Source organism: Ictidomys tridecemlineatus, chromosome 8, assembly GCF_052094955.1.
Source record: "Ictidomys tridecemlineatus isolate mIctTri1 chromosome 8, mIctTri1.hap1, whole genome shotgun sequence".
NCBI lineage: Eukaryota > Metazoa > Chordata > Mammalia > Rodentia > Sciuridae > Ictidomys > Ictidomys tridecemlineatus.
Window position 1 is genome coordinate 118432682 of NC_135484.1, and position 63223 is coordinate 118495904.

The 63223-nt window shown below is 37.3% G+C and overlaps 1 pseudogene across 1 annotated transcript; it reads right to left on the reverse strand.

Annotated features, from left to right (window-relative positions):
* Nucleotides 1-42719: 42719 nt before the first annotated feature.
* LOC144365783 (butyrophilin-like protein 1) lies at nucleotides 42720-52056 on the reverse strand (annotated as a pseudogene). The gene is made up of 6 exons (XR_013424547.1): nucleotides 52038-52056; nucleotides 50713-51059; nucleotides 49720-50001; nucleotides 49380-49613; nucleotides 42901-42927; nucleotides 42720-42817 (listed from the first exon to the last, which is right to left on the reverse strand). The product of XR_013424547.1 is annotated as a butyrophilin-like protein 1 (transcript).
* Nucleotides 52057-63223: the final 11167 nt, after the last annotated feature.

Consider the following 63223-nt stretch of genomic DNA (forward strand, 5'->3'; position numbering starts at 1 on the left):
CTGCAAGAAGAGGAATTGAAAAATAGTGCCCAAAACCAACAGTGGGAGGTATCTCAGTAAAGGGGGAGGAAAATAACCAAAAAGTAAAAACTAGCCAAACTAAAATAAATAAATAAATAAACATGACTGGAAGTACAAATCATATTTCAATTGTAACCTTAAATGTTAATGGCCTAAACTCACCAATCAAGAGACATAGGCTAGTAAACTGGATCAAAAAAACAAATCCAACAATATGCTGCCTTCAGGAGACTCATATGATAGGAAAAGACATACACAGGCTGAAGATAAAAGGTTGGGGAAAATCATACCACTCACATGGCCCTTGGAAGCAAGCAGGAGTGACCATACTCATATCAAATAAAATCAACTTCAAAACTAAGTTAATCAAAAGGGATAAAGAAGGACACTATATAGTGTTAAAAGGAACCATCCACCAACAAGACATAACAATTATCAATTTGTATGCACCAAACAATGGTGCTGCAATGTTCATAAAACAAACTCTCCTCAAGTTCAAGAGTCAAATAGACTACAACACAATAATTATGGGTGACTTCAACACACCGCTCTCACCATTAGATAGATCCTCTAGACAAAAGCTGAATAAAGAAAATATAGAACTCAATAGCATAATCAATAACATAGACTTAACTGACATATATAGAATATATCAACCATCATCAAGTAGATAAACGTTCTTCTCAGCAGCACATGGATCCTACTCAAAGATAGACCATATATTATGCCATTGGGCAACTCTTAGTAAATATAAAGGCCTGGAGATAATACCATGCACCATATCTGATCATAATGGAATGAAATTGGAAATCAATGATAAAAGAAGGAAAATGAACAATATGTTACTGAATGATCAATGGGTTACAGAAGACATAAAGGAGGAGATAAAAAAAATTCTTAGAGACAAATGACAATCCAGACACAACATACCGGAATCTATGGGTCACAACGAAAGCTGTTTTAAGAGGGAAATTCATTACTTGGAGTTCTTTCCTCAAAAAAAGAAAAAAAAAAAACAACAAATAAGTGAACTCACACTACACCTCCAAAACCTAGAAAAGGAAGAGCAAAACTACAGCAAATGTAGTAGAAGACAAGAAGTAATTAAAATTAGAGCAGAAATCAATGAAATTGAAAAAAAACATTGAAAAAATTTAAAAAACTAAAAGTTGGTTCTTTGAAAAAATATATAAGATCAACAGGCCCTTTGCCATGCTAATGAAGAGAAGAAGAGAGAGAACTGAAATTATTAACATATGAGATGAAAAAGGCAATATCACAACAGACACTACAGAAATACAGAAGATAATTAGAAAGTATTTTGAAACCCTATATTCCAATAAAATAGAAGATAGTGAAGATATCGATAAATTTCGTAAGTCATAAAATCTGCCCAGATTGAGTCAGGAAGACACACACAATTTAAACAGATGAATAACAAAGGAAGAAATAGAAGAAGCCATCAAAAAACTACCAACCAAAAAAAGCCCTGGACCGGATGGGTATACAGTGGAGTTCTACAAAACCTTCAAAGAAGAATTAATACCAATACTTTTCAAACTATTTCAAGAAATAGAAAAAGAAGGAGTTCTTCCAAATTCATTCTATGAGGCCAACATCACCCTGATCCCCAAACCAGACAAAGACACTTCAAACAAAGAAAACTACAGAGCAATATCTCTAATGAACTTGGATGCAAAAATTCACAATAAAATCCTGGCAAATCGAATACAAAAGCATATCAAAAAAATTGTGCATCATGATCAAGTAGGATTCATCCCTGGGATGCATGGCTGGTTCAATATACAGAAATCAATAAATGTAATCCACCACATCAATAGACTTAAAGACAAGAAACATATGATCATCTTGATAGATGCAGGAAAAGCATTTGACAAAGTACAGCATCGCTTTACATTCAAAACACTAGAAAAACTAGGGATAACAGGAACTTACCTCAACATGGTAAAAGCGATATATGCTAAACCTTAGGCTAGCATCATCCTAAATGGAGAAAAACTGAAGGAATTCCCTCTAAAATCTGGAACAATACAGAGATGCCCTCTCTCACCACTTCTATTCAATTTAGTTCTTGGAATACTAGCCAGAGCAATTAGACAGACAAAAGAAATTAAAGGCATAAAAATAGGAAAAGAAGAACCTAAATTATTACTATTTGCAGGTGACATAATTCTATACATAGAAGACCCAAAAGGGTCTACAAAGAAGCTGCTAGAGTTAATAAATGAATTTAGCAAAGTGGCAGGATATAAAATCAACACGCATAAATCAAAGGCATTCCTGTATAACAGCAACGAAACTTCTGAAATGGAAATGAGGAAAAACCACTCCATTCACAATATCTTCAAAGAAAATAAGATACTTGGGAATCAACCTAACAAAAGAGGTGAGAGATTTATACAATGAAAACTACAGAACCTTAAAGAGAGAGATAGAAGAAGACCTTAGAAGATGGAAAAATATACCCTGTTCATGGATAGGCAGAACTAACATCATCAAAATGGCGATATTACCCAACGTTCTCTACAGGTTTAATGGGATGCCAATCAAAATCCCAATGGCATTTCTTGTAGAAATAGATAAAGCAATCATGAAATTTATATGGAAAAACAAAAGACCAAGAATAGCAAAAGCAATTCTAAGCAGGAAGTGTGAATCTGGAGGTATAGCGATACCAGTGTTCAAACTGTACTACAAAGCAATAGTAACAAAAACAGTGTGGTACTGGTACCAAAACAGGTAGGTGGACCAATGGTACAGAATAGAGGACGCAGAAACCAATCCACAAAATTACAACTTTCTTATATTTGATAAAGGGGCTAAAAGCATGCAGTGGAGGAAGGATAGCATCTTCAACAAATGGTGCTGGGAAAATTGGAAATCCATATGCAACAAAATGAAACTGAACCCCTTTCTCTCGCCATGCACAAAAGTTAACTCAAAATGGATCAAGGAGCTAGATATCAAAACAGAGACACTGCATTTGATAGAAGAAAATGTTGGATACGATCTACATACTGTGGTGTCAGGCTCCAAATTCCTTAATAGGACGCCCATAGCACAAGAGTTAATAACAAGAATCAACAAATGGGACTTACTTAAACTAAAAAGTTTTTTCTCAGCAAGAGAAACAATAAGAGAAGTAAATAGGGAGCCTACATCCTGGGAACAAATTTTTACCCCTAACATTTCAGATAGAGCCCTAATATCCAGAAAATACAAATAACTCAAAAAATTAAACAAAAAGATAACAAATAACCCAATCAACAAATGGGCCAAGGACCTGAACAGACACTTCACAGAGGAGGACATACAATCAATCAATAAGTACATGAAAGAATTCTCACCATCTCTAGCAGTCAGAGAAATGCAAATCAAAACCACCCTAAGATACCATCTCACTCCAGTAAGATTGGCAGCCATTATTAAGTCAAACAACAATAAGTGTTGGCGAGGATATGGGGAAAAGTGTACACTTGTACACTGCTGGTGGGACTGCAAATTGTTGCGGCCAATTTGGAAAGCAATATGGAGATTGCTGGGAAATCTGGGAATGGATCCACCATTTGACCCAGCTATCGCCCTTCTCGGACTATTCCCTGAGGATCTTAAAAGAGCATACTATAGAAATACCGCCACATCAATGATAATAGCAGCACAATTTACAATAGCTAGACTGTGAAACCAACCTAGATGCCCTTCAATAGATGGATGGATAAAAAAAATGTGGCATCTATACACAATAGAGTATTACACAGCACTAAAAAATGACAAAATCATAGAATTTGCAGGGAAATGGATAGCATTAGAACAGATTATGCTAAGCGAAGCTAGCCAATCCTTAAAATACAAATGCCAAATGTCTTCTTTGATATAAAGAGAGCAACTAAAAACAGAACAGGGAGGAAGAGCATGAGGAAAAGATTAACATTAAACAAAGACGAGTGGGGGGAGAGAAAGGGAGAGAGAAGCGAAAGCATATGGAAATGGTAGAAGACCCTCAATGTTACACAAAATTACATATAAGAGGTTGTGATGGGAAAGGGGTGGGGAAACAGGGAGAGAATTGAACAACAGCAGATGAGATAGAGAGGGAAGATGGGAGGGGAGGGGTAGGGGGATAATAGGGGATAGGAAAGGTAGCAGAATACAACAGTCACTAATATGCCATTATGTAAAAACGTGAGTGTGTAACCGATGTGATTCTGCAACTTGTATTTGTGGTAAAAATGGGAGTTCATAACCCAATTGAGTCAAATGTATGAAAGATGATATATCATGAGCTTTGTAATGTTTTGAACAACCAATAAAAAAAGAACAAAATCTCATCTACTACCTTCTAGATAACTTTACCTCTGAGGGAAAATAGGTCTTGAGCAACTGCTTTATACTAGGCAATTATCATAGTCCTGCCTGGTAATAATTAAACCCACTTTACAGATAAGAAATCTAAAGCTCAGGTATTTGCATACAAGGTTTAAGAGTTGGAAAACAGCAGAGTCAGAATTCAAATCCAAGACTTTCTATCTCTGAAGTATACAATCTTTCTATACCAACATACTATCTCCAATACAGTGTCACAAATGCCTTTTGTGTGATTATTAATAAAACCTTATCTATGAATCAAGTATTTAGTAGTACAAATATACATCTACTAAAGAAGTTGGAAATTAAATGTACATAAAAAAATTCTTTTAAAAATAGAAGAGTTCCCATTTAAATCAATGTTTTACTTTTGATTTTCTAAATTCAGATTTCTCTACACTGGAATAATTTAAGGCATGACTTAGCTCTTCAAGGAAACCATATAAAACACAATAGAATAATAATTTTCCAAACACTACAAATATATAATCATAAGATGCAATCTAACAAGACACATTTCAAGCATTTCAAACATTCCAAATACAAAGTGAAAATATGTCTTTATAATTATATTTAAACCTTATTCTTTCTACAAAGAGAGTGCATCAGGGGGAAAGAGGACAGGAAAGGAAGGGGAAAGGGCTCTGCGTTCAGAGCCATCACTGTGTGCCTACATTTCTCAAATGCCTTCTCCACATACAGGAGGTCACAGGGCCTTGTGATAGGATCTTGTGTTTTTCTCTTATAAAAATAGTTTCATCTGTGTTGGTTGATTTTATGTGTTAACTTTACTCAGAAGACCCCTGAGTGACAAAGGGATCTGAGAAGGGATCATAGACCAAGCCTCTTCCTGAGGTGAATAGTTTTTAGTGAATAAATTTTTTAAAGTTGCCAGAAAAAAAATCAATTTGATCTTTTAAAATGTTTGCTTATAACGTATATTCTTATTGATATAATCTTTCAAACACAATTGATATTTTTGAAAAGGGAGGTTAAGATTTAATTCAATATACAAAGGAATATTTACAACAAACCAAACCATCAAATAAGTACCAACATTCTCTCAGTCTCTTACATCTCACCTCCACAATTACCTAATAACTATATTATCTTTTCTAATGCAATCAACTGACAGAGAACTAAGGATTCACCCCTCTGATGCTTAACAGATCTTTCAGAGTCTAGATATGATTGTGCTCATCCTACCAATCGATTAAGAACCTAAATTTAGTTTCCTAATAAAGCCCATATTCTTATTCTTGGTCAGTTAACTGGTATAGTCACAAAGGTCCTACTCTACAAGCCTTTATTACACCCTCCCTCACCCTGTAAATTATTACCAAAACTGTGAAAGATGTATATTTGTGCAGTCATCCCTAGGTATCCACTGGGTAATGGTTATAGGCACTTCCACAGATATCAAAACTTGCAGATGCTCAAGTCCCATTAAATGGAAATGTAATTAGCGAGACAAAAAAACCTATACACACCCTTCTGTACACTTTAAATAATACTTAATAAAACATAACTTTATGTAATAGTTGTTATACTGTATTGTTCAAAGAACAATGAAAAAGAAAAATGTCCAAAAACAGCCAATATTCTATTTTACATAATAAATACAAAAAAATAGGTTAATGTGATAACTATTTCATATTTTTCATTTCTAACAAAAATAAATCCAATTTAAAATTTTTAATCTTAGTACATCACAATAATCCCCAAAGTCTTTAAATCTTTTTATTGTATTATAATGTTGTTGTATGTGCAATGAATGAACTTTCAGCTAAAGTTTGCAAATCTTTATTATGAAGCTTTTCATTTTAACTAAAAGAGTATCATGAAGTGAAAGAAAATATTTCTGTACTATTTTAAAATATGGGATTAGGGAGACTCGGAATATGGTAGAATAATGATCTGTGGCTTACTTCTGCAATGCAAAGATGAAATTTAAAAGGACATCACTTATGGTATAACTAGATCCCAAAAAATAAATCCTAGGAAACTATTTTTTGTTAATCAAGCTCAAGATAGAAAAGGAACAGCAAAGATATTAAAATAATCAATGGTTTAAAGATATTTTTAAGAGTGATAAGGTGTTTTTCAGTGTGGTGAGAAAAATACTGACATTTTTTAAAATTCTATGAAATTGGGAAGGGCAAAAGTAGAATAAACAATGACTACTTCATTAAATCCTAGAAGACTTAATTTGGTTAACAAAATTATACAATTTAAAAGATCGATTTAGGTTTCAAAATGGGTCATACAGTATTCTAAACAATAGAAAGCAATTATCCCCAAGAGATAGTAAGACTAAAAATGTTGAAACATTAAAAAGAACCAGCTTAGGGGATAGGAAAGGTAGCAGAATACAACAGTCACTAATAAGCCATTATGTAAAAATGTGAGTATGTAACAGAAGTGAGTCTGTATTATGTATTTGGGGAGTACAAAACCCAATTGAGTCAAATGTATGAAAGATGATATGTCTTGAGCTCTGTAATGTTTTGAACAATCAATAAAAAAAAAAAAAAAAAAAAAAAAAAAAAAGAACCAGCTTGCTTGAGAGATATATTACATAGAATTCTTAAGGTTACAAGCATCAATGAAAAGGTTCACTCTTCTCCCTATCATTCCGACTCCCACTACACCCCAAACAAAATGAAACAGTCCACTGGCAGCACTGTCAAATATTAAAATATACTGGAATATTCCTCTAAATTCATCAAGTCTTGGGATACACTACTACTGATCTTCATTAGAAAATTGGAAATGAGTTTATCTATGATAAAATGTCAATACTCATATCTTAATGAAGAGAAACAAGAGAGAAAATTCATAAAATAGTTCAGATATTACTGCACATTTTTAATGTTATTCTTATCTGAGTGTCAAAAACTTAAATACATAGAAAACATTAAACTATAATACTACTTTTGATTTATAATTAGCTTCTTACCTAATATGGATGAGCTTTATTTTATAAATGATAAAATTCTAAAGTTATGGGCTGGAGTTATGACTCAGTGGTAGAGCACTTACCTAGCATGTGTCAGGTACTGGGTTTTGATCCTCAGCACTGGATATAAGTAAAGATATAAGATTCCAAAACCTCAATTTTAAAACCTCTGAAAAATCAAAAGAAACACAAAAAAAGGGATATACGAATGGATTCTGATGAATCCTTAACACCAATGCAGAAAAAGAGTTATGCAGGAGGGGCAGAAGCAAACCCAGACCCTGCAAATATTTATTGACTACATAATAAGTTCCATGTACTGCACCAAATGTTTTACTTAAATAACATTATTTAATCCTCATAACACCTCCACAAGATAGAAACTACTATCGCCCCAATTTACAGACAAGAACATGAAGTTTGCCCAACTACTTAGGTTTGAAGCCAGGATTTGACATTTGTGTCTCCAAGGCTATGCTCTTTTGTCTACTTAAGTAATTCTGAAAAGTGAGCACAGCAGACTATAAGGAAAGTGAGATTGGGGTTATTAATTGGTTTACCCAAATTAACCCAGCTAGCAGAGTTAGTAAACCCAGGTTTTCTGATTCAGCTTTTATGTTCAGTACTTTTTCTATTATATTACACCATAGGTTTCCTCAAACAAGACGTGCTTCTGCTGCATAGTAAGAATCCACACAATTCTCTTTGGTAGCCTAGATTTTTTTTTTTACTTAATTTCAGGGAACCAAATTACTAAAATAGAAGAAAAAACAAGAAAACAGAAATACTTAGCAGAAGCTAATGAATTCAAGAATATTAGATCACAGAAATTTATAGAGTTGATTTACCTGTACATGATAGGAAGGACTGGAAATTTTGGCAAAGAGAACTAGCAGATATTACAAGAAGCAGTTTTAAGATGATGATTAAAATTTTAGAGTCTGACTAGATGGGTTCAATTCTCAGCTCTACCACCTACCAATTGTATGATTTATCTTCCTTTAGTGATTCTGTGCCTGAATTTCTTCATCTGTAAAGCTGGAATAATGATACTATCTTTATGGTTGTTGTGAAGATTAAATGATTCAATATGTAAAGTGTTCAGAAAAGTGAGTGGTATATAGTAATCCCAATAATTATAGCTCCTACTATTATTGGTTTGCATAATGAAACATACTTTTATTCAATATGTAAATCACATTTGAATTTTCTTTTTTCTAGTTTAAGAAATAATTATTGTTTCTTGTCATGATTTTTCCTTTAAATCCCATTCCTTTCAGGATACATATTCCATTAGCTCTTACACATTATTTATTGGTCATAACCTGTTGAACAAATGTCAGTTCATTTTTATCACATTTTACCTTTTCTCTCATTAGTCTTCCATTTTATTGAAAAGCCTTTATTTTTATCAATACTTCTATGCTAATAGGTGAATCCACCATTTTATAATTTCAGGAAAATCTCAAGCTAACCCCAGTTTTTTTCAGTTTTAAGACAAAAAAATATCAGGAGAGAGGGTAAAAGAAATAAAGTGAAAACACTTGATATCTGATTCATGCATTTTTGTTGTGTGCTCAGTCATGTTTTCAGGTTATGAGGATGAAGAATCTGAAAAACCACCAGTTTCCAAAACCTCGATTTTAAAACCTCCAAAAAACTAAAAAGAAGCACAGAAAAGGGATATACGTATGGATTCTGATGAATCTTTGACACCAATGCAGAAAAAGAGTGACTCGGAAGGGGCAGGAGCAAAGCCAGCCCCTGCAAAGAAGGACAGCAGTGACAGAGGCAAAACCAGTCCCTGCAAAGAGGGACTCCAGAGTAGCAGAATCAAAGCTAGCTCCTGTAAACGGTGACTCCAGAGTGGCAGAAGCAAAGCCAGCCCCTGCAAAGAGCGACACAGGAGTGGCAGAGGCAAAACCAGCCACAGCAAAGAGAGAAAACGGAGTGGCAAAACCACAGGAATCCCTGAGGGAAACACAAGCAGAAAAAAAGAACCTAAAACCTCGAAAAGAAAAAAATCCCAGGAGAAAAAAATGATAAGAAGGAAGCACCAAAAGCCGAAGAAAAGAAATAGAGTCCTGATGATGAGAAAAAGAAGGGAGATGCAGAGACAAAACCAAGATTTTTTAAAAAGACAAGATGCTTGTAAGAAAAATGATAAAGAAAATGGCAAAATTAAAAAAATAAATCAGAAACCAAGGACAAAGGCAAGTATAAAAGGAAGTACAACAAAAAGGTGGAAGAAAATTAGTAAGCAAAAGGAAGACCCATAAGACAATTGATCATACTTCAGATACAAGCCATGGCCCAGTCATTGCCTGAATGGATTATAATATTTATCTGCAGTTTCTGCTCTTCAGAAGTTTCACCATTTTCTTGCCTCAGCTACAAACTTTGGCTCTTAGACTTTCAAATGTTCTCTCTCTATATAGAGAGAGTCAAGAAAGACTGTGTACTTTCTGAAATAAAATATTTTTATTGGAGAAACAGAAAATAATTCTTTTGATAAGTGTTCTCTCTTTAGCTTACCCAACTAATCAACCAATAACTATTCATGGTGGGCCTAATAATCACAAGATGCCCTACTAGCAATAAGTGTATACCAAAAAACACAAGTCAGAATCCCTGAAATCAGGGGGCTGGGGATGTGGCTCAACCAGTAGCGCGCTTGCCTGGCATGCGTGTGACCCGGGTTCGATCCTCAGCACCACATACCAACAAAGATGTTGTGTCTGCTGAGAACTAAAAAATAAATATTAAAAATTCTCTCTCTCTCTCTCTCTCTCTCTCTCTCTCTCTCTCTCTCTCTCTCTCCCCCCTCTCTCACTCTCTCTTAAAAAAAAAAAAAAGAATCCCTGAAATCAAGTTGCCTGTTAACATAGTGACATATGTATGTACAATAGTTTCTAAAATGTCTATTTTAAAGGGTGTCCAAAAGTACTTTAAATGGACAATAAAATAAAAATTCAAAATTATTTTGCAATGAGAAAGTAAAAGGGATAGTAGCTTCATGGGAAAGAACAGTAACATTTATCATTGGAGAGATATCTACAGTTAGTCAAGCAGAGATAACAATGAAAGTCATATAACTAAATGAAATAACCTCTCCAAAAGTGAATGTATACAGGGCCAGTAAGTAAAGACAAAAATTCAAGAACCAAATTAGTAATATGAAACAGGCTAAAGAAGAAAGATAAGAGAAAAATGAGAAGATATAAGGAAAACTTATATAATGATATGTTCCAATAATTAAGAAAGATGAGAATTTCAAGAATGATTACAGAATAGCCAAGACTTCAAGGGAATTAAGGACTGAAGGTGATCACTGTAGTTGGAAGTAACTGATCAATTTGTAAAGAGCACTTTCCAAAGAAAGGAAAATAGGAAAAGAAAGTTAAGCAGACAGTATACAGAAATACAAGCAGGTGCTATGGAATGTGTCTTCAAAAAATTAATTTTAGTCCTTTTTAAAAATACAGTTTTAGGACTTTTATTTTTTGTACTTGGCACTGAACCCAGGGATGGGAGTACATTACCACTGAGCTAATCCCTAGCCCTTTTTATTTTTTAATTTGAGACAGGGTCTCACTCAGTTTCTTAGGACCTCATTAAGTTGCTGAGTCAGGACTCTAACTTGCACTGCTCCTGCCTCAGCTCCCAAGTCACTGGAATTATAGGCATGCTCCACCATGCCAAGCTACAGATTTTACTTTTAATTCTGCACTTGTTAACCTAATATATCCTGAATGTTATATTTAGTTCTGTCATGAGATGTGCATAAACTAAAATGCCTTTTGGAGAAGAAAAACTCTAGTAATACTAAACAGGAAGTTGCACAATTCACCTGGGGAAAAAGCGTGAGAATTGTTTTCAAATACATGAGCATCCATCATAGATTAGAATGTTTGGTACAGCTGCAAGAAAATAAAACCAGTTAGTAGAAAGTACAAGGTAACAAATTCTATTGCTATTGTAAGTATTATAAGTGGGGCTCTTAAAAGAGTCTAGGCCTTCATGATCATTTAGTGAGAATGCTATAGAATGTATCTTAGGAAACAACTGAGTATTTGGAATAAATAAATTTTATGTTCCTTCCAAATGTGAGAGTCTATAATTCAAAGTATAAATTTATTTGAACTAACTAAATGTTTCTCAAGAAAACTTTCATATTGTTATGCCATGATTTCTTGAAGTTTGTTTGTGGGAAGCCAATCTAAATGACCACACCTTCCAGTCCTGAAGCATGAGGCTCTGACCAGTCACTATATTTCCTGGTGACTTGGGCTTTGTCCCCAGCTCAGGTAGCAAGGCGTGGCTCCAGGTGTGGGCATCATCCAAGGGGGGGGGGGGCGTGTTGAGCTACACTCACCCATTCCTTTGTAATCCTAATCTTGCTTCATTTGAATGGCTTCTTCCCAATCAAAGGGTTCAGCACATGCTTCTCTCTCTTTCTCCATGGACCCCTAAGGTTAGAGGAGACATCACAGGACCCAAAGAAAAAGGTATTTCTCTGTCTGTGTGTGATTATTTCCTGCAACTCAGTTCACCTGGAGTGACCTTGAGTGTTTGGTAGTGAAACACAGCAGTCAGTGGCCAGTATAGAGACTCCATGGTGAATTTTAGAAATTTAGTGTGTCCAGAATTTCTCTACAGAAGCTAAAGGTGCTTAGGATTTCAGAGTATTGTGGGCTGAATTGTAGAAAATAAGTGAATTAGAAGAAAAATCTGTGACTTTAAGCTTTTTTAATATCTGGAAATATTTCATCTTCAGAAAGATAAAAAATTTTATTTTTGCAATTCTAAAAACCCTAAAAAATATAAAGAATTATTAAGATGATTAATGAGATATGTTGTTAAGTTCAGCAGTCCTCTCCCATGGAAAAAGTGCTTTTATTGACTTTTTTGGATTGTTTTTATGAATATATTTTAAAATATCAAGTAAAGATGGGGGCAGTATATGCTAGAAATCTGTACTTGGAGAATTAAAAAAGAAAAAGGAAAAAATTTTTGTGATGAGAGTTAATACAGGAGATTTCCTAGGGCTAGAGAGGCATATTTTTCTGCTGTTTTTTAAAGGTGCTCAAACAATTTATATTCAACCTTTTCACTGCATTCTTGTCCTGCTGGATCAGAATGACTGTAACTTGGCTGCTGTGGACAAAAGACTTTAGCCTCTGTTCCCTATGGGGTCTGTAACTAGACCCACCGCCAGCAAACAACCCGGCCTGGTTGCCAAAGGCCAACTGCTTTAAGATTTGATATTAACACTGGCATCTGCCATTAAAACTCACTTTTAAATCACCCATGTGCTGCAAGGGAAAGCACAGAAGACAGGAGAACAAGCGCTGCAAGTACTGTTCTTAGAGACAAGGCAAACTACTGCCTGCTGTAATGGAAAGTCTCAGGCTCCAGGGAGCCCTTGTTCCCTACAATATGCAGTGGGCTCCTTGTTCTTTCCATCACCATGGTAACCACCATGGACTGGCCAGCTTCCTGGTCCTGCCTCCTGCAATTTTGCAGGCTTCCCATTGATCCTCCCACTGTCATTCATACAGGACTTCTGATCTGGCCTTCTAGCCACTAAACTGTACTTCCTGTTTCACACAGACCTGCTACTAAAACCACACAGAGCCTGCGTTTTTAAGAATGCCCACCTGTAAAGACTAATGAAAGATATCTTTTTCAGGCAATTGATTCCACAGGTTTCTATATTGCAGCCCTAACCTCACTTGTTCTCAAAGTTAAATAACTTGATTTTTTTTTTATCCCTCAACAGCTTCCTTTAAAATCTTTCCTTTTCCTTTTTATGGTAATATCAGTAAATAAAGTTTTATCAATGAAAGGTATCAAACACATGCTTCTTTGTAATTTGCTTTTAACTTTGGAGAATACAAGGATACATTTTGCTTGCCACAGGAACAAAGGTGGTTGAACAAAAAATCCTTATCCTCATTTCTGATTATATAATTACAAGAAATAAATAAATGTATACACACGGATCTTATTATGTGATGTCAAGAATATAAAAAAGTTCATTACTAATCCAAGGAAAATTAAAGTGGATTCAAATATCTTAAGAACCACATGGTTACATAAAGTTAATACAATTATGAGTTATGCCTAATTCTTAATACATAATTTTCTAGGTATTTGAATAACCTGTTATTGTCAATTCATAAAATAATTAACATATATGTCTAATTGTTTAATTAACATATATTTATATAATCATTTTTCTTCGACAGAAAACCTATAATTTATGTATACATTTATCTGATGCTCTGCTTTTTGTAATTAGAAATATTTAAGATAATGTATTTTTCTATAAATTTACTTTCAATAGATAATAAAGTAATCTTTAATTCTCAAATTATTGTACAAACTTTATAAGATGATAAACAAGTAAAATTCTGTCTACAGGAATATCCAAGTGCTTTAACTATATTTTCATCAAGATATTTCTTCTTAGCAAGGTACAATAATTTGTATAGATTCTAAGATTTATAGAAATTATTCCCTAGTATAACCAAAAGAAAAAATTCTAGAGGAAAAGAAGGAATTTCCACTGAGAGAAAGCACACATTGGTGGTCCTAAGCAGAAGAAAATCATCTTTGGGTAAAACAAGATCTTTATGTTCCAGATTTTAATAATAAAAGTATTTTCCTAAATAGGAAAATCTTTATGTAATTATCTAGACAGATGCTTTAGAAAGTCAAAACAATTGAAAAAGAGATTTATATGTAACTGGACTGATCATAAAAAATTGAACTGATTAATTCAAGGACATTTCAGGCTATTTCCTTGATTTTACTATGCTGATGTGAACTAAGATTTTGTCCATATTTTGATACGATGAAGACCTATTAAATGTTACATTTATTTCATTTAAGAAGGTCTTTATTTACCTATTTTATTCTTAATGTTTAAGCAAGGATTAATTTTAGTGAATAAATTAACAACCTTAATTAAACAATAAATATTTTAAACAACTGACTAAATTCCAATTTTGACATTTCTCCTTGGAGACAAAATTTGATTATTGCATATTACTTCTGTTTGTTGGATAGTTATGAGATTTGGGAGAACATTTTATTAGGATTGATCATCTCCAAATTAAAGTCATATGTTTGTTTTGATCAATAAAAATTAGAAACTTTATTGGAAATTCATTGGTACTATATAAGTTCTCTGACTGTACCTATTATCCATAAAAAATGGTAAGATTTATATACTACTCCCTACACTGGGAAGTAACCTGAATTTTATTTTCTAAAAGACAGTTAAGAAACACCTAATTAAAGGATAATATTCTGATATATAGAAATACTTTGAGACCTTTTCTCAAAAAGAAATTGAGGGTTCTTTTTAAATTATTAGGATGGATCAACTAGTCTATATACTGGAAAATTACAATAATCAATAAAAATTATCTCATCTTTATATCTGCCTCATTTACTATTAACAAAGAAGGCCTTAGAAAATTGACTAGTACAAACTAAAATCAAAGGGGACCTCTCAAACTTAATATAGACCAAAACAAATAGAGGGAGATTTTCAAGGAATCTAAATTCACATATATTTCAAAATTTCTGCTAGATGTCTAATCTTATCTAGACAGGCATTATGATATTACTTAGCTAAACTTTAAAATAGAGGGCTATCTTAAAATCGGTTTTAAAGGAAATTTATTTTGGCCACTTCCCAATGACACAAATGGGAACAGGCCTGATGGTTTGTCTGGGACATAGACAATTCCCTAGAGACACATAGAATCCTACAGGCAAACAGAATGCCTAAAAAATAATTTTAGTAAGACTTTTAAAAATACTTCTATTTTCAAAGAGAATTAAAGACAATACAGCAGCCTAAATTTATAGGGGACCACCCATTTTCAAAAGATGAGTTTATCATCCAGTTAACCCTAAACATTCCAATCAATCTGCACAGGTTAACAATTCTAGACAAGTTTAGATGTTACACCATAATTAAATGGACCCCCTCCCACCTCCCAAAAAACAAACACAAACATACAGAGAAATATTAAAATGCTAATCTTACCCCAAGAAAAGTAAGCTTCCTAGGTAAAAATTTTACTCCAATGCATGTTTTTGGCACCTTTGTCTAATATAAGATAATTTTAATTTTGAGAGTTAGTCTCTGTGTCCTCTATCATGTACCCTTGAACTACCAGTATGTTTTGCTGTCAATACCATGCTGTTTTTGTTACTAATGCTCCGTAGTATAGTTCAAGTCTGGTATAGGGATGCCACTTGCTTCACTCTTCCTGGTAAGGATTGCTTTAGCTATTCTGGGTCTCTTATTTTTCCAGATGAATTTCATGATTGCTTTTTCTATTTCTATGAGGAATGTCATGGGAATTTTGATTGGAATTGCATTAAATCTGTATAGGGCTTTTGGAAGTATGGTGATTTCTATAATATTAATTCTGCCTATCCAAGAGCAAGGTAGATCTTTCCAGCTTCTAAGGTCTTCTTTGGTTTCTTTCTTTAGGGTTCTGGAGTTTTCATTGTATAGATCTTTCACCTCTTTCTTTAAGTTGATTCTCAATATTTTTGAGGCTATTGAAAATGGGGTAGTTTTCCTCATTTCCTTCTCAGTGGATTTGCCACAGATATACAGAAATACCTTTGATTTATGGGTGTTGATTTTATATCCTGCTACCTTGCTGAAGTCATTTACTAGTCCTAGAAATTTGCTGGTGGAATATTTTGGGTTCATAAGGTATAGAATCATATTGTCAGCAAATAATGCTAATTTAAGTTCTTATTTTCCTATATGTATTCCTTTAATTTCTTTCATCTGTCTATTTTCTCTAGACACTGTTTCAAGAACTATGTTGAATAGAAGTGGTGAAAGAGGGCATCCCTGTCTTGTTCCAGTTTTTAGAAGGAATGCCTTTAATTTTTCTCCATTTAGAATGAGGGTTAGTGTAGATAGCTTTATGATATTGAGATATGCTTCTGTTATCTCTAGTTTTTTCTAGTTTTTGAACATGTAAAGTTGCTGTACTTTGTCAAATGCTTTTTCTGAATCTATTGAGTTGATCATATGATTCTTATCTTTGAGTCTCTTGATGTGATGAATTACATTTATTGATTTCCATATGTTGAATCAACCTGGCATACCTGAGTAGTATGAATCCCACTTGATCATGGTGCATGATCTTTTGGATATGTTTTTGTATTAGATTTGCCAGATTTTATTGAGAATTTTTGCAGCTATATTCATTAGAGATATTGGTCTAATGTTTTCCTTCTTTGATGTGTCTTTGCCTAGTTTTGCAATCAGGGTGATATTGGCTTCCTAGAAACTGAGTTTGGAAGTGATGCTTCTTTTTCTATTTCCCGAAATAAATTGAAGAGTTTTGGTATTATTTCTTCTTTAAAGGTCTTATAGAACTCAGCTCTGTGTCCATCCGGTCCTGGGCTTTTCTTGATTGGTAGGCTTCTGATGGTGTCTTCTATTTCATCACTTGATAATAGTCTGTCTAAATTATGTATATCTTTCTGATTCAATGTGGGTAAATTGTATGATTTAAGAAGTTTGTCAATGCCTTCAATGTCTTCTGTTTTATTGGCGTATAAATTTTCAAAATAATGTCTAATTAACCTCTGTATTTCTATAGTGTCTGTTGTGATATTACCTTTTTCATCATGTATGCTGGTAATTTGAGTTTTTTCTCTCCTTCTCTTTGTTAGTGTAGCTAAATATCTGTCAATTTTATTTATTTTTTTCAAAGAACCAACTTTTTGTTTTGTCAACCTTTTCAATTGTTTCTTTTGTTTCAATTTCATTGATTTTAGCTCTAATTTTAATTATTTCTTGCATTCTACTGCCTTTGCTGCTGATGTGTTTTTCTTTTTCTAGGGCTTTGAGTTGTAATGTGAGGTCAATATTTGTTGAGGTTTTCTTCTTCTAAGGAATGAAGTCCATGCAATGAATTTTCCTCTTATTACTGTTTTCATAGTCTCCCAGAGATTTTGATACATTGTGTCTATTTAATTATTTACCTCTAAGATTTTCTAAATCTCCTCCTTGTTGTCTTCTGCAACCCATTGTTTATTCAGTAGCATATTGTTTAGTCTTTAGGTGATGGAGTATTTTTTTTCTTTATTTTGTCATTGATTTCCAATTTCATTCCATTATGATCTGATAAAATGCATAGTACTATTTCTACTTTTTATATTTGTGAAGAGTTGCTTTGTGGCATATTATATGGTCTATTTTAGAGAAGGATCCATGTGCTGCTGAGAAAAAAGAGTATCTGCTTGATGTAGGTTGAAATATTCTATATATGTCAGTTAAGACTAAGTTATTAATTGTATTATTGAGTTCTATAGTTTCTTTTTTCAACTTTTGTTTGGAAGATCTATCCAGTGGTGAGAGAGGTGTTTTAAAGTCACCCATGATTATTGTGTTGTGGTCAATTTGACTCTTGAACTTGAGAAGACTTTGTTTGATGAACATAACTGCAACATTGTTTGGAGCATATATATTTATGCTTGCTATGTCTTCTTGGTTTATGGTTCCCTTGAGCAGTATATAATGTCCATCTTTATCATTTTTTATTAACTTTAGCTTGAAGTTTACTGTATTTGATATGAGGATGGAAACCCCTGCTTGCTTCCACAGTCCATGTGAGTGGTATGATTGTTCCAAACCTTTTACCTTCAGTCCGTGTATGTTTTTTTTTTTCTATCAGATGAGTCTCCTAGAGGCAGCATATTGTTGGGTCTTTTTTTAATTTAATCTGATAGCCTATATGTTTTTATTGGTGGATTTAAGCCATTAACATTCAGGGTTATTATTGAGACATGGTTTGTATTCCAAGACATATTTGTTTATTTTGTTATTTAACTTGACTTGATTTTCTTCTTTGATTAATTTTTCCTTTAGAGTACTACCTCCCTCTGCTGATTTTCATTGTTGTTTTTGTTTCCTCTTCATGGAATATTTTGCCAAGGATGTTTTGCAGTGCTGGTTTTCTAGCTATAAATTCTTTTATCTTTTGTTTATTATGGAAAGTTTTTATTAAAATGTTTTATGAACTCAAGGATGATATAACAGAGCAAATACAACCAGTGAAAGATCATTTTGAGAAGGAGCTAGATAAACAAATTCAAAATATAATAAAATATAAGCAGTTTTGTAAAAAGGTTTATATTTTCTGATGGTGGACAACGAACTGGGGGTGGGACATAGTACGATATGCTGAGGAGGAAAGATGTGAGGCTATAGAGTTAAAATATCTTATAAAATGTGAAAAAGACATCTAATGAAGAGGGTTAGTAGTAAGAGAATAGACAGGATGTAATTTAGGGTAGACAAGTATACGGGAAGACAGTAGAGTACATAAAACAAACACACATATGTATTTAGGAAAATACAGGATGTTAAAATAGTAAAATTTGGAGGAGGAAAGAAAAATGAAATCAAACAAAAGAGAAAAGGAAAAGGGCTTATTCAACATGTCTATATTAATTATATTATTCAGATGACTCAGTCCTCAAAATCCTATTTCATGCAAAGTTCACGGTTTCACATACGTTGGGGATGTGAGGGTCAGAGGATAGAGGGGTAGAAGAAAGAGACAAAAAAATTCTAAGGAAGATTTCAGGGTTTTTGCTAGTTTTAGAGAGATCCGTATATTTCCTGCTTCTCTTCTCACCCAATAGATGAAGTTGCATGTTTTAATCTGGTGTCTCAGCCTCAGGATGGTGGAGTTAACCAGGGTTGGAAGACTGGTCCTGGTGCAGGGCACCGGGAAGCAGGGAGTGGCATCTGCTAGTCCCTGCAGGGTGATTGCACCTCATGGATCTCTTTTTGGGACCACTAGTATGACTTGAGTGCCCGGTACTGTCTCCCTATGTTGCCTGGAGATTTCCTAGATTCTAGTCTCTTCGTTAGGCTCCAAATTTTAGCCCTGTCTCCCTTTCCCTGAGCAATTCCCAATTGAAGAAACTGTTACTCCAGGGCTCCCATGAACAGCTCCCTGGTTGCTCTGCACACCTGTGTTAGGCAGCTACTGTCTTGAGTTACCACTGCTAGGGAGAGCGGGAGGTTGAAAATCTGTCACCTGGCCACTGGAGATCCAATCTGGGAGCTGCCCCCACCTAATATGGCACAAATTTTGAGCCAAGATGGAGGTAGTCTGCTTTCATCATTGGGTTGTCTGGTGAGGTGGGAGGAGACGGGTGATGACATTGTGCTGTGGGTAGGTAGCAACTGAGTCCACTTGCATGGGAGCAGAGCGAAGTCTTGGAGATCTGCATATTTGTTGATAGCTAATTCTGCTAAGGCACTTGAGAGTCCTACATTGATAGAACTTTGAACTTTGGGTGTTGGGATTCAGGCATCCTACTTGAATGCCAGGCATCCAGCTCAAAACCTGAGTCCTGGAGTCCTGTGCAGGGTCATGGCACTGGTGATTTCTGCAAAGTTCAGCTGTATTGGGATTTTCTAACACTCTGAGAAATGCAGAATTTCTAGTAGATGAGATCTGAATCACAGAACAACACAGAATGCTGCCTCCCTCTGCCCTGCCATCTTCCTTCCTCTCTTAACAAAAGAATGTAGAACTGCTGTTTTAATTCTGTGAGAAATGCCATTGGTATTTTGATGGGGATTTCATTGTATCTCTATAATGCTTTTGGTATTATGGTCATTTTATGATATTAATTCTGCCTCTTCAAGAACGTGTGAGGTCTTTTCATCTTCTAAGTTCTTAAATTGCTTCCTTCAGTGTTGTATATATTTTTTTATTATAGAGATCCTTCACCTCCTTCATTAGATTAATACCCAAGTTTTTTAAGAATATATTGTTGAAGGTAGTTTTTCTAATTTCTTTTTCAGCCGATTTATTATTAATTTATGTATGTTGGTCTTGTGTCCTGCTACTTTACTAAATTTGTTTATGAGCTCTACAAGTCTTCTGGTGGAGCTTTTCTGGATTCTAAATATAAGATCTTGTCATCAACAGAGATAATTTGATGTTTTCTTAATCTATTTGTATTCCTTTAATTTTCTTCTCTTGCATGATATCTCTGGCTAGAGTTCCAAGGACTACATTGAATAGGAGTGGTGAGAGTGGCCGTCTGTGTCTTGTTCACATTTGTAGAGAAAATTGTGGGAAGCCATTCTAATACGTGATTGGGTGACTCCCGTTAAGGGCCTGAGGCGCTTTGGCTATGTCGAAGCTTTCCCGACCCTTTCCTGATGAGAGAGCCCATCCGTGTGGGGGTGTGCCTGACCACTGACCCCGGGGACCCAATCACTGACCCTGACCTTGGAGTGCAGCCCCCCCCAAACTTCATTGGATGGAATTCTCCCCTGAATCTCTTGTTCCCCAATAAAAGGCTACTCCCAGGCGTGTTCACTCTCTGTCTCTCCTGCTAGCCCTGAGTAATCCTTGCTGCCCTGCTGGGTGGCTAGAGGAGGGAACCAGAGAGGGGAGCTGTCTTGGACCTAGCAATAGAAAAAAGGTAACTGAGTCTGTGTGTTTTATTTCGATCTCTTCTAACTAACTTTATGCCTAGAACCTCATTAATGAAATCATTGCACAGGCCGCGTGGTAGAGAAAATGCTTTTGACCCCTATCTCTCACCCTGCACAAAAGTCAACTCAAAGTGGATCAAAGTCCTAGGGATTAGACAAGAAACTCTGCAACTCTTAGCAGAAAATGTAGGTTCAATATTCCAACATATTGGCACAGGCATTAACTTCCTTAACACGATTCCTAAGCACAAGACATAAAATCAAAAGTCAATGAATGGGAGGGCATCAAATTAAAAATCTTCTGCACAGCAAAGGAAAAAAAATGTAAAGAGAGAGCGTACAGGATGCAAGATAATTTTTTATCACCTTCTCAGGACAGAAATATCCAGAATATAAAAAGAACTCAAAAAACTTAACACCAATAAAACAAATAACCCAATTAATAAATGGGAAAAAGATTTATACAGATACTTCTCAAAAGAAGAAATACATCCCAGAGGCTCAGGAGACTGAGACAGAAGAATGGGAAGTTCAAAGCCAGCTTCAGCAAAAAGCGAGGCGCTAAGCAACTCAACCCTGTCTCTAAATAAAATACAAAATAGGGCTGGGGATGTGGCTCACTGGTCAAGTGCCCCTTAGTTTGATTCTCAATGAAAAAGAAGAAGAAGGAGGAGGAGGAGGAGGAGGAGGAAGTGGAGGAGGAAGAGGAGGAGGAGGAGGAGGAGAAATACCAATGGCCAAAAACATGAAAAAAATGTTCAACATCTCTAGCAACTAAAGAAGTGCACATCAAAACTACATTGAAATTTTATCTCATTCCAGTCAGAATGCCATTTATCAAGAATAGAAATAATAATTTTGGCAAGGATGTTGATGGGACTATAATTTAGAGCAAACACTTTAGTAAGCAATATGGAGATTCCTCAAAAAATTAGGAATGGAACCACTATATGATCCAGCATATGACCCAGTATGTTATATACCCCACTCCTCTGTATATACTCCAAAGATCTAAAATCAACATACTATAGGAATGCAGCCACATCAATGTTTACGCCAACACAATTTATAATAGCCAAGCTATTTATTCAACTTAGGTGCTCTTCAACAGACTGATAAAGAAAATGTGGTATAGATACATAATGGAATATTACTCAGCTATATAGAAAATGACTTTATGACATTTTATGGTAAATGGATGGAACTAAAGACCATAATACTAAATGAAACAAGTGAGACTCAGAAAGTCAAAGTCAAATATTTTACCTGATAAGAAGCAGATAGTCCAAAATAAGGAGAAAAAGAGAGAGGGGTATACAGGATCCTACCAAAACAGAAGAAAGATCAGTGAAGGAAGACTGAAGGGAAGGGAAGTAGGACAGGATAAGGAAATAATAAAAGTGGAATTAATTTGACCTAACATATATGACTATACCAGAGCAAATCTCATCATTTTGTATGTCTACAAGGCACTAATTTTAAAAATAAATAAGTAATAGCAAAAAAGATCAGTACAGAGAAGGAAACATGGGATGGAAGGATGAAAGGGAAAGTACTTGGGACTGAATTAGAGCAAATTATTTCCATGCTTTTATAATTATGTCAAAATCAATCCGAATTTTTTGTACAGCTAAAAAGAAAAAAGATTTCTACAGATGTTTGTACATAAAAAATGCAATTTTCCTTACTTTCAAATATCTTTCACCTTGGTTATAAGTGACATACCTAGAAAGTGAAATCAGAGAGCTGGTAAATGAGATAAGGTGCAGAAGAAAAAAACAGGATTCAAAGAGATAAAAAGATAAACCAAAAAATTCATCAGAATATTCAGTTTTATATTTGATGAAATTCTATCACTCTCTGCTTTAGAACATTACAAACAGTAAAACCAAAGAGTGTTTATATACTATACCTGACAAGTTTCAATTATGATTTTGAATAAAATAAAAGCCAATTTTCCTAGTGTTTAAGAATAAAGCTGATGTCCATCATCATTCAGAAGCCTGACACTTGCCAAGACTGACACCACACTACAGATTTCACATATTATAACCCAGATCTCAAACTTTTCTCTAAATCTGCATTAAATCTTAGGAAAATCACAATGTTAACTTCCTATGAATCTCTCCATATGTTAATCCATGTTCACATAAAGTATATGCAAATACACATACAGATTTTTTTCTAAATGGGTTCATACTATTTCTGCAACTTGACATCTTCACCTAACAATACATCATAAGCATCCCTTCAGGCCAATAATCATCAATATAACACATTTTAATAGCATAGCATCCAGAATAATTACTGCTTATTCAACCATTTCCTTAAAAACAGACATTTAGCTTGTTTCCAACTTGTTTTTCACTGGTTAAGTACTGATGCCATTGCCAAATGATGCTGCAATAAAAACCTATGTTTAGATTTCTAGAACTTGAACTGTAAGATAAAAGGAAATATGTATTTTAATGGTAATAGATAGTACTTAATTACTTTCTCCCCATTTTTCAGTGCTGAGAATAGATTCCAGGGCCTCATACAACCTAGGCAAGCATTCTACCACTGAATGATACCCCCAGCCCTTCCCCCAAATTTGTGATAATTCACATTCCTACAGGAATACATGAGCATTCTTCATAGTCAATGGTAGTTTAAACCATAGCTATTCATGAGAGAATTGGTGGTGTCTACTATTCATTCAATTGTATTTTCTGACTACTAGTGGGACCAAGTATCATTTCATAAGTTTATTGATATTTTGCATATTGTTGCCTGTAAATTAATCTTTTATTCAAATTGGTTGTTTTCTTTTATTTAGTGTGCCAGTATTTTTGTATATTAATTTTATATGTATTATGTTTTTAATTTTTATTGACACATAGTAATAGAACTCAGTGTGATATTTCCATACATGTAAATAGCATGCACAGATAAAATCCAACCTCCTTTTTTCTACCACCCACCCCGGCATATAAAAGAGAACATGTGTTACTTCTCTTTGTGTTTGGCTAATTTCACTTAAAATGATGTCCTCTAGTTCTATTCATTTTGTTGCAAATGACAGGGTTTTTTTTTCCTTAATGACTGCATACTATTCCATTGTGTATATTTACCACATTTTTCTTTATCCACTCATCTATTAATTAACACCTATACTGGTTCCTTATTTTAGCTATTTTGAGTAGTGCTGCAATTAATATGGTTGTGCAGGTATCTTTTTGCCATACTGATTTCATTTTCTTTGAACACATATTTGGAAGTTGGATGGAAATATCACTTGGTATATCTGTTTTTAGATTTTTGAGAAAATCCCATACTGTTCTCTATAATAACTACACTAATTCACATTCCCACCAATAGTCTATAAGAGCTCCTTTTTCACCCCATCCTCAACAACATCTGTTGTTGCTTTTTCTTTTAAAGCAATAGTCATAGTAATTGGGATGACATAGTATTTCTTTGCAATTTTGATTTACATTTCTCTGAAACTAATGATATTGAGCATTTTTTCATAGATTTCTTGGCCATTTAAAATTTTTCTTTTGAGAAAGATCTACACAGATCATTTGCCCATTTTTAAATCGAATTTCTTTTTGTTAAGTTTTTTGAATCCCTTATGTTCTTAATGTGAACTATCTATGAGATAAATATTTGGCAAGTATTTTCTCCCATTCTGTAAGTTGTCTCTGTACCCTGTTGATTATTTCCTTTGCTGTGCAGAATGTTATTTTTTGATGTAATTTCATTTGTCAATTTATGCTTTTGCTTCCTGTGCTCTGGGGGTTCTATCCAGAAAATCATTGCCTGCATTAATGCCTTGAAAATTTTTCCCCATGTTTTCTTTTAGTAATTTCATATATAGTTAAATATAGATCTTCAATCTATCTTGAGTTTATTTTTGTACAGGGTAAGAGACAGATCCAGTTTCAGTTTTCTGTGTGTGGGCATCGAGTCTTCCGGCACCACTGACTAAAGAAGCTGCCCTCTCTGGATGTATATTTTGCTGCCTTTGTCAAGAACACTGTGGATAGATGTGTTTATTCATGAAATCTCTATTGTGTTCCTTTGTCTATATGCCTGTTTTTATACCAGTACTATGCTGTTTTGGTCACTGTGGCTCTGAAGTATGTCTTAAAAGCATGTATTGTGATGTCTCCAGCTTTGTTGTTTTTCCTTGACTGTTTTGTCTATTCGGGATCTTTTGTGTTCCATATGAATTTTATGACTGATGTTTCTAGTTTTGTGAGAAATGTCATTGGTATTTTGATGGGGACTAAAATGAATCTGCAGATTGTTTTGAATACTATGAATATTTTCACAGTATTAATTCTTCCAATTCATGAACATGGGAGGTCTTTCTACCTTTTTGTGTCATTTTTATTTTCTCTCATCAGTATTTTGTACTTTTAATTGTAGAGAAATTTCATTTCCTTGGTTAATTTTATTCCTATTCCTATTTATTTGGTTGATTTGGGGTTTTTGCTATTGTGAATGGGATTGCTTTTATTATTTATTTTCAGCAACTTCGTTATATGTATAAAAATGCTATTAATTTTTGTTACTTGATTTTGTGCTACTCAGTAAATTTATTAACCAATTCTACTTTACTTTTGGTGAAGTCTTTGAATTTTTTAAAATAATTTTTATTGATTTTATTTTATTAAATACATGATAGCAGAATGCATTACAATTCTTATTACACATATAGAGTACAATTTTTATATCTTTGTATATAGAGTATGTTCACATCAATTCATGAATTTACATGTACTTTTTTGCATTACAATTCTTATTACACATATATATCATAAGTTTTCATATCTCTGTTTATATATAAAGTATGTTGACACCCAATTTGAGTCTTCATACATGTACTTTGGATAATGATGTCCATTACATTCCACTGCCCTTCTAATCCCCTGTCCCATTCCTTTCCCTCCCACCCCTCTTCCCTATATAGAATTCATCTAATCATCCCATGCTCCCCCTCCCTACCCCACTATGAGTTATCCTCCTTATATCAGAGAAAACAGTTGGCATTTGTTTTTTGGGGGGATCGGCTAACTTCACTTGGCATTATCTTCTCCAGAGCCATCCATTTACCTGCAAATGCCATGATTTTGTTATTTTTTTAAAGAGAGAGAGAGAGAGAGAGAGAGAGAGAGAGAGAGAGAGAGAGAGAGAATTTTTAATATTTATTTTTTAGTTTTCAGTGGACACAACATCTTAATTTTATTTTTATGTGGTGCTGAGGAACGAATCCAGCGACCCACACATGCCAAGTGAGCACGCTACTGCTTCAGCCACAACTCCTGCCCTTGTTCTTTTTTAATGCTGAGTACAATTCAATTGTGTTTATATGCCATATCTTTTTATCAATTCATCAACTGAAGGGCATCTAGATTTTTACCACAGTTTAGCTATTGTGAATTGTGTTGCTATAAATATTTATGTGGCTGTGACCCTGTAGTATGCTCTTTTTAAGTCCTTTGTGTATAGTCCGAGGAGAGGTAGCTGGATCAAATGGTGGTTCCATTCCCAGATTTCCAAGGAATCTCCATACTGTTTTCCATATTAGATGTACCAATTTGCAGCCCCACCAGCAATGTATGAGTGTACGTTTTACCCCACATTCTCACCAACACTTACTGTTGTTTGTCTTCATGATAGCTGCCATTGTGACTAGAGTGAAATGATATCTTAGAGTAGTTTTGATTTGCATTTCTCTGATTGCTTGGGATGATGAACATTTTTTCATGTATTTGTTGATTGATTGAATATCCTCTTCAGAGAACTGTCTGTTCAGGTACTTGTTGATTGGGTTATTTGTTTTTCTGGTGCTTAGCTTTTTGAGTTCTTTGTATACCCTAGAGATTTGTTCTCTATCTGATGGTGAGGGGTAAAAGTTTGTTCTCAGCATGTAGCTCTCTTTTCAACTCATAGATTGTTTCTGTTGCTGAGAAGAAACTTTTTGCTTTGAAAAAATAAATAAAATTGACAGACTGTTAGCCATGCTAATGAAGAGAAGGAGAGAGAGAACTCAAATTACCAGCATACATGATGAAAAAGTTAATATCACAACAGTCACTACATAAATACAGAGGATAATTAGAAATCATTTTGAAACCTTATACTCCAATAAAATAGAAGACATTAAAGGCATCAACAAATTTCTTAATTCCTATGATTTTTCCAGATTGAGTCAGGATGATATACACAATTTAAACAGACCAATATCAAGTGATGAAATAGAAGACACCATAAGAAGCCTACCAACCAAGAAAATGCCAGGACTGAATGGATAACACAGTTGAGTTCTACAAGACCTTTGAAGAAGAACTAATACCAATACTGTTCAATTTATTTCAGGAAATAGAAAAAGAGGCACTCATTCCAAACTCATTCTATGAGGCCAATATCACCTTGATCCCCAAACCAGGCAAAGACACATCAAAAAGTATTTCTATATTCAGAATTCTCATCTGCAGACAGGAATAAGTTGAATTCCTCCCTTTGTACTCATATATCTTATCTTTTCTTTCTTTCTTTCTTTCTTTCTTTCTTTCTTTCTTTCTTTCTTTCTTTCTTTCTTTCTTTCCCTAATTGCCCTGGCAAAAAATAAAATTAGTCATAATTGAATAAGACTAGTAATCTTCTACACACTTGGCTTGTTCCTGATCTTCAAGGAAATGCTTTCAGCTTTTCTCCATGCATCAATGTTAGCTGTGAATTTGTCATATATACTCATTAAGTTTATCATGTATACTTATTAAGATTGTACCTTAATTGTTAAGGTACAATCCTTTTATATCAAATTTCTTCTTGGATTTTTCATAAAGATATATTAAATCTTACTAAAATGCTTCTGCTGTATGTATTGAGATGATCATGTGGTTTTTTATCCTTAATTTTGTTAATGTGCTATGTTACTTATTGATTTGTATATGTTGAATCATCCTTGTATCCCCAGGATAAAACCAACTAATTCATGGCGAATAATATTTTTGATGCCCTGTTGAACTGCTGAATTAAATTTGCTAGCATTTTATAGAGAATTTTTGCCTCTATGTTCATTAAGAATATTGGTCTATAGTTTCCTTTGTTGTTGTTTTGTCTTTCTCTTGCTTTAGTAATAGAGTAGCACTGGCCTCATAGAATGAGTTTGGAAGAGTTGCTTCTATTTAATTTCTTTGAAATAATTTCAGAAAAGCTGACATGAGTTCTTTAAAATTTGGGTAAATTTTGGCAATGAAGCCATCCAGTCTTAGGCTTTTCTTGGTTGGGAGATTATTTTATTGCTGATTCTATCTCATTACTTGTTATTCATCTATTCAAGTTTGTTATGTCCTTGTGGTTCAGTTTTAGTAAGTCCTATGTGTATAGAAACCTGTACACTTCCTCTAGGTTTTCCAATTTGTTTTTATATAGTTTCTCATAATAATTTGTAATGACCCTTTGTATTTCTGTGAAGTAAGTTATAATGTCTTTTTTTTCATCTTTGATTAACTTGGATCTTTACTTTGTTAGTCTACCTAAAGGTTTGTCAACTTAGTTTATGTTTTCAAACACCAAGTGTTTGTTTCAATGATCATCTCTATTGGACTTTTTTTCTATATTTCATTTATTTCTGCTCTAATCTTTGAGGATCTTATTTCCTTCTACTAATTTGGAGTTTGGTTTTTCTTGTTTTTCTAAATCACTAAGATGAATCATTATGTTGTTTATTTGAAATCTATTTTTATATAGTCACGTATTGCTATATACTTCCTTTTTAGTACTGCATTTGCTCTATTCCATAAGTTTTGGTGTGTTCTGTTCTTTCAAAAAAAACTTAATCGTTTTTTTCCTCAATGATCTTTTGTTCATTCAAAAGTGTGTTATGCAGTCTCCATGCAGTTGTATAAATATATTTGTGTGTGTGTGTGTGTGTGTGTGTGTGTGTGTGTGTGTGTACCCAAGGACACTTAACCACTGAACTACATCCCAGTTCATTCTTTATTTTTATTTTCAGACAGGGTCTTGATAAGTTGCCTATGGCCTCACTAAGTTGCTGAAACTAGATTTGAACTTGTTATCCTCCTGGTTTAGCCTCCTAAGCTGCAGGGATTGCAGGCATGCACCACCCAGTTCAAAATTTTCTTTTTTGTTTACTTCTAGTTTTATTCCATTATAATCAGAAAACATACATGATGTGATTCCCTTTTTTTAATGTTAAGGTTTGTATTGTGGCCTAATATATAATCTATTCTAGATCAAGTTCCATGTGCCAATGAAAAGAATGTATATTCTGTAGCTGTTGAATGGGATGATTTATAAATGTCTGTTATGTACATTTGGTGTACAATGTAGTTCAACCTGATATTTATTGTTGTTATTGTTGTTTTGTTTTTAATATTTTTTATTTATACATGGACACAATATCTTTATTTTGTTTTATTTTTATGTGGTGCTGAGGATCAAACCCAGTGCCTCACATGTGTGAGGCTTGTGCTCTGCCACTGAGCCACAACCCCAATCCTGTTGTTTTGTTTTGTTTTACTTTTTTTGTTTGTTCTTAGTCTGGATGTTCTATTGATAAAAGTGAGTGTTGAAGTCCTCTGTGATTACTAGGTTGGAGTCCATATCCCTTTTTAGGTCTAATAGCATATATTTGGTAATACTAGGTGCTCCAATATTAGGTGAATATAGATTTATAATTATTATAACATCTGTTGAATTATTATATTATCTGATAAAATAGACTTTAGGATAAAAAATATAAGAGACAAAGAAGGTCACTATATAATGATGAAGGGTCATCTTTCTTTTCTAGGGCTCTGAGATGTAAAATTGGCAGTGAGCTAAACAGACTTTTCTATAAAGAAGACATGCAAATGACTAACAAATATATGAAAAAATATAAAAAGATTAAGATACTTAGGCTAGTTTCATAACTTAGCTACTGTGAATTGTGCTACCATAAACAATGATGAAGGGTCATTATATAGTGATCTTATTTGTATCTTCTTATACTTTTTGTCCTAAAATCTATTTTATCAGATATAGTTATTGCTACTACTCCTTGTTTTAGGTTTCCGTTTGCTTAGAATATCTTTCTTTTTCAATTTGTGTGTCTTTACTGATGAAGTGAGTTTCTTATGGGGGGCATATTGTTGAGTTCCATCTTTATATTCATTCTGCTAACCTATATCTTTTCACTGGAGAGATTAGTCCATTTATACTCAAGGTTATTATTGATAGGTAAGGATTTCCTCCTGCATTCTGTTAATTTTCTTCCAGTTGTTTTGAATATTTTCCCCTTTTTGTTCATCTTTAAAACTTGACAGTTTTACTGTATTGATAACATTTGATTCTATTTTATTAGAAATTTAAAATGAGGTTCAATGAAACCTTTTTCTGTTTTATTGGTACTTTATAAATTTCATATATATATACCGAATAGTGGATTTTATTGTGACATATTCATATATGCACATGACATAATTTGTTCCATATTATTCTTCAGTATTTCCCCTTCCCTTTTCCTTCCTCCTTCCCTTGGTCCTCTCCCTCTTTTCTACTGATATCCTCTTTATTTATTTACATATGCTTTTAATTAGTACATGTTATAATCTGGTGTGAGGTGTCCAATAGCTCACATGTGAGATAAGAAGAGAGGGTTCAGAGGATTATTGGGTTGTAAGAGATTTAACCCAATCAGTGAATTAATCCTCTGATAGTATTAACAGTGATAACTGGAGCAGGAGGATTGTGGCTAAAGGAGGGGGGGTCATTGGGTTCATGGCTTTGGGTGTATATTTGTATTTGGCAAATAGAGCTCTCCCTCTCTCTTTGCATTCTGATCATAATGTGAGCTGTTTTCCTCCACCACACATTTCTGCTACCATATCCTGCCATATCCTGCCTCACCTTGAACATCAATGTGAGGACCAGCTATCTATGAACTGAGACCTCTGAAACCATGAGCCCCCAAATAAACTTTTTCTCTTCTAAAATTGTTCTGGTCAAGTCTTTTAGTCACAGCAGCAAAAAAGCTGTCAAAAACACTGCATTATAATTATACATAAAAGTAGCATTCATTATGATAAGGTCATACATACAGATACCATAATTTGGTCAATTTCATTCCCCAGTTCTTTTTATTCCCTTTACTCCTCCCTCCCCTCTACATTACTGACATTCCTTCTATTTTTTATGAGAGTCTCACTGTTTTCTTTCCTTTTTCTCTCTAGACTCTGCATATGAGAAAAAAACATTTCATTCTTGAATTTCTGAATCTGGTTTATTTCATTTCATGTTCACATTTACCAGCAAATGACAGAATTTCATTCTTCTTTATGGCTAAGTAGAACTCCATTGTGTATTATATGTCAAATTTTCTTTATCCATTCATCTGTGATGGATACCTAGGCTAGTTTCATAACTTAGCTACTGTGAATTGTGCTACCATAAACAATGAAATGAATGTATCACTATAGTATACTGATTGGATAAAGGCCAAGGAATGGATTAGCTAAGTCATGTGGTGGTTCCATTTCCAGTCTCTTGAGAAATCTCCATACTGATATCCATAGTGGTTTTATTAATTTGTAGTCCCATAATAATGTAAAATTGTCCCTTTCCTCCCATATTCTTACCAGAATTTATTATTATTTACATTCTTAGTGTTTGCCATTCTAACTGGGATGAGATGAAATTTCAGAGTAGCTTTGATTTGCATCTTCATATGGTAATAATGCTCAACATTTTCTTCATATATTTTTTAGTCATTTGCATGACTTCTTTATAGAAAAGTCTGTTTATCTCATTGCCCATTTTACAGCTCAGAGCCCTAGAAAAGAAAGAAAAAACTAATCTCAAAACCAGTAGGAACAGTAAAAATCAGAGTCAAAATTAATAAACTGAGCTGGGCACAGTGGTGTACTTCTGTAATCCCAGTGACTCAGGAAGCTGAGGCAGGAGGATCATGAGTTCAAAGCCAGCCTCAGCCAAAGCAAGGTGCTAAGCAACTCAGTGAGACCCTGTCTCTAAATAAAAAAAAATATGAAATAGGGCTGAGGATATGGCTCAGTGGTCAAGTGCCCCTGAGTTCAATCCCAAGTACTCAAAAAATAATAATCATAATAATGAAATAGAAAAATAAAAAATACAATGTAACAAAGAGTTGTTCTTTGAAAAGGTAAACAAAATTAATTAGCCCTTAGTTAAATTAACCAAAAGAGAAGACCCAAATCAACAAAATCAAAGATAAGAAGGAAGATATCACCACAGATATTTCTGAAATTCAGAGGATCATTAGGATTGATTACAAAAATTTTTATTCCAATAAATTGAAAAACGTATAAGATACTGACAAATTTATAGAGCCATAAGACCTACCTAAATTGAACCACTGGGAAATAGAAAATCTAAACAGACAAAAAACTATAAAAAAGCCATCCAACAAAGAAAACCTTAGGACCAGATGGATTGTCAGCTGAATTCTACCAGACCTGTAAATGTCAAGCCTTCTCAAATTTTTCTGTTAATTAAAAATGGGAGGAACATTCCCAAATTCATCCAATTAAACCATTATCACCTTGATACCAAAACCAAAAAGGAAAGAAAACTACAGACCAATATTCCTGATATCAGTCAAGTGCTGCTGATATTGGTTTTATTACTTGTCAGTGCCCTTGGCAATGGCTGTACCAGTAATAGTGAGTGACCTGAAGCACTTGCCCTCTGACTAATCAGTGCTGCAAACTCAGGGGCTTCATAGGAAAAGGCAATAGCACAAAATATGCCATCCCCTTTGTGTAGCTCACTCAGTCATGACAGAAGTGGTCAGACAAGGTGCTGGGGAGACAACAGTCAGAAACCAATAGGTGTGGTGGCAGCAGGAACTGTTGTATTTCTCTCTGCTGCTATGAGGAAGTGCTACCCCAGGAGTGGTACCTTGGGACCCCCAGCTGTGCACACCTAGGAATAAGACAGTGGCTGAGGCTTTTACCCACCAATAAGTTCCTTCAGCTTTTGTGTCCACCACGGAGCAAGCGGGAGTAAGATATGGCCAGAGCCAGGCAAAATTCCTCTCAGGGCCTCCCTTACCTATGTGAATCCAGGGGCAGGGTGGTGGTCAGCACCTTTCTCCCCAACTCCCAACTCCTTCAGCTGAAGTGCTTGCAGCAGTGACTGAGAGTGGGACATGGTCAGCACAGAGTAAAGTTTATTTCTTGACCTCCCTGGGCTAAGCAACCCAGAGGCAAGACAGCAGCTAAAGCAGGTGTTGTTCCAAATTACCCCAGCAGGCCCCTGTGAGCAGGACAACAGTGGAAACCACTGAGTTCCTTCCCCATAAACAGAAAAAGAACTGTGGGTAGTGCTGGGAGGGGCTGGTAGTAGGTTACTGCCTTCAGACCTGACACCGGTGTGAATCTGCACATAACCAAACAAGTCCCTGGTCTTAGAATGCAAGCTCCCTGATCTCCTGGTTCTTGAGGGCATCGTCCTTCATTTCTCTCCATCTTGCAACATCCATCTCCTACAGGGAAGCTAGAGGGCTTGAGTCAGTCACTCTCCTGGACCAAGTTTGGTTCATGAGACAGTTACCCACTGAGCCACTGCAGTGAAATGTCTGTGAAGTCCCAGAGATAGGAATGTGCAGAGGGGTGTCTGACCCCTACAGTAGTCCAAATACAGACTGTAGTTGTTTTGTTTTGTTTTTTCTCAAGATGGCTCCTGGATGCAACACCTGGGGGTTCGTTGGGCGATAATGTGAAATCCTTTTCCCAAAAAAAAAGGGTATTATGCAGATTTCCATTTATTTATTTAATTAGTCTATAAGCCCATGTTAATTGTAGAACTTCCAATAGCCACATCTGCACTAACAGCAAGGTATCTGGATTGCATCAGATATGCACTGGCAACAGCAAAGCATTTTATCTGATGCTATAATTCTTTGAGGTAAGTACTCTTATAATTTATAAACTTCTGAAAGAAAACTGAAGCACACATATATAGGCTTAAATTGTTTACTGTACTTTCTTATAACAAGAGTATTTTAAGCAATCAAATTCCCAGTAAAAGGACACTAAGCAAGTACTTTACAACAATAAATAAGAGATTAAATTACAGCAGGTCCACTAATATAGAATTTTATATTAGTAAAAAAATCATGGTTTTGAGGGCTGGTATTGTAGCTCAGCAGTAGAGCACTCACCTAGCACATGTGAGGCTCTGGGTTTGATCCTCAGCACAACATAAATAAATAAAGAGGGGGGATTCAACATGGCGGCCTATGGGGAGGTGGTACTCCCATGACCTGCTCCAATGCACTGGCAGAGAGCGAGTTCAGAATGGCTGGATGCTGTCTTGTCACAAATGTTCCATGAAGTTGGGCTATGGTGAAACCTAGGGGAGGAGTTTGAACATCTCAGAGGCTGCAGCATGCTCAGAGGTGAGTGAATCAGAGAGAAACAGCCCAGACCCACCCTTCCCATCGGACACCCCAGGAAGGAAACGGGCATCCACCATAGCAGAGAACTAAAGTCATCAGAGTTTGGCAGATGGGATTGCTTCATAGTGAATTCAGCCACAACAGGTGTGTGACCCTAAGCCCACCATATCTATACAGCTGGGAAAACTCAAAAATCTGTCCCCAGCTCTCCATGCGCATGATTATTGGAGCCAAAGGAAACAGGAAAGGCACCTGACCTCCAACTCCCCCTCCCACCAGGGATGAAAAACGAAACCTTTCTTGCCAGCTCTTGGGGGCGTGGCTATCAGAGGGAATCAGGCAGAATAAGCTGCCCATCTCCAACTCCCATGCTCCACAACCTTGTGGTTTGGGTGAATGGCAAACAGAGAGACTGTCCAGTCATTCAAGACAGCAGGGCATCCAGGAGGCTGTAGGCCCAGAGAGAGAGAATTTTAATATTTATTTTTTAGTTTTCGGCAGACACAACGTCTTTGTTTTTATGTGGCGCTGAGGATCGAACCCGGGCCTCACACATGCCAGGCAAGCATGCTACCACTTAAGCCACATCCCCACCCCTGTTTCCTGCATCTTGAGGGCAGAAACTTGGGGCAGAAAGCACAGCTCCACCTACTGGAAGAAAAAATAATAGAACTCTAAGAGTGCATTTTTCTCGTTTTTTTTTTTTTAATTTTTATTTTTTCCTTTTCTTTTTTTCTACTTCTTTTTCTCTCTCTCTTTCTCTTTATGGATTTCTTCCTTGCCCTTCCCCTACTTTCCTCCCAAGCATTATGACTTCTATTACGTGTAATTTACTAAATGCAAATAGGTGAAGGTTCTGAGGCTGTCTCTAGTGCTCCCAAGTCCGTAGCTGCCCCAAATACTCCTGTCTATTCTGTTAATATTCTCCTTCAGTAGAGCAAATTTCCAAGGTATCTAAGATATACTAACCCCCATACCATCACATCACCTGACCTAAACATAAAGTCCTAAGACCAAACTGCAGTTCTCTATATGCCACCAGAATCCGTATGCCTTTTATGAAACAAATGAATTTACTTTAAATTACAATAAAACCCAACATCTCTAGACATTGTCTCCCATCACAAAGGAGAGATGCCAGAGCTATACAAAACCAAAACAAATTTATAGGAGAAAATAGTAACACAGCAGTCAAACAGAGCTGGAAAGTAACGTGAGCATCATGAAAAAACAAGGAAAAAAGGAACACAAACAATGAAGGACAGCTTAAATTTACAGCAGAACCTAGAGGCATCAAAGAAATGGTCAGATAAAGTACTCAAGGCATATCTGATTTAGATGGAATGGAATCTTAAAAAGGTCATTAGACAGAAATTGGAAACAATGAAAGATCACTTCAACAATGAATTACATAAACAAATTCAAGAAGCAAAAGAACAACGCAACTGGGATATAGAGGTTATAAAAAAAATCAAACAGAAATCTTAGAAATGAAGGAAATTATAAACCAAATAAAAACTCAAATGAGAGTATTTCCAGTAGAGTAGATCAAATAAAAGTCAGAACATCAGACAATGAAGACAAAATATATCATCTTGAAAATAGTCTAGTCAACTCAGAAAGGCTGGTAGGAAACCCTGAGCAAAACATCCAAGAGTTATGGGATATCATAAAAAAACCAACTTAAGAGTCATTGGGATAGAGGAAGGTATAGAGTTCAAAACAAAAGGAATGAGGAATCTGTTAAATGAAATAATTTTAGAAAATTTTTCCAGACATCAAAAATAAATGGATGTCCAAATCCTAGAAGCCTACAGGATGCTGAACTTACAAAACCACAAGAGACCAACTCCAAGACACATTTTTATGAAGATATCCAACATAGAAAACAAGGCGAGAATATTAAAAGCTACAAGAGAAAGGAAACAGATTAGATTCAGGGGTAAGCCAATTAGATTAATGGCTGATTTTTCATCACAGATGCTGAAAGTGAGAAGATCCTGGAACAACGTATTTCACACACTCTAAGATAATGAGTGCCAACCAAGAATATTGTATCCAGCAAAGTTAAGCTTCAGGTTGGACAATGAAATAAAAATCTTTCTCAATAAACAAAAATTAAAAGAATTCACAGACAGAAAACCAGCACTACAAAGCACTATGGGCAAAACACTACACAAAGAGGAAATGAAAAGCAACAACCAAAACCAATAATGGGAAGTACCTCAGTAAAGGGGGTTGGGAACTAATGAAAGAGGAAAAAACAAACCAAATTAAAAACAAACAAACAAACATGACTGGAAGTATAAACCATATATCAATAGTAACCCTATGTGTTAAAGGCTTATACTCACAAATTAAGCAACATAGGATGGTAACCTGGATTAAAAAGAAAAAGTTCGTTCATTATGCTGCCTTTAGGAGACTCATTTGATAGTAAAAGACGTGCATAGGCTGAAGGTAAAAGGTTGGAAAAAATCATACCACTCACAGGGACCTTGGAAGCAAGCAGGGGTGGGCATACTCATATTCAATAAAATAGACTTCAAGCCTACGTTAATCAAAAGGGATAAATAAGGACACTATATATTGTTAAAGGGAACCACTCATCCACAAGACATAACAATTTTCAATATATATGCCCAAAACAATGGTGCTGCTACATTCATAAAACAAAATCTCCTTAAGTTCAAGAGACAAATAGACCACAAAACACAATTATGGGTGACTTCAATACATCTCTCTCACCATTGCACAGATCTTCCAAACAACAGTTGAATAAAAAACTATAGAACTCAATAACACAATTAATAGCCTAGACTTAACCAACATATATAGAATATATCAACCATCATCAAGTGGATATACTTTCTTCTCAGCAGCACATGGATCCTTCTCAACAATAGACCATATATTATGCCATAGGGCAACTCTTAGAAATTATAAAAGAGTAGAGATAATACCCTGCATCTGATCTGGTCATAATGGAATGAAACTGGAAAACAACGATAAAAGAAGGAAGGAAGAATCCTACATCACTTGGAGAATGAACAATATGTTACTGAATGATCAATGGGTTACAGAAGACATAAAGGAGGAAATTAAAAAATTCTTAGAGATAAATGAAAACACAGACACAACATATTCGAATCTATAGGTCACAATGAAAGGAGTTCTAAGAGGAAAATTGAAAATTCATTGCTTGGAGTTCTGTCCTCAAAAAAATAAATAAATAAATAAATAAGTGATCTCACACTTCATCTCAATAAAATTCTGGCAAATCAAATACAAAAACATATCCAAAAGATCATGCACCATGATCAAGTAGGATTCATCCCTGGGTTGCAAGGCTGGTTCAATATACAGAAATCAATAAAAGTTATGTACCACATCAAAAAACTTAAATATAAGAACCATGTGACCATCTCGATAGATGCAGAAAAGGCTTTCAACAAAGTACAACATCCCTTTATGTTCAAAACACTAGAAAAACTCGGGATAATAAGCATTTACCTCGACATTATAAAAGCTATCTATGCTAAGCCTCAGGCTAGTATCATTCTAAATGGAAAAAAATTGAAAGCATTCCCTCTAAAATCTGGAACAAGACAGGGATGCCCTCTCTCACCACATCTTTTCAACATAGTTCTCGTAACACTGGCCAGAGAAATTAGACAGACAATAGAAATCAAAGGCATAAAGATAGGAAAAGAAGAACTTAAATTAGCACTATTTGTGACTGACATGATCCTATACCTAGAAGACCCAAAATGTTCTACCAAGAAATTTCTAGAGCTGATAAATGAATTCAGCAAAGTGGCAGGATATAAAATAAACACATAAAAATCAAAGGCATTCCTGTATGTTAGTGACAAATCCTCTGAAATGGAAATGAGGACAACCACCCCATTCACAATATCCTCAAAAAAAAAAATAATAAAATACTTGGGAATCAACCTAACAAAAGAGGTGAAAGACCTATACAACGAAAACCACAGAACCTTAAAGAGAAAAATAGAAGAACTTAGAAGATGGAAAGATATACCTTGTTCATGGATGGCCAGAACTAATATCATTAAAATGGCCATATTATCAAAAGTACTCTATAGGTTTAATGCAATGCCAATCAAAATCCCAATGGCATTCCTCACAGAAATAGAAAAAGCAATCATGAAATCCATCTGGAAAAATAAAATACCCAGAATAGCATAAGCAATTCTAAGCAGGAAGAGTGAAACAGTTGGTATAGCAATACCAGATTTTAAACTATACTACAGAGCAATAGTAACAAAAACAGCATGGTACTGGTACCAAAACAGGCGGGAAGACCAATGGTACAGAGGAGAGGACACAGAGACCAATCCACAAAATTACAACTACTTTATATTAGACAAAGGTGCTAAAAGCACACAATGGAGAAAGGATAGCATCTTCAACAAGTGGTGCTGGGAGAATTGGAAATCCATATGCAACAAAATGAAATTGAATCCCTTTCTCTCACCATGCACACAAGTTAACTCAAAATGGATCAAGGAGCTAGGAATCAAACCAGAAACTCTGCATCTAATAGAAGAAAAAATTGGTCGTAATCTCCATCTAGTGGGGTCAGGCTCCAAATTCCTTAATAGGACATCTATAGCACAAGAGTTAATAACAAGAATCAACAAATGGGACGTATTCAAACTAAAAAGTTTTTTCTCTGCAAGAGAAATAATAAGTGAGGTAAATAGGGAACCTTCAGCTTAGGAACAAATTTTTACCCACCACACTTCAGATTGAGCACTAATTTCCAGAGTATACAAAGAACTAAAAAAGTTAAACAACAAGAAAACAAATAACCCAATCAACAAATGGGCCAAGGATCTGAACAGATATTTCTCAGAGGAGGATATACAATCAATCAACAATTACACGAAAAAATGCTCATCATGTCTAGCAATCAGAGAAATGCAAATTGAAACCACTCTAAGATACCATCTCACTCCAGTAAGAATGGCAGCCATTATGAAGTCAAACAAAAACAAGTGTTTGTGAGGATGTGGGGAAAAGGGTACACTTGTACATTGCTGGTTGGACTGCAAATTGGTGCAGCCAATTTGGAAAGCAGTATGGAGATTCCTTGGAAAGCTTGGAATGGAACCACCATTTGACCCAGCTATTCCCCTTCTAGGACTATACCTAAAAGACCTAAAAAGAGCATACTACAGGGATACAGCTACATCACTGTTCATAGCAGCACAATTCACAATATGTAGACTGTGGAACCAACCTAGATGCCCTTCAATAGATGAATGGATAAAAAAATGTAGCATTTATACATAATGGAATATTACTCAGCAGTAAAAAATAAAAAATCATGACATTTGCAGGGAAATGGATGGCATTAGAGCAGATTATGCTAAGTGAAGTTAGCCAATCCCTAAAAAAAATGCTGAATGTCTTCTTTGATATAAGGGGGGTGACTCAAAATAGAGCAGGGATGAAGAGCATGAGAAGAAGATTACCATTAAACAGGGACAAGAGGTGGGAGGGAAAAGGAGAGAGAAGGGGAATTACACAGAAGATGGAAGGAGACCATCATTATTTTACAAAATTACATATAAGATGGTGTGAGGGGGAAGAAAAAAAAGAGAGAGAGAAATATGTTACAGTAGATGGGGTAGAGAGAGGTGATGGGAGGGAAGGAGATGGGAGGGGGAGATAGGAAGCACAGCAGAACACAACAGACACTAGTATGGCAGTATGTATAAACGTGGCTGTATAACCAGTGTGATCCTGTAATATGTACACTGGAAATTTAAGAATTTATACCCCATTTGAATCTAAATAAATAAATAAATAAATAAATAAATAAATAAATAAATAAATAAATAAATAAATGTATTTTATCCACCTACAACTAAAAAGTACATATTTTTTTAAAAAATCATGGTTTTGAATCATTTTTCATTACAGGGGAAAATGTGCACAGGACAATATGAACTTTACCAACTTGCTAAATCATTCTAAGCTTTAAATGATCTGCAAAATCTATAAAATAAAATTTTTTTATTTTTTTTCATAAGGATGTGCATTGAGATAAAATAATGTTTTTAAAACTAAATAGAAGCTACATAATAATGGCTAGCATGATTTTTTTAAGAGAGAGAGAGAGAGAGAATTTTAATATCTATTTTGTTAGTTTTAGGCGGACACAACATCTTTATTTGTATGTGGTGCTAAGGATCGAACCCAGGCCACACACACATGCCAGGCGTGTGCGCTACCGCTTGAGCCACATCCCCAGCCCAAATACCATGATTTTCATACACCAAGAATAACTGAATTTTTTGAATATTTAATATATTCTAGTCACTGTATTGGGTTTGAGGGAGAAAAATGAGATGGAGAGACCTCCTCTTGTGTAGACACCTATATAGCAAAAGAAATACCCCCTGGAACACATGATTTCACATAAGATGTATATTTCCGTTACTACAGTACCAAGGCTAAATCAGTTTATTTCAGGAGTGGAAAAGATAGACCTAGATAAGAATTGTTAAAAAAGAACACCCAGAAGTGAATGAGACTGACAAGAGGACTTTATATGGATAAAAATAAGGCAAAAACTGTTCTAAGCAGAGAATTCTTTCCACATAAAGGCAGCATGTTGTATGCTAGTTTTTGAGGAATAGCAAGCAATCCCAAGTGTCTAACCTAAAAAGAAGATAAGGTTATTTGGACAGTTAATTATGTACTTTCTGTGTCTTGCAAGACCTCTCTCTCCCTCCCTCTCTCTCTCTCTCTCACCTTCTGGTCTGCCATGAGGTAAACCACTCACTCCGCCACCTGCTCCCTGTCATGACATGACTGACATTCTGCCTCAGAAACAATGAAGCCAGGTGACTATAGACTGAAACCTCTAAGAATGTGAAGAAAATAAATCTCTCCTCCTTATAGGTTGATTTTCTCACAGAGAACAAAAGGTGACTATCAGACTATTGATTTCCTTGGAAATTTCTGGATAATAAACTTCTATCATCTGAGAGTACAAATCTGAAAAAATAGAACAGGGGACCATTCTCAACCTCAAGGTTCCTCTACAAACATTCAATTCCAGTATTGGGGTATCCTTTTGTTGTTGTTGTTTGTTTGTTTGTTTTTTGTTTTGTTTTGTGTGTTGTTGTTTTTTGAGATAGGTTAGCACTATGTGTCCAACCTTGTCTCAAACATATGTTCTAAAGTGATACTCTTGCCTTAGCCTCCCCAGTAGATGGGACTACATGAACGTGCTGCCACACCTGTCTGAAATATATATATATATATATATATATATATATATATCCTCATAGTTAAATTCCATATTCCCTAAACCAGTTACAAAACAGTCAACATTTATTTTCTGGTAGCTGAATGTAAGACATGAACAGAACTCTCACACATCTGAAGTCTGAACAAAAAGCAGGAGGAAAAGCCCACTGAGCCTCCTAAGCATCATCTCAGGGGACTTTGCCACAAGGAGTCTGTAGCCAAAGGAACAGCCACAGTAAAGGATCATAGACAGCAGGGACACCATGAAGATAAAATCTTGGAATGTCAGGGAAGTAATGGAGATTCAGCCGCTGGGGGAACACCATCAACACCACAGCCCAAGCTGATCCTCTCTGTTGGGGTGCTCAGGACCTCCTCTAAAAGACGTGAATTGTGAAGGGGTAGAGGGAACCCCTCAGACTCACTTGGCATAGAGCAGATGGTCATGGACACATGTCCATACATAAACATGAAGTATGGAAAGAGAGTTCCAGAGAAGGAAGCTGGAGGGAAAGAGAAAATGTGAGAACCATCAATCATATTATAGTAGGAGACACCCCTTTCACTGTAGTCCAGGAAGACCCCCCACTCTGCAAAGATTCTGCCTAGGAGATTACAAAAACATAGGACCAGTTCAGGCAAAATATCTATTGTTAAACTTCTCCATGACCCAAACCCCCTATCTGGTACTTCCTTGTGCCAGCCTGTTCTGCTCACATCTTTCCTGCAGACTCCCAGAGTCCACTTGCTTAAGAATTCATTCTCTATCTCCACTTCCTAGTACCATCTTCCTGGTGTGATGCCCTCAAGACCCAACACACTGCATTTTTCATCACAGTACACACAGGGGTCCTTCCAGGTCAGGCACGTCTTTTCATGACAAACAGAAAGCCTGTGGTGAGCAGAGTCTGAATCCAGTGTGACAGAAACTGTTGAGAGAGTTATGAATCATGCAAGGTCCTCACATGCCCAAAGACAAAGCACACAGCCACCCACCACCTCAGAGCCACATCAATGCCTGAGCTGAGGAGGGGATAAGCCTCCTGAGATACAAGTCTTATAACTCAAGCCCACATCCTCTACCAGGAAAAGGAGCCAGAGGCTTATTTGGGGCTTAGACTTGTGACAGGTCCCTTGAGAACCAGTACCAGTGTTGTGACCGTCACTTCTGCCACAGCAACACCATTGGTGATGCCAGCACCTGAATCACCACAGAGAATTTAAGGAGAAGCCAGAAACCATGAGGACAACAGGAGGAACACCTAGAAGCACACAATCACTCACAGGCTTGGAACCGTTCCTTCTGCCAATCTACAAGAGAACACACATCTCATATCAGGGATTTGCAGAGTCTCTACACATCAGGGTCAGCACCCAGTCTTCTGAAACAGCAATGTGGGAGGAAGAAGGCAAAATCTGTGTGAAAACATTCAGCTGCTGTATTTATTTCTTACACACAAACATATACAAACCCACCCACACACACACACACACACACACATACATGTGCACACACACACACACACACACACACACACAACTCACACATCCTGCTGTAGCCTTCCATGAATACTAAGCCAAAAAGCTTAACACCCCAGGAATAAAATGCTGGATGTCAATCTGAAAGGTCACTGTTCACGTTTTTAATATGTTCTCAAGACACAGACACACAACCATCCTAACAACTAGGTTATCTTGTGATACAATTGAGGTTATCAAAATTTCTAAGACCTCCATTTACTTATAAAGAACTGATTATGCTGAACTTGTAAGGTTAGTTCTAAGCCATGAGTAGAGAATTACATCTAGCTTAGCTGAATTTGGAGGATGACAATAAATCATGAGTGTAGGGAACTCAGAGAAATCTTACCCATTTAGGTGACAGTGGAGAGGGGTTTAAGATGGAAGAAAAAGAAGTTCAAAACAAGAAACAAACATATCCAGTGAGAGGTCAGCACTAGTGACTATTCTTCCACTTCTCACAGACCAATAGGAGAAAAACATCCTTACAGATATGGGGGAACCCAAAAATATTGGACCTAATCATTTGCCTACCATAAGAATTGCCTGAAGAGTTTTAAAGCTTCCAGCTATGATAGAACCCATACTCCTACACTCCAGAGTGTGTGAATACGTTAAATACATGACTAGGTAACTGTATCAATGTGATTAAGATTCAGGTTCTTGAGTAAGGGGAGATTATTCTGGAATCTCTGGATCAATCCAAAGGAATCACATGAACCCTTGTAAAACAGACCTTTCTTGTCTGTGTCGGAGAAGGATAGAATCACAGAAACAAGGTCAAAAACATGCTGTGCTGCTGGCTTTGAAGATGGAAGAACAGGCCCCCAAATGAGGGAATACAGATGGCCTCTAGAAACCGCCTCCAGAAAGAAACACAGCCTTGTCCACACCTTCTTGGACTTCTGACCTACACACATGTAAGATAATATATTTGTGTTGGTTTAAGTCACTAATTTTGTACTAATTTGACAGCAAATAGAAAACTAATATGCCTACATAAGTGACACACCCAACATGGAACAAAGTACTGGCAGAGAAATATACTTTCAGAAAACATGAAACTCCCTGTTTCCTGCACACAGGAAGCTGAGGACCCAGAAAATATAACATGCTCTGCTAGATAATGAAGAGACATATAGGTGTCCAGTGAGTCAGTGAACCAGAAAACGACTGAAGGTCATAGGAAAAAGCCTAATGGCAACCAGGAATAAGTTTCACAGACCTTGGATTTTACCTCAGGGTCAGGAGAAAGGAGACCAAGCAATGAGGTGAGACCTGCCTTTTCTCAGGAGACACCAAACCAATGGTCTTATGAACCAGTTCACACTAGCCTCCTTATGATGAGGACCTGAAATAACTAAGAGAAAACACATGGTCCCTCTTCCACCACTGTCCCAAGGCCAAATAAGTCTCCTCCAATTTCCATACTCCCTTTTGAGAAGAAGATAGGAAGGTCATTGACCAAAGCAAATTCTACATATGGCATACACTTCAAAATGTCTTCATTTGAAAAGCTTTTGCCTCTAACAGGGCAGAGATCCCAAAGCCTCAGGAACAAGATTAGGATGATGAAAATAATAAATGAATAAGATCTTTTCTTTCTTAAAGATTTGTGTTTAAATTTGTGCCCTCCATGTCCACTAACCCAGGTTCAATCACATACATTGCTATTTCCATCTTTGTTGAGTTGCTTGATAAACTAGATAATACTAAATGGCTGAGCAGACCCAAATGATTTTTGGATAAAAGTAAATTTTGCTCATTTTTCACCAACACATTAGTTGGAATCCAATTATAATTTTATATATAATAACTGACTGAGATTATCAAAGGAGAAGCAAAGGGAGTTCAAGGAAGCAGACGGGAGAAAAAAAGAAGGACTGAAAGAAAAAAAACTTTGAGACTTTCCAATGTATCAAGTACTATGCTGTGTGCCTTATAATGCACTCTTCACATAATTCCCACAGAAAATTTTAATTTATAACTCATTGGTACAATTTCATGAACAAGATGAGATCAGACATTTGTCCACCTCACACTATGGACCTGTTAATATGAAAGTGTAAATTCTAGAATAGCAATGGTGTTTATCCTTACAAAATAAAAGAGTATGCAAGGTATACATGAAAACATATAGACATTAATTCAACAGGTAATGGGGAGATGGTTAAAAAAAGACTATTTGATCCTTTTTTTAATGAACATGTCCCCAGAAAAAATCATTAAGATTCTCAGAGTGTTCCTCATACATCTGATCCGAAAGCCTCCTTGATGCCATGGCTCACCCTTCTCTGTCTCTCACAGTCTATATCCCTTATGTAAAAAAGATACAACCAAAGAAGAAAGGGCATATTAGACAAATTCAGATGGCACAGGTCCTAAATTCACCTCCAGAGTTGAAGAGTCTTCTGGACAATCTTTCATTGCATTGGAAACTGCCTTAGCATATGCCTGTCCTGACTGCTCTGGAAGATTGAAGTGGTCTCATTATCGCAGGAAAACTCAATGAGATAATCACTTGGAAATGGCTTAATGGAATTCACATACACACACATGTTCACACACACACACTGTATTCACTGAAATCTCTCAAAGATATGTCAAGGAGTTGGTTACATTTCATGCACACAATTGACCTGCAAATCCTCTTCACACTCAATTCAAACCACCCAGGATGTGATTTTCCATCTCTCACTGCTTCAGCACACCTAAAATTTCTACGTGCATCTTGAGCACTCTACTTTCCTTCTCACCTCCTCACTCTTCCCACATCATCTTTTCTTCTCTCATTTGTTCCACAACCTTTCTCAGGTAAACAAATTTAACATCTCCAGATTCTTCCTTTTATGATTTTCATAAATCAATATATATATATATATATATATATATATAGTATAATAAATATAAATACATTATAGATTTAGATATCATATATTATATATTATATTGTATATACATTATAACAAATATATAATAAAATAAAGGTGTGTGTGTGTATATATATATATATATATATATATATATATATATATATATATCTCCAAGAACAAGCCCAACAAGCAAAGCAAAATTCTATTAAAAGCAGAGAATTTTTTGTGAACATTATTAATTTCATTTTGTTCCTATAACAGAAACACAAACACAGAACATTGCATATACTTTCACGTGGTACCAGACACCCTAAGCATCCTGGACACCAAACTCAGAACACCAAAAACTAATTTCTCAACAATTAAGGTGCTTAGTAGAAACCCAGCTAGGTCAGCAAGTCAGAGCATGAGGTGGCTGAGAGGTGACCAATATCCAAAGGATCAGGAAGAAAGAAGAAAATCAAACCTGGACCTAAACAGTATGAATCTGGGGTAAAGAGAATAAGAACCAAGTCCCCACATTAGAAAGATGTAAGTCCTAAGCTGTCAAATATGATTTCTGAAATTTTATGGAGACCAGCAATTCCTATCCACAGTTCCAACCCTGCTCCATCCAGACTCTCCTCACCACTGAACTCTCCAGTGTCACTGCATCAACAACAAATACCAGGTGAACTTGATGTTTTCAAGATCTGCAACTAATACTAGCCTGCAGTAGATGGTGAGCCTAGAATATGTTCATTCCTCAGCTCCAGAACATGAAAAACTAAAATCAAAATTAAAAAAGACATTTTGGAAATTACCAACAATGAAGAATGATTTATGACTGAGGTTGTGGCTCAGAGGTAGAGTGTTCACCTAGCATATGAGAGGCACTGGGTTTGAACCTCAGCACCACATAAAATAAAATTAAGATATTGTGTCTACCTAAAAGTTAAAAAATAAAATAAAATAAATGAAGCATTATTAAAATACAGAAATGTGAGGTGACTTCTGTGGTCCAAACCCAAGGAGAAGTCCCTGTGATCTTCCAGTGCAAGTTATAATCATTTTTCTCTCCTTTTAGGAGAATTTAGTTTGGAGACGGGGCAGATTGATGTGTGATGATTATGACAGAAAAAAACAAGAGAAGTTAAAAGTGTTCACTGGGAGGGGTGGGAAACAAATTAGAGAAGAGAGAGCAGGAAAACCCATCCCATTCTGGGTGGAGGCCACTGATACAGAAGGGCAGAGGAGGATCCTGGAGGAGGGAAGGTCAATGAAACACCAGAGTCACTTACCTGCATACAGGGGGGGCCTTCCGCCAGGCTGAAAGGGAACACACAGTGGTGAGACCACAGCTAAAACAAGCCTGCTCAGCATGAATGTGCCTGTCCTGGCCTCCCCTCTATTCTAAAGATGGGACTACCCACAGGAGGAGAGAGCCAGAAAGGAAATGGCCTCTTGCAGTATGCAGGGACTGCAGGGTATTGTGGGAAATCCCCTGGACCACAGATCAAGACGACTGCTTACAGGCCAACTTCTGCCACTGTCTCACTGCTTTCTCTCTGTCAGAAAATCGTCTGCCTGAAAACTCATAAAAGTCTATATTCTATTTGTCTTTATTCAGTTTTGCTACTAAGGATAAAAGTTATACTATGTGTGTAAATATTTGAGAGGATAAAATATAATTTACTCAACAATTGTCAGAGATATTATTATATCCAGGCCTTCTCTGGCAAAGATATATTTGGGAAAGGGGTGAGAATGTAGCCCGTGGTAGAGGGCTTGCCTAGCATGCAGGAGGCGCCAGATTCACAGCTCATTAGCAAAAAATTAAAAAATAAAAATGAAAAAAACATTTGGGAAATTACCAAAAATGAAGAATGATTTAAAGATAGGAATGTAAGGTGAGTTCTTCCGTAAAAATACACAACTTTGGGGGCTGGGATTGTGGCTCAGTGGTTCAGCATTCACCTCACACATGCGGGGCCCTGGGTTCGATCATCAGTACCACATAAAAGTAAATAAATAAAATAAAAGTATTATGTCCAATTACAACTAAAAAATAAAAATAAATTTTAAAAACCTAACTTTTCACAAGTGAAATTTTTCTAGAGAATGAGAACCACTATTTCAAGAAGTACTTGGTTCACTCCACCACATGCTCACTGGTAGTGAGCAGCCTACTTGGATTAGCACCTTTGGGAGCTGGAGAAAACATAATTTCTCAATGGTGAGTTGTTGGGAGTAGAACAGAAGGTCACACTCCTAAACTTAATGACTCTGTTTACTTATACAGATCATTTAACGAACTTTTAGTATTTGCCTTTAAGCTTCTAAGTGCAAACCAACAGCTAGATGCACTGAAAGCTAAAAATTCATATTCTCACATGAGACCCACACAGGTGATGGTAATGTGGTTCCCATCAGTGGAATATGCTGGCTGCAAAATGAAACCTAAGAAAAATAAAATGACGAAAAAAACCACAGAACACAGAAAATATTTTTAGAAAGCAGGGGTGGGACAGGGTAGTCGATCATACAGATCGAGCTTCTATTCTAAACCTGCAAAATGGAGCCCATGCTTGCTTTTTTTTTATATCAGGGAACATCAAAGGCCTTCCATACAATGTCCTTCACCAAAAAAAGTCATAGGTGGGCTGTCCAGTTCCCAATGAGTTACACCCACCTCCACAGCTACTATGAGGTTATCTAGTAGGTTGTGGATAAAGGTTATGTGTCTTGGGAAATCTATTACATGGGAGAGCCACAGATAGTTTCCAAAGTTAATCCTCACCATCACACCCAAGTTTCCAAGCTCTAGATAGGAAATAGCAGCCAAGATCTAGGAAAGCTCAGGGAGCAGGGTTCTGGCTTCCACTAGCTTCCAATTAGCTTCCCATGGATGGTGACACACATGTCTGCCTAGATAGAAAGAAGGAGAAGGGAGACCAGGTAGGATAAGGAAACAAGAGATACCTGGAGAGTCATGTACCAGACAGATAAGCAGCTTTACTCTGATCTGAAAAAAAAAAAAAAAAAAAAAAAACAAGAAATAGCGGAGGTAGGAACTAGAATGTCTGCTAACAAAGAAACATACAAAATTCAGGCAGGAAAGCAGAACTTACTGAGATCTGCCTTGAGTTCATCTGAACGAAAAAGAAAAACAGCATGAATGCGCATCCCCAAGAAATGGAAAGACTGTGTGCCTGAAAAACTCCAGAAAAACATTTCTATTTATTGAATTTCTAACTTCAAACCCACCCAACCCCACTGACTCTAGCTGTCCTCTTTGATCTCCTCAGTCTCCTCCTCTGGGCCCAGGACCCTGGATCTCCCTAGAGAGCTGGACCCCAGACCCTGGCCCCTGTCAGCTGTCCCACTCACCACCAGGTCTGCACTTGCCCTGTGGGGTCTTACCAATGGCCTTCAGCACCTCTTCCTTTGCCTGCTGTTTCTCCGCCTTAAGTTGCCACGGGTGCTTCTTTTCCTGCCTCACCTGCATCCTTCTGGAATGTGCTTTTCTGATAAAATTGCTAGCCCCCAAGAGTAGGAGCCCCAGCATGATCAGGATCACAGCAAATGCTGGCTTCCAGGGAGAAGCCTGAGGGAAGAAGGGCTCTGTGGCCCAGGCAGACAGAGGTCAGGGGCACACCCAGGAGGGCCAGCACACTCAGAGAGGCCAGCCCTCCCCACAGCTCTGCTGGGAGTGGGAAGCAGCACTGACCTGGGATGTAAATAGCCATGGCCTTCTCCTGGCCCAGGACAGGGTTGAGGACAGAGCAGGTCACATTCCCCACAGAACTGTCTCTCACCACCAGAGTGGCCTCCACACCGAACAGCTCCTCACTGTCTTGGATGTGGGCCTCAGAAAGTGCTGGGAACTTGTTTCCACTGAGGTCTCTCCACTGCACCTGGGGCTTTGGGAACCATCCTGAGGCTTTGCACACCACACGCACTCCATCCTCTTCTGGCCCTTCTATGTGCACTTGGGGGTCAGAGCCCATCCCTGTGGGAAGGAAGCTGTGTAGCCCCAGGAGGCCACCTTGGGCTCTGAGACCCCAGAGTTGCCTATGAGTTACACAACTTCATGGGGAAGGTTTTCCATGTTGAATTCTGGGGGTTCTATCAGAAGGGTCACCTAAAAGAGGGAATTAAAGCAAGGAGCAGGACCCACACAGGGCAGTGGGCTCTTCTAGTGAACTGTGAGGCCAGAGGCAACACAAAGAATTTGGTCCCAAGGCTCCCTCCATGAATCTCAGTCTTTTCACCTCACACACTCTTCTGGGACATCTGCCTCTCTGTGTATATCATTTCCAAAATTGTATTGCATGACTACCTAGTTTCCTTAATTCTCTTCCCCTACACCCATGTTCCCATGAGTTATCTTTACTAGGTTTCGTCACAAACATTTCAAACTCAAAACTCCAAAACATGTTGTGCAGAATTATTTATTATAATTATTTTTCCTTTGTCTCTAGGAGGTAAACTCACTGCTGGAGTCTATGCTATACTGATATATCTCTGGTGCACAGAACAAGTCCCCCCATATTTGAGATGCCCAATATACAGTGTTTGTATTGATCAATGAAAAACTGAATGAACCATTTTTTTTTCCTCTATTTCACCTATTGAATGTGAGGCTAAATTAGATGGTCCCTGATATTCCCACTAAATCCAGTACTCCCAAGGTCTCCAGAATAGATATCGATTAACTAACCTGCCACCTTTAGTTCCAAATCAGCCTTTTCAGAGAAGCCTCCATGAATGAAGAGGCAGGTGTATGTTCCATTGTCAGAAACCTGGACCTTGTGGATGTGCACAGCAGCCTGCCCCTGGGTGAGGAACTTGCTCACCAGTGAGGTCCACCCTCTATAATCAGCCATCTGCTCCTCAGTCTGTTCCCATTGGTTCCAGTAGATGAACACTGCTTGTGAGAATTGATGCAGAACCACCTCAGTTCCATGTTCTCTGCATTGATGCCAGGGACTACGGCGCAGGGCAGTATGGCATCCTTGCCCAGCACTGCCACAATGGGGTGGTAAGGGCTAATAACCTGGAACTGCTCTGTGGACACAACATGGGGGGAAAATCTAGAGAGACACAGACCAAAAAACAGAGAATATATACCATCAGGTGGGAAGGCCAGGAAAGCTGGGGCAGGGGCCATATTAGATGACACCTGAGGTTTGATAGATTTGGAAGAGATCTTCTGACTATATGATATGGCCCAAAAACTATGCCAAAGACACTCCCTCACTGGCATCTGCTCCTGGTCCCAGGCCCTTCCATGAAGTAATCTCTAATTCAGTGGTTCTCAAGCTTTCATGCACCTGAACCACTAGGATGCCTTATAGAGTACACATAAGTGGGCCCCACTCCAGAGTGTCTCATTCACTAGATCTGGGGTGGGCTAACGAATGTGCATTTACTAGGAGTTCCAAGGGTGGTGTGGGGAGCACACCTTGGGAACACCAGGCCTAAATTGCCCTGTCTCAGGTCAAACCTGAAAACAGACAAAGTGCACACCTATGGTGAGATCAGACTCTGGTCATTCAGCCACACCCAGGAAATTCCCCTCTTCCAATTCTAAATTTTTTACTTCAGTCTATATTTTTATCCTCCACTGAGGGAGGAGAGAAATACATATGCACTTTAAAACACAGAGTCAAATGCTACTTAATGCTGTGAAAATCCTGTTCTCTGTCATTCATGGAAACCCCCATCACTGCATGTTCAAGAAGCAAGTTCACATCACTCTCCACCCCCTTGGTTCTCTTGGACTTCTGAGGCTAACACATGACTCCTCTGCAGGACATGCTGCAACACCTCCAAAGAGCTACTCTCAAACCCTGTGCTGCTCCACTCTGGTCTCAGCCACCATTAAATCTCAACTGGAGGATGACTAGGATTCCTGACCTCAGTGATCCTTTTAACAGGTGAGCTAATCCATGTTGCTGCTCTGCTCAAAGCCTCCGCATGGCTCCCCAATTCTCCCCAGGACTGACAAGGTGGACACATTTCCCAAGACCTCTCTGAACTCACCTGCTGCTTCTCTCCCCATGGGCTCTAGTCCAGCCAACCCTGGCCTCTGTGCTTCCTCACACCTCAGCACACTGCCAGCTCCTCCCCTTGAAGGAACCCTCCTTCCAAATGGTCCTACAACTCACTCCTCCTTCTCCAGGGTTATGTTTCCATCTACACACCACCTCACTGAACACTGCTGCCTGCCCACACTTGCCTCCCATGCCCCTGACTGCCCACACTCTGCCCTGCTGCATTTCCCATTGTGGCCACCTCTTCCAACACATTTAGGCCTCTTTGCCTACTTGCAATTATTATCACTTTCTCCTGCCAGAAGGTAAACTTTATGACAAGATTTCTGTCTGATTCTTTCATAGAATAACACCTAGCAATCAACATTTCACTAATATTTCAGGAATAAAATGAATGAATGAATGGAATGCATGCATCACACATACAAGAAAAGGCAAGAAAACAAAAAATGAGGGAAAATATATTTTCAAATGTTTTTCTATCTTGCTTTTTAAAACCAGAAAGGGAGACAGATGGGGACACTCACCTGTGGACAGCTGGACAAGGAGAAGCAGGGAAGTGAGACAGCAGGGCAAGGAGCGACTGCAGTGCCCTTCCATATCTTTAGAGCTGGGGAGAGAGATGGGGATGAGGGCCAAGACCTGCAGGCAGGAGGCAAGTCCAGCCCAGAGCTCCAGCACCTCAGCATAGAGAGCAGGGCTCAGGGCTGGACAGCAGGCCCCCGCTGTAGCAAAGCATTTCCTATTGGTTCATCATACTAACAGGGTTCTGGGCCTCCCACAACCCTGACACTGTCAAACAGCTGAGCCCAGGCTCCTTTCAGCTCTTCTGGGAAGACTGTGGTATCAGGAAACAATAGAATTACCTGGTAATAAACTGTTCCTTTCTTCCCCACCTCAACCACAGGGCAGCTCTACTTGGCCTTTCCTTTCCCCATACCTGGAGCTCTGTGGTGAAAGACATTCCTCTCTCTGTCTCTGTTATTCACCATTCATGACTCCCTCAGAAAGGAGGGCCCAGATTCAGGGTCCCTATCAGGAAGGACATTCACCTCCTGCTTCTCTCTTGTTCTTCCCTCTAATTATGCACAGGTTTGGCCTGGGCAGTGTCAGAGACAGACACATCCTCAAGGAGGCTGTAGTGCCCCTCACTGGAGCCCAGAACCCTGTCCTGCTTTTATTTTAGATGTGGAGTTCACCTAATCCTGAACCTCAGCCCATTCCCTTCCACATTTTTTTTTATCTTTTAGAGATTAAAGAGCCCTAGTCAGAGAAAAGACCCCAAATCCTCTACTATTTGGAAGGAGCAGGGAGAAGGCAGTCTGTGGTATAAGGAAAAATAAAGTCTGGTATCCTCTTCTAGGCTGCCCTCCAGGCTCAGCCACTCTCAAAATGAACTTCTTGGCCTCCGTTTCCTTATCAGTATGATGGGCATAGTTACAACATCTACATCCCAAGTTTGTAATGAAAACGATGAGAATTTATAATCACTATACATGTAATTAGAACAGGGCCTAGGCCCAGAAAATATTACAGAAATATCATTAAAACAAATGAATAAAGGAACAACCCTCATTAAGCTTCTCCTGGTTCTTCCTAGAACAAGACTGTCCCACCTGCCCACCCCCACTGACTCTACCACTACCTCATCCTCAGCTTCTTCCTGCCACTAGCTTCTCCCTGGTTTCCTCCTCTTAGGTCAGAGGTGTATTCAAAGCCAACTTACCTACTTCTCTGTTCTCCCCCCTAAGAAAGGCTATGACTTCCTGAAGTGTTTGAAACACAGCAGCTGGAGATAGATCAGAGTCACAAGGACCCCAGAAGGCCCCAAAGCTGCCCTCAGAATTTGCACCTGCCCCGAGCTGCTCTCAGAGCTCAATCCTCTGCTTCTGAGTCCAATGCTGAGGACCCACATTCCTTACTTCCAAGAGGCAGTTTGTTCCCAGGAAATGGGGAAAAAGCAGAGCTGGATATAAGTTGCAGTGATCTCTGCAGAGTCTCTGACACTGGGACCCCCACTAAGCCCTCCCAGTCAGAGGAGCAATCCCTCTCTGGCTCCTTCCATTATCTAAAGTGAAAGCTTGCAAAATGATCCTGGGCAGAGGGTGCCTGCCCTCTGGACATTGCTCCCTTTACTGTGAAGTAGACAGGAGAGCACAGCAGCAAGAAAGGGTGCCCACAATTTTCCTGGAACACTGCAGAACAACCACACTTAGAGGTGAAATGCCACCACCACCCCACAATGCCACCATGAATCACTGCCCTAAGGGCAGATTCCCCAAGGCCTAGAATTATAAGGGAAATCTTACAAAAAGAAGAAAACAAACTTATATTGAATTCCTACTGAGTATCAAGAACTGTGCTACATAAATTTTACTTACGCCATCTCAATATCACAACTGCAGAGATAAAGCCATGAGCCCTGCCATCTGGTAACACCAATCTAGTAACTTCCTAGAGGAGGGAGAGACTTGCTGTGCCAGGAGACTGCCTCCCCCCACCACATCTCCAGCCCAGCCCAGCCCCCTGCCCCAGGTAACTCAAGTGATCAAGATCCTGAAAGGGACTTTGGACTCTCAGTTGCCTCATTTACTTGGCCAGAAAGCTTATCTCACCCTCAACTGAGCTTTCTCCCTCCCAAGGTTGCCCTTTGCCTTCCATTTGGGGAGGAGGGGGTGGAAGTAGTGACAAAGTGCAGGTCAGGTCTCCTTAAAGAACACTGGCAGAATCCTTGACCAGCACTGGCAGGGGACGCTGGACATCAGCACTGTCCTCTCCCAGCTCATCAGGATTACTGTTCAGCTGCTTTGACAAGAAACATTATTCACTAAACCACAAATTATTTTTCTTGTATAAACATAAATGATCCTTATACTAATGAAGTTAATATTAACTTTCTTTTATGACCAACCTGCAATAAATACCTCTTCTTTTTCCTATATTAAGTGTTTTCTAAATAGCTTCAGATGCCTAAACCACAAAACAATGGTTAATATGAAATGTATTAAATGCATTAATATTTTTAAAAAGTGATGGCTGATATAAAGTATTTAACTCTCCCAAACCCCCAATTCTGTTCATACTGTGGATTGAAGTGTTTGAGAGACCTCCTTATGCCTCTCACTCTTAGTGGAGCCAGGGCCTGGCCCAGCCCCACCCTGAATTCAGCTGAGGAGCCCTCCTGACTGGGGCACCTGCCCTAGCACCCTCTGCATGAGCATCCACCCCCTTCCTTATATGAGATTCCAGGGGAGGTAAAGTATCCCTCCCACTCAAGCCCTGAGATAGAACAGAGTAAGGGAGTGAGGCCAGAGGGGAAAATATACATGCCTATAGAAAGTTAAGTGAAGTGTATTAGACTAATGAAAAGCAAACAATAACTAAAAATTTAAAAGTAAAGACAGCAGACTGAGAGAAAGATGCCATAAAAAGGAAGGAGCAGGGCTGGGGGTGTGGCTCAGTGGTAGAGCCCCTGTCCAGCACATGTGAGGCACTGGGTTTGATCCTCTGCACCACATAAAAGTAAATAAAATACAGGTATTTTGTCCATTTACAACTAAAAATATTTTTTAAGAAAAAATAGGCTAGAAGGTCCTGACATTTGATCTGCCTATTAGGAGATAAGATATAAGAATGGACACATTGGCCCAGAGTATCTGAAACATATTCCCCAGTTATAGCAATGTCAGATCAGTTGCAGAGAGCCAGCACAGGCACTGACCATATGTGTGACCCATCAGTGACCCAGGAAAGAATTACTGACCCTCCCAATCCCAAGTAGGTCAGGCCCATGTATGGTCAAGGGTGAAACAGGTGAGTCCCAGTGGAGGGATTTCAAAACTAGGTCATGGGAAAAGGCCTAGAGGTCTCAAAGTTGGACCTCTTCTCCTCAGAGAAATAGAGGGGTGCATAGGGCAGGAGAGGCCCTGTCCAGCCCCAAGAAGCACATTCTAATAGTCCTTGGGATGCTACACACCCTGTTCCTCTCCTGTCACAGAGACAGCTCTCCCCAGGCACAGCAAGGGCCTCTGCTCTCTAATAACCACCAAGAAATACTTAGGCACACCATTCACGGAGGGTCACTTTACATGGAAAATTTTATACCTCATTCCCATGATGATTTAGTACAATACCATGAGGAGGTTCTCACTGTCCTCATTCTAGAGTTGAGGGATGGAGCCTCTACAATAATGGAAGATATCCAAGGTCATAGGGTCATGAGGACAAACACTGACAGGGGGAGGTCTTCCCCAAGGCAAAATCTAAATCTAAAAGAGTTGGGGGCACCAGCGCTATGGGTGCTCCAGGGATCTGGAGGGCAAAAGGGAAGGAAAAGAGTACATCAGAACTTCTATCATAAAAATTTTATCCTTATATCTATTTGTTTTAATAAGCTGAATAATATGTGTACATATGTGTTAGCTGCATTTTCAAATACATAACTTTAAAGGAGGGCATGCAGGTCTGGGGTTGTGGCTCAGTGGTAGAGCGCTTGCCTAGCATGTGTGAGGCACCTGGTTCAATTCTCAGCACCACATATAAATAAATAAAATAAAAGTTCATTGACAACTAAAAAATATTTTTTTTTAAATAAAAGGAGGGCATGTCCAGAACCATTTGGAAACTCCCTCCCAGAGAGGAAGGAAACACAAACACCCAACAAGAGGGTGCTCCATGGATGCCAGAGCACTCTTGGGCCAATGGAAAGGCCACCCAGGCAGTCTTACCAGGTTTCCTCGGCCTCTGCTGCTGCCCCCTTGTGACTAGAATGTGGCAGAGAAAAAAGGCAGTTCCATAAGGAAGACAGAGAAAGGGTATGGAGGTGTAGACAAGAAATCTTAAAACTGAGGGGAACTGGGGTTGTTGCTCAGCAGTAGAGAGCTTATCTAGCATGTGCAAGGCACTGGGTTCGATCCTTAGAACCACATAAAAAAGTGAATAAAATCAAGTTTAAATCAAGTTTCTTTTTTTTTAAAAAAGGAATCTTAAAAATGTGGAAGACATCAAAGGAAACCAGGCATAAAATGCCAGATGCTGTAGGATTGCAAATATATGAAGTTAAACAATAGACGGACGAATGCTGTGGTGACAGAAGTCATATGAGGAGCTCCAGGGCAGGCTGAGGATGTAGTTAAGACAAGAAGAGACAGCAGGGTGCCTCCTGGGGTGAGAGAAGGCTTCATATCTTAATTTGGGGTGCTTCCTCAGGTATACAACCATGTAAACTGTGTAATTGGAAACTAAAGGTCAGTGCATTCATTCACTTTCAACATTAAAAAAAAAATAAGAAAAGGCTGAGCACAGTGGAACACACATATAAACCCAGCAGCTCAGGAGGCTGAGACAAGAGGATTACAAATTGGAGGCAAGACTCAGCAATTTAGTGAGGATCTAAGCAACTGAGCAAGACTCTTTCTCAAAATAAAAATGGCTGGGAATGTGTCTCAGGGAGTAAGCACCTCTGGGTCCCATCCCTACTAGAAATATATATACACACACACACATACATACATACATACATGTGAAAAGAGATTATGGGAGAGGGTAGAGAAAAAACTATTCACCTTACACAATGTTTTTAGGCAGGTAAAACTCAAGTATGGTCAAAATAACCCTTATAATACACATCAAGCATACATACGATTTTTCAGTTTACAGTTAGTCTTCATTATTTGATTGAAGCCCAAGTTTCCTCTAGAATATAAATTTCATGGTGGTGTGCATGTGTTCCCAAAGCCTGGGATTACATGATATGAGCCTGTCATATCATGGCTACTTAATAAATATTTGTTCAGTGACTATAACTGATCAAATGGATTGCCCTGATGTTTGGAGTGACTCAGCTCATCATGGGGGGGAGCATATGCAGGAGCAAAACCTCTCATCTCATGGCTAAGGAGAGAGAAAGACTAAGAGAAAAGTGTCCTAAAATCTCCTTCAAGGGCACACCCCCAATGACTTAAACCTCTTGATAGTCCCCACCTCCTAAAGGCTCCACCATCTCCCATTGGCACCAAGCTGGGAGCCAAACATTTAAATGTGCAGACATTTAAGACCCAAACCATAGTAGCATGGTACTATTCCATTGTTTCCTGGTAGTAAGAACAGAGAGATTCCATCCCTGTCATCCCTCACTAAAAAAGACACAGCACTTAATAGAGCAAGCAAAATACCCACAATACACTCAACAATGAGTCCACTCAGATCATCCTTGTAACACTTCCTGGTGTGGACCAGGGTAAAATGCCAAAGTCAAGGTAGATGGAGAAATCTCCAGGGGGAATGAGAATAAGTGAAGCAGGGGCCTAACTTTCTGCTGCCCTTGCTCCTTCATAGGTAAGTTGATAAAGGAACAGGTGGGCTGTGTGCCCTTCCTCATGGTGCTCAGCTCAGAGAAACTCTGTTAAAATATCCTGTAGTACTGGAGAGAATAGTCTGGATCATAATAGGATTATTAGAGCATCCCTCCAACCCCACTGGAAAATCCATGTGGCTAGTCAATGTAGAACAGTAAAGAAAACAATAATAAGTGTTGGGGAGGATGTGGGGAAAAAGGTACACTCAGTGGGACTGCAAATTGGTGCAGCCAATATGGAAAGCAGTATGGAGACTCCTTGGAAATCTGAGATGGAACCACCATTTGACCCAGCTATGCATCTCTTTGGTCTATACCCAAAGGACATAAAAACTGCATAATACAGGGACGCAGCCACATCAATGTTTATAGCAGCAAAATTCACAGTAGCTAAACTGGAGCCAATCTAGATACCCTTCAATGGAGAAATGGATAAAAAATGTGGCATATATATATACAATGGAATTTTACTCAGCAATAAAAGAGAATAAAATCATGGAATTTACAGGTAAATGGATGGCAATGGGGAAGATAATAAGTGAAGTTAGCCAATCCCCAAAAAAGCAAATGCAGAATGCTTTCTCTGATAAAACGAGGTTGATTCATAGTGGGGTAGGGAGGGAGAGCTTGAAGGAATAGATGAATTCTAGATAGGAAATAGGAGTGGGAGGGGAAAAGGAGGGGGCAGGGGATTAAAAAAGATGGTGGAATGTGATGGACATCATTATACAAAGTACATGTATGAAGACTCAAATTGGGTGTCAACATACTTTATATATAAACAAAGATGAAAAATTTGGTATATATGTGTAATAGGAATTATAATTAAAAAAACAAAGTACATATATAAACACATGAATTGGCATGAACACACTTTATATACAAAGATATAAAAAATTTTGCACCATATGTGTAATAAGAATTGTAATGCATTCCACTGTCATGTATTCAAAAAATAAAATCAACTTAAAAAGAACAGTAGAGGAAAGAAAGAAGGAAAAAATAAAGGACACAGTGGAAGTTAAAGATTATTGAACTCCTTCAGAACCAGTGTTGAAATATCCTGGTCTGGGCTTCACCCAAGAGACTCTGATGTTTCTCCAGATCTTTGTGTGGTGGGAGGACACATAAGAGGCTTCAAAGAAGGAAAAAAAAAACATTTAGGGAGGATGACTCTTCAGAAGAGAAACTAACTCTCCCAAACATCTTTTGGCCATTCTGAGATTCCCCCTCCCTCTGGCTAAAGCACTCTGCTTTTCATCACATGTCCCCATCACTGAGGCAGAGAGAGTCAGAAAGGCGAGTGGCAAAGGTGACGGACAACAAGCAAAGGTTCATACAGAGAATGAGGCAAAGAAAACATTAGCCAAGGACTTTGTGATGAAGTGGAAACTGGAAGGTACTCAGCTGTGGGGACGACCAAGGTAAGGGAATGAGAAGGGGGTCCACGGTTATGAGATGAGCAGCTTTCAAGTTAGAATAGAGGATCTGAGTTCCAGTGTTGTGGGGATGATCCAGAAAAGTCTCTTTCTCTCTTTAATCTTCTTGTCAATTCTGCAGCGGAAAAAAATGTTTGGGTATATTGCAACTTAAATTTCAATGTTTGATATTTGCAAATTAATAAAAAGATATTTTGTAAAGGGTTTATCATAAAACCCCTAATATAAAAATATTCAACTTACAACTAGTATAAAAGTTTATAAAATCAAACTATTGAAAGCAAGAGCTTTGTAATGTTGTGAACAACCAATAAAAAAATAATAATAAAAATAAATAAATAAATAAATAAAATCAATCTATTGAAAGCAATAAAATACTGTATAGTTCTCATAGTCATAAATATCTTTCTTACTGAGGAACAATACTGACCAAGTCATATCACATGTATTTGTGAATATGTAACAATGAATCCCACTATTATGTATAATTATAATGCACCAATAAAAATGGGAAAAAAGAAAATTATTTATATATGTATTTTATTCCTCAGTCAAACCACATTTACTCATTTAGATATTTTTCTTTCTTTTTCCCTCCAGTTTTAATGAATGGTCATTCAGTATCACATACTATATAGTTAGGGGCAAGAAATTTTTAATATTTTCTAATACTAAAATATTAAATAAATAAGACTCTGGGACAAGTATAGAAATCAAAGAAATTATTTAATTAATTAATTAGTATTAGAATCAGTATTACTCTACGCTGATTCAGAGAGTATTTTAAGGAACAAATTTTTATTGTGCAACAAGAAATACAATTTAAATTAAAGATGCTATGATCCAGCAATCCTATGCCTAGTAATGTATCCAAAGGAAGGGAAATCAGTGTGGCAAGGAGATATCTGAACTTGTATTCATTGTGATACTAGTCACAATTGCTAAGATATGGAATCAATGTTGAGAGCCACAGCCCAGTCAGAATGATGCCTGGCATTTGCCAGAGGGAATGGTTGAAAGGTAATGCCAGCGAACCATTGAGATGATGATTTAAGTTAAGCTATATATTATTTCTGTGATGCTGGATTGATTGTATTGTATATTTGACCTTTACTGCCTCCAGCGCCCGCTATTTTGGAGTTCCCATGGAGTTCTCACCGGGGTTCAGGGAGATTGGACAGAGCCTGGTGGAGGGAGTGTGGTCCCGTGTGGTGTAAGGAGTGCCGGTGAGAATTGGGGAATAAAGAGTTGCTGTTTGAATCTACAAGGCTTTGTGGTGGCTCGGTTATTTGTGCTCAGCCAGACTGGCAAATCAACCTAGGTGTCCATGGATGGATGTATAGATTAAGAGAATATATGAACAAACACACAACATAAACACATATGTACACATACAGACAGGTAATACATATAGCCTATTAATGCTCCAGTATTACACTGAAAGGACATAAAACCCAACTTATTAAACTTATTATGTTTTAAATAATTTTCCTTGACAACATAAAGAGTGGATACCTTAAATAATACTGAGATAGTACTAAGATAGGAATAAACCATGACAAAAACAACCAGAGACTGAGTAGAACTGCTGAAACAAGGACCTAGAGCAGCCAATCTATGTGAACAGTGAAGTGAAGCTGGCCTGTGGGGTTAAGCTCACATTCCCTTCTGAAGTCTGGGGGACTTTGAAGAACCTGGGCCTGTACAGAAGCACCAAGAATCTTCTAGAGAAGTGATCTCTGCTTTAAAACAAAGAGAACAGGGTTTCAAAGATCTACATCATGGATTTAGATGTAATAAATTTAGCCAGAAAAAAGTCTTCCTCTGTAAAATCAAACATGTCCCTACAACAAAACTAAAAAGCTCAAAAAAACACTTTGCAACCTTGATCAGTATAACTTTCCAAGAGAAATTCATTTCAAGATGTCTACCTAGGTAACTTATAAATCAGAGAAATGTTAACAAACCTTTACCAATAGTGAGGATGTTAAGCATTCTCTCTGGGATTGAGCAGCTGGTCCACTTGTTAGAAAGATTACTTCTATTTTGTATGGATAAAATCATGTTATCTGCATAGCATCCTTTCTGTTTCAAAGGAAGTGTGTCTGTAGCTCATACAAAAATAATGTAGTTCATAAAGATAGAGGCTAAATGGAAGGGGGATATGATAAGTAATATTTTTTCTGTTGTTTTTTAAATACTTTATATGGTAAAAATACTATCTTGTTCAAATAATAAATTATATACTGCTATGGTCATGGTTCTCAGGATGATGTAGGTAGTCACTGACTCCTCAATTGTTCACTGTAGTGTATCATTTTTTAAATTTTGATTAGGTGTATGACAGCAAAATGCATTTTGACTTATTGTACACATTGCAGCACAACTTTTCATTTCTCTGGTTGTACACAATGTAGCATCACACCCTAAGTGCAGTCTTACATGTACCTAAGTTAATGATGTCTATCTCATTCCACCATCTTTCCTGCCTCCATAACCCCTCCCACCCTCCCTTCCCTTTGCCCAATCAAATTTCGCCATTCTATCCATGCCTCCCCCCTCCTCGTTTTGGATTACCATCCACTTATCAGAGAGAACATTTGGCCTTTGGTTTTTAGGGACTGGCTTACTTCACTTAGCACAATATTCTCCAACTCCATCCATTTACTTCAAATGTATGATTTTATTCCCTTTTAAACCTGAGTGATATTCCATTGTGTGTATATACCACAGTTTATTCATCCATTCATATATTGAAGGGCACCTAGGTTTCTTCCATAGTTTAGTTATAAATTGAGCTGCTAATGAACATTGATATGGCTGTGTCACTGTCATGTGCTGATTTTAAGTCTTTGGGGTATAGACTGAGAAGTGGCATAGCTGGGTCAAATGATGGTTCCATTCCATGTTTTCTAAGGAATCTACACACTGCTTTCCATAGTGGTTGCACCAATTTGCAGTCCCACCAGCAATGTGTGAGTGTGCCTTTCCCCCCACATCCTCATCAACATTTATTGTTGTCTGTATACTTGACAACTGCCACTCTGACTGGTGTGAAATGAAATTTTAGAGTAATTTTGATTTTCATTTCTCTAATTACTACAGATGTTGAACACTTTTTTACATATTTGCTCATTGAAGGTATATATTCTTCTGAGAAGTGTCTGTCTAGCTCTAGCCCATTTGTTGATTTGGTTTTTTGTTTTTTTTGTTTGTTTGTTTGTTTTGTTTTGTTTTATATTAAGTTTTTTGAGTTCTTTATGTGTCCTGGAGATTAGTGTTCTATCTGACATGTGTGTGGGAATAATTTGGTTCCAAATTCAAAGCTCTTTGTTCACCTCATTGATTATTTCTTTTTCTGAGAAGAAAAGTTTTTCATTT